This window comes from Sorghum bicolor, chromosome 7 (assembly GCF_000003195.3).
Source record: "Sorghum bicolor cultivar BTx623 chromosome 7, Sorghum_bicolor_NCBIv3, whole genome shotgun sequence".
NCBI lineage: Eukaryota > Viridiplantae > Streptophyta > Magnoliopsida > Poales > Poaceae > Sorghum > Sorghum bicolor.
In genome coordinates this window covers 58935432-58999264 of record NC_012876.2, presented here as the reverse complement: position 1 = coordinate 58999264, position 63833 = coordinate 58935432, and the positions used below count along the sequence as shown (strand labels likewise).

Genomic DNA, 63833 nt, shown 5'->3' with positions numbered 1-63833 from the left:
TTCTAAGAAAAAGAAGAGATCTACAACAATTTTGTTATTTTACAAAGTCTTATAGTTAGCGTCTATAATAAACTATATAGCCACCGAAAATCAAGAGAAAGCCAACTTTCTATTAGTTGGAGTCTACTTTTTGCTATACAAATTCTGAAATAGCATAAACAACAAGAATAGTTAAACTCTTGAAGTTGCTCTAAGCCTAGTAGAACAACTAGTAGCGGCAGCCCATAAACTCATCAGAAAGAAACCCCGTTGACGGCATTCCTCTAGCGGCGACGGCGGTCAGTGGTCTTTGTAGACTTTCTCATATACGGCTCCCCCTCAACGTCTTTCTCATATACGACCTTTCTCATATATAGCTTGAAGCAACAACAAGGTGAACACAAAGATCCCGCATCTATTTTTTATTCTTCAAAGTAAGAATTGAAGGTTTCGTTTTCTTCTTTTTTTTGTTGCATTAATTCTGATTTTTTTAAAAAATATTGCATTGTGTTTTTGTAATATAGATAAAGAATTTATATATACTTTGATTATTACTAGAGGCGACACTAGTCTCACTTTATCTGATGCCTTGTTACCAGGATAAACAAATATTTTACCTAGCATATATTTTAAGAAAACTATATATTCTACTTGAGCTGTGCACCAGAATCAATTTTGTATTGATTTTGTCACTTTTACTATTGCACATATACAAAAAAAATTTATACGTGGAATACCCAGCTATAAAATCCTAGCTCCGCCACTGGATCAGAGGCCGACGGGACGGGACGACCGATCGACGGACTCCCGACCGCACATAGTATATTGGCAGCGACACACGCCGACCGTGTCGCGCGGTGGCGGCGGCCGTGGGCTCGCCGTGTCCCGGTGCGTAGGGGACACGAGGGTGCTGCCGGCACGCACCGGGGCCGTGTCTGTTCCCGCTTCCGCCAGGGACGGGACCCGATCGATCTCCTTTGCCCGGCAAGGCGGCCCGCCGCTCCTCCTGTCCGACGGAGACTGGTCGTGAACTACCCAACGGGTGGTCTGTTCGTGGGGCAGCTGATGCCATGGCTGCTGGTAGTAGCATTGGCTACCGCTGATCGTGATCGATGGCCATAGCCCATCACCTTATCTGCCGGATCGGGTCGGTATGCTGCTGCTGCTACTACTACTACCAAAGCTATCTAGGTGCCATATCTGAGTACCAAATCCAAAAACTTTATCGCGGAGCAGCGGCATGACATGGACATGTGTGTCCTACGTGACAGGGACGACAGGTACGCAATTTGGTTTGGGGGCCATGGAGACCATCACGTACGGTACACAGCACAGGCCACACGTACAGGTGGTGGATGCCGATGCCGTGACACCAACAGGGACCTGGATGAACAGCTCGAGAACGAAACACAACGTGTGTTCACAAGGGCTGTACACGAGACACATCACTTCAGAGTAGGAGCTCGTTTCGTAGCGGCGAGCAGAGGTTCCTCTCCTCCGCCTTTCCCGTTTGAATCACACCTAGCTACGACCGGCCGAAGACGACGTTCGGACGAAGCGATCGAGGTCACTGCGTGTCATCTTCTCGTGATCGAGTTGGACTTGGACGACGGCGTAGGGTTTATTTGCTTGCTTGTGATGGAAAGGACGGCGGAGAGGTCTACTGCTTGTCTCGTTGTCTGCGCGGGTGCATAGCATTCAAGCGGCGTCATTTTCTATCTATCTGGACCTGACGAACATGCCCTGATGCTAGTGGAGTTTAGTGTGATTGAGCCATGTGTTCTTGTTGTCTTCCGGTCGTTGCATTGACTACGGCCTATGGCGATGTAACGCTACGGGGGGTTTTACTTCTCCAGTGCCGTTACGGCGATGCATGATTTACGCATGCCATGTCTAGTGTGGGACCTTAGCTAGGTTATCTGATCATGCATCCACCATTTTCGACCGTGCGTCACCGATCAACCATGGCATATATAGCTACCCCACTGATCAGCCATGGCACAGTAATGCTTAGTGTGTGGACTGTTGCACAGGTTAGCTCCGACTAAAGAAGGCTGGATAGGAAACATCTATATATGCAAACGGCGCGGCTGCGGACAGCCCGTCCGCATCCGCACGCGCCGCTTACTCGTGTGAGGGTTTGTGCGGCGGCCCGTTTTGCACCGTGCTATGCTTGCGGCGCCCGACGGCGCGCAGTTCTGCCCGCAAGCGCTTAACTCCTCAAGCAGACATCAGCACCTAAGTTCCAACTTCCAAATAGAAAATTGGGCCAATCGAGTACACAGCTTCAGGCATACAAGCAAAAGCAAACGGGGAGGGATCGAGGACTATAAAACATGATAAATATTTGGCAAAAGCTTCAGTACTCGCTGCTGACGATCAAGGAGGGCTATGTACTAACACATGCAAAGCTTCGGCTGCCGCCTTTGCTGATCGTCAATTCATCATAGTCATAGCATTAGGCTCCGCCTTGGCTGGTCAGTCACGGTGACTCACTGCACTCAGAGAGCGAGGAAAGGACGATGAACGGGTCGTCGGCGCCGCAGGTGAGGGCACGAGCATGACCGACCCAAAGGGACGCCAGGCAAGCAGCGAGAGTCGCGACTTGCGAGTACGCGGGCTGAAGCGGCGCCGCTGGGTTATGCGGGTTTAGCCGCATAAACCTGCTTAAGAAGATGGGCCACTCTGCGGGTTTGTGCAGGCTGGCGGCGCCGGTCTGCCCGGTGGGCTGACGGCGTAGCCCGCGCCACTTGCAAGCGTAGAAACATCTGCCAAGATTTGTGCCCCTTGCTCTTTTATCAGCTCAGTTTAGGGACAAATCGAATGGAAAAATCTTCAACTGCAATCTTAAAACTCGAAAGTTGCACAGCACATACGTAGCCATTCGCATCATATCTTATCTTATAGTATGAATGCTGAATGTTAGACGTTCCCTGCATGTCTATTCAGGCCATGTATGTTCGGTGCGGCTCCTCTACCTTGCACCTCGCTCCCCTGCAGTACCACTACCACTGTACCAGAGGGGGTGATTGAGCCAGAGCAAGAGCCGCATCAAACGGCAAAGCCTGACTTGGATCCAAAAACCAGCAGCAAACAAAGAACGCTAAAATATCCTGCTCCTAGAACTGAAAGATAACCAGCAGCATCATAATACTGTATACTGATAATACCCTTTGTGCTCGTTAATTGTATGAACAGGTGAAGCTTCGAGTGTTATGGCAAGACCCAAGTTTCAGAGTTTCAGACTTCCATCCCTAAACCTTACTGTTTCCAATTTAAATTATCAACAAGTAGTTCCAAATCTTACACCAGCGAAGAGCACATTGTGAATTAGACTTTAAACTAGTCGAAACATTAGATGTTATTCCTCGATATTCTTTAGTAATATCTTGGGTCCTATGACTTGAACCAAAGAGGGGTCAGACTTCAATCCTGAAGCTCACCACTTCAACTCCTAACCTATCAAAAGGAGTTCCTCCGTCTCCAACTTCTGGAACAGATACAATGCAGAGCCATTTCTTGCATCAATCAATAAGCTGCAAGACGCCTCCGAACTTCTCTTAGAAGTTAGAAGGCGCAATTGAGGCCTGAGACCCATCTATCTTCCTATGAAATCCCCACAGGTACTAGTCGCTCATAAGGGAGTAGTAAGGAGCACGAGGGTGCAGAGATGCAATAAATCTAACAGGCTTGCAGAACTGAATCAAGGAGGCATAGTGACAGGATAAGAAAGTTCAGCACTGGTACATTCGACTCTGTTGATCACTAATATACAACAGAAATTTGGGTTCTCCAAATCCTGAAGATATGTACAAGTACATAATGTTAAATATCTTGTCAAGTCCGATCATCAACAACTCAGTTACCAGGGACCTGTCAGTGTTCTCCGCAGGCATCGCTTCTTTTGTGCGTATGGATTGCTGATCACTTCCAGGACCTGTTCGGAGACAAGTTATGTTATCAGTTATCTAAATAACACAACTTTATCATGTGCAAATATATGTACCAGAGGATTTGAAAAGAAGCCAACATTGTAAAGAAAAAAAGTGAAAAACAGAACACCCACAATCGTGTCAATCATGGATTATGGCTTTTACACTCAGCCCACGCGAGAACCATGCCGCATCTGACCAATTATATTCACAACTAGACTCTGCAATGAGCCAAGACCCAAGGTTTGCTTACCAAACAACTAAGGTTACTCTAGTTACTGTTATAACCATAACCTTTACCACTTACCAGGATACATGGACGAAACCATGCCCTGCTAGTTTTAAGAATCAACAAACATAATAAAGCGTGTGATATGCCCAAAGCTTTATGCATGTAGGATATATCAAACCTCCTAGCTGCATAAGGTATTCAAGTTAGTGGGATATCAAAATATTTTCAGGTGAACAAAACAAAAGGTGACCTAAACTCTCCATGACTACACTAGAACATCGTGTAACATATACTCCTACTAAACTAAGAGGGAGAAGGAAGAAGCTATAACTAAGGCCAATGTAGACCAACGTTTATTCAGTGCATGGAACATACCAAACATTATGCAATTTTTGGTACACCTGACATGTGATAAAGAGAGAGCAATTAACATCTACATTCATGGCATTATGGAGTCTCAAAGTACAACATAACATTAGCGTGTTCAAGGACAACATAACATTATGGATGTTATGAATATGATACTTTTACTAGTTATTAGAAATGCAGTGTTGCCAAATTTCAGAGAACTACTTATGCTCAAAATTATTGTAACGGTAGACAGTATACTTTTTGAAGTCATTATAAAGAAGTTACACATATAATTTGTTATATGTTATCAGACAACTATAATAATTGGCATGAGCTGGTATGTCAGGCATAAAAGTGAATCACCCTTAGCCAGCAGATCCACATATGGATGACATGTGGGTCTCAGTTATCAGTACCTTCCAAATATGAAATTCAATGATAATGTGAAATTTGTATACTTCCATGATAATTCATAAGGCTCACAAAAGGCTGTCACCTCTCAGGTACTTGGTATACCTATGGTGTAACAACTGATGAGGTGTTTTTTTCCTCTTGAATACAACAACTGAGGAGGCTCAGTCCTGCCAATTGTACAAGGTATTTCCTAGCATAAATGCATTAGTCCAAACTACTATTCCTAGCTCCCTTTAAAATGCATATATGGTCTTACGATCATGTTTTAGTTACAAGTTATCTATCCCCCTTTAAAATGTATAACCGGTCCTGTTCTCCCTGATAGATTCCAGTTAGTAATGAAGTTACATTGGTTGACTTCGGTCAATTAAGGCAACAACACCCTAGATACAACTTCCTGGGTATTATGTTTTATGGAGTTCATATTTTTAAAACCTGTAATACAGTAACTACGCCATTTTCTATATGCATGGCAAATCCATAGATAGACAAGCAAACATAAATCTGCCATATCAGTTAAACCAATGTCATGGAAGAATACATCTATATTGAAAAAAAAATCAGCATAGCAACCTAGTTTCCATCAGTTCTCCAATTGGATAAGTGAAAAAAACACTGAAATTCACTATTTGAAAACAGGAATGCATCCATCTTTGGTGTGCCATGAAAAAGGAACATCAATAATGGAAGTTTAACACAAAAATCTACCTGGTTTTTCTGCATCTCCATTATTTCTTCCTGCGATTCAAGAAAACAAACAAGATTAGGAAGCTCCAACAGTATTGTGCTAATGTAATCCACAGAGAGATGCATATAAAGAATGACAATGATAGGAATTTGAATGTAGATGCAGCAGGGCAAATTTCATGTTTACTGAAAGGTATATCTACCCCACTCCATAAGGCATAACAATGTTCATAATTGATGTTCATTCCAAATTCCTGATGAACTAGTATTAGTAATTAGAGTACCATTGCAGAATAGCACTGGTGAATGGTGATTTCTACATTTTAGTTTGGGGGTTATTTTGGAGGATTCTTTTAATGAACCCACAGGAGTGCTGCCTGTTATATTAAAAAGGAGGGAAGCCCTGACAGGCACTATACAGAGAGAGGGGGAAAATAGCCGCTGAAACAGCAACAACAAAACCCTAGTAGGCCAAACCAGAAAAAAAAAACACATCGCAAATGAAAAATTTGTACGAGTGCGAAAAAAAACTCAAAAAATGTTGAGTTGTTGTTTAAGGTGCTTTGCTCCCGCCACGACCCACAGACACGCCTCATCCTTAATCTTTTGTAGGACTCTCGCATTTGTCGATTCTTTGCGCTCGAAACCCCTTGCATTCCTTTCCTTGAAATTTCCCAGCAAATAAGCATGATCAGCGAGCGTAAACCTCTCTTGGACACACTGAGTGCTTGATCCAAAACCGTCCACCAATTGTGGACCGTTTATTTTGGAGGATAGAATAATCATGCCTCCGTAAGACCATCAAAATAGGACTTCACACCCTATTTCGATAAGAGGACTTGCCCCAGATCCTACCCAAATAGGCCCTCGATGTGTCCCTTCTCTGAAATGATATTGAAGAGGCAAAAAGTTGGTCCGTGCATCATTTTTTATTGCTTCACTCAAATGGATGGAGTTCAGGGAAAAGCAATTTGGGATTGGGATGGGCCGGTAGACAGAATACAAGGGACAACAAGGTCTACCTGGTGGGAAGAGAAACAAAGACACATATGTGCAATCTCATGTTGTTCCGGACGAAGTACTGTTTAAAGTGCAGGATTCAAAGTATGGTAACAACTAAAAGTCATGTAGAAGTTCAGCAACAACCCCCCAAAGAAAAAGGCACGACACAACTGCATGATGGCTGAAGTCCTAAAATGAACTCCAACTCCAAGAGATACTGAAGTTCAAGATCTATATATATTTATTTAAAGAGAAATTTCATGTTTTAATCTCACTAAGTTCTTCAATTAAAGCCCAGCTCTGCAACTGTTTTTTTAATGAGTGCTACTTCTTTTAAAATGTTTGATCATTTGAGTAAAAAATCCACTTCAGTTCTTAAAACGATTTTACATTATCAAGTTTTTCTTCAATTTAGTTGTGCTTGCACCAATTGTGAAAATCAGCAAAAAAAAAATGTTACAAAGAGATCCTACGTGACACTTGTTGAAACGTACTTTACCAAGGAATTTAGCTTTTTAAATGTAGAACTATTCAAAGTGAACAATCCTCTGTACCCAACTTCCAAACCTTAAGGAAAAAGAAACACTGTAAATACTTTACTAAATAAATAAACATATATTATTTTACCAAAATCTGTGAAATAACTGCTTCCATTAGCATTGGGCCAAATATGCAAATGCGCTCAGAATCCCTTTCTGACAAGTAACAGAAAATACTCTTTAACTGTACAGAAATGGTACATACCTGCTTCTTCTGCAATTCTTCGTTTTGTTCCTTTAGTTTCTGAACTTCAGCTTCCAACTCCATTGTATAAGCCTACAGATCATAACAGACATAAGCAACAAGTCATGTGTTGAAGTTGCAAATGTGATAGGATAGGCTAGATGTGCCTCTACCTTACTACCTTATCAAATATCCGTCATTTTTGACAGGGCATACAAGTCAATGTGCTGATTTACCAGAATTATGTAATACAAAATCTTAGAGCAGCAACTTGCAATAGGAAACTACTACTACTTATACCACACATGCAAGAATTGAGGACAAGGGTGTGACCTGCTTCCGGGCACGGGATCTAGCTGCAGACTCCCTGTTCTTGATCATCCTCCTCTGCCGCCGCTCCACGACCTTCTCCACACCAGCACCGCTCCTCCTTCCCCTTATCACTCCCTCAAAGGGGTATGGCACTGGAGCCATGGGCGATGACAGATCCCCATTCCCCTTGCCCATAGAATCCAGCTGTGCCACCGACGTATCCACCGGACTCACAACAGTGACCGCACCACCTGCCATCCCAGCCACCCCAGGCATGAGCCCGTTGCCCATGGCCTGATCCCCGATCCCCACCGGCGCGAACCCCATCGCCCCAGCCCCGGCGTCATTGGCGCCCCCAAAGTTGCCGAAGAAGATGGAGGCGCCATTATTGACCGCCTGAATCGGCCGCGGAGCAACCGGCTGCGCGGAGACAGCTGCTGCTGCTGCTGCTGCCGCCGCGGCAGGGTTGTCACGGACGACCCCGGCCCTGACGAGGAACTCCTCCAGCGTCATCTCCCCGAGGGTCGGCTGTCGGTTGGGCTGCGGCTCCGCGCCGCCAGCCGTCGGGCCCGGCGGCCCCTCCCGCGCGAAGTCCCGCCAGACCTCGTCCACCGTCTTGACGCTGAGCGTGCGCGGCAGGGTGAGAGACCCCTGCCTCTGCAGCGCCGCGCCGCCGTCGCCGACCGGCCCCGCCCCCGCCCCCGCCGCGGACGCCGACGCCGACGCCGACGCCGATGCTATGGCCTGGCTCTCCTCGGCGGTCCAGATGCTCCGCAGCAGCTCGTCCATGTTCATGGAGCCGAAGTCCTTGCCGAGCCCTCCTCCCATCCCGCCGAGCGTGTTCTGGAACTCGTCGAACGTGAGCGAGTAGATCGACCCCTGCCTCGACAGCGGCCCCGGCCCCGCCGCCCCCATCCTCTCGCCGTCCTTGGGATCCATCACCCCCCTGACCTCCTCCTCCTCCTCCTCTCACTGCGGCGCGACGACGAGGAAGGCGGGCGGAATTCGCGGCGCGCTATATAGGTTGCTTGCGGGTGGCCGAAGACGGCAAAGCGATGGGGCGCGTGCGCGGGCGCAATCGATGCCGTGGGACGACCGAATTGGAAGGCAAGGCACGGGACCGGACTGTGCTGTGTGCGCCTCCTCCGCCCTCGGCTTAGTGGTGGTGGTGGTGGTGGTGGTGGTGGTGGTGGTGGACTGGTGGTGATGGTGGGGTTGGGTGGGCGGGCGGGCGGAGGCTGGCGCTGGCAGCCGCTACCTGTCCCGCTCGCTCGCCTAGTCCCCGCCTCGCCGCCTCGGCTGGCCTTGGTGCGGGCGCTCGCGTCTCGTCTCGCGCCGCGGGGGAGCGGAGGTCAGAGTGCGGCGGGGGACAGGTGTCCCCTCCCGGCGCCGGTGCGGACCTATAAGTGCCGAGCTCGCCCCCTCCGGATCGTCTGCGCCCGCACACCCACTGCCACGCTGCACCTGTCGCCGCAGGTCGCAGAGGATCCGGGGGGCTCCGGGCTAGGCACAGGCAGGGTAGGAGTACTACGTGGCGGCGCACCGAGGCTGGAGCCGGTAGATGCGACGCCGGGCCAATCAGAGCGCGAGACGTGGGGGGCAGCGCCTCCGTTGGCAGCCATTTTTTTAACCCCCCCGACAAGAACAGGAGTCACCCACGAGGCCGCCACCCCGGCGGGCGCCGCCGCGGCTGTCCGGCCGGCGAGTGGGGGCCAGGACAGCGTGGGGCCGAGGCATCAGTTGGCCTAGGGTGTGTGTCAGTGGGCAGGTGCGCCGGGGTAGGCGCATTCACGGAAGCATCGTACCAACCAGATCTGGGGTGGCATGGGTTGCCCTTTTTTGGCTTCCTCTACTCGTGCTTCGTTGTACGCAGTGTACCACTACCGGAAAAAAAAAATCGAACAGTTAAAAAGTGAACTCAGAAGTTATAGTAAAAAAATATTGTTTCTTGATTTATTATAAAATAAAATAATATTAAATGATTGATAGATTCGACTGGTAAACTTAAATGAATATAATATCATCATACGGCAAAGATTGAGAAATGTAAACGGCTAATTTTACAAGCAAGAGAGAGTTAAAACTAATTTTAACGGTCGCTATCCTGTATTGGTACCAGGGGCTTTGACGCTTAGAAATCTCATTTCCAACAGAGACCGAGTTCATATGGCAGCATGTGCAACGGGATGGGAACTTGCGCATGACCTTGGAGTGAAGCCAAAGGCTGCTCCACGATTGTAACGACGACGTACGTACGATACATGCGGTGTGTCCAGATCAAAGATGCTGCGAAGAGTTTAATTTGGCAGGTCGCGGGTGGTGACCGTTACTAAACAAACGTCGGATGGCATCAATTCGGATCTTTAATTTGTTTTCACATCATGGAGTTAGTATGAGATATGGTTGCCTCTAATTGATTGTACCCTCCGTTCCAAATTATAAGTCATTCTAAAAATCTTAGAGAGTCAAAGTTTTGTAAGTTTAACCAAATTTATATAGCAAAATAATAATATTTTTGGTACCAACCAAATATTATTAGATTCTTTGTTAGTTATATTTTCATAGTGTACCTATTTTATGACATAAATCTTTATATTTCTCTCTATATTTTTTGTCAAACTTGAAAATGCTTTGACTCTCTAAGATTCTTGGAATGAACGGAGGGAGTATTAGCTTACATTCGGCTTTGTGTAAGGTCATTCTTAGTGAGGGTTTTATGACATAATTTTCAACACATTAATATTCTAGAAAACAGTGTAGAAGAGTTTTATCCTTATAAAACTCTTATTACCCTTCTCTTTATTAATATGAGGCTACATCAACATATTTAATGTTCATGAAACTATGACAAAACACCATTGAAACTAGCCTAGTACAATTTATCCGTGTTTAGTTACAATCCTTGTGCTCAACTTGAATTAGATAGCACGTCAAATTTATTATTAGACAATGAAGATTTGCAAAAAAATGATGGGTCAAAAAATGAAATCTCCTCACTTCCACCACAACTAACACGAATATGTGACAAACATGCAACATGATGTAAGCAACCAAGCAAAAATCTTACCAAACAAAACTTGTATGTGACAAACATGCATATATATATGTTTGCTACATAATAGTAAAGCACAATGTAAGCTAAAACTAGTGCAAGTAACCAATCATCATACATGATTCCCACAATGAAAGGTAGTATATTTGAAGTGTAAATTGTTTAAAAAATCTAGTAACACAAACGTAAGGCTATTGCCAACATAAAAAGATAATCCCTCTTAATACCACATCTAAACTACATATTTCCCATATTTGCTTTCAATAAACCTTTTTATACGTTGTGGACACGATACATCGCTTTGCCCCCTACACGACAGGGGGGAGAGACAAAACTAGGTAGAGGATAGAACAATAAGATAGGCTAAGATTGATATGCAAGGTTATTGCACAACCTCATAGTGACAAGAGCTAGCGTGGTGTTCACGCAGGGTCGAACCCAAGCTCCGGTGGATAAGGTGTGTCGATATCATGTCATCATATATGTATGCTTATCTTGTAATCTTGTGTGTGGCATACGACTCTTGGTGAACTCAAGCTCGGGCGGATAAAGATGTGTCGATATTATGTCATCATAGATGTATGCTTACCTTGCGATCACGCGTGTGACATATGGGTCTAGATGTATGCTTATCTTGTGATCATGCGCGTGACATATCGGTCATTTGTTTCTTGCCAACCTCCAACGGTTTTTATACAAAGTAAAGATTTTTATGTAGAGCACGCAAGACGCCAACACCCTATTATAAGGATCCAACAATAGCAATATATTGTTCAAGCACCTAATGAATAGGACATTTAACCAAATAACCTAACCAAAGAACTTAGAAACCCTAAGTTGCTCTCTCCCATAAAATGACATGCAACCCTCCTATGTGTTTCGACAAAAGAAAGAGAAAAAACCAAGGTTATGAGCCTAAATGATACATTAATACCACATAATCATATTATTTAGACCATGATCCTAGGAATCTGATGTATCTTCATCAAAACCAACACAACCTACTATTTTGACCGGCTTTCACCACACAATAGGATACCAGTTTGCAAACTGATGGAGTATATGAGCCTAATTGAACCTAGATGCTTGTAAATCCGTCTTCTTTTGATTCTACTAGAGACATATCGTAGGATTGACCCATTGAGAAAGGGGCTCATGACACCAGAAGGCACTAGTTGCAATTTTCTTACCAATCTTTTTTGGATACGATGGTGATACGTGTTGTGCCCTAGTTTTACTATTTGGGATTATGTAATGTATCAGTATATCAGTTTTTTTAGGAAAATCAGGACTTGTTTAGTTGTAATTTTTTTTTGTTTTTTTGCTACTATAGCACTTTCGTTTTTATTTGATAAATATTGTCCAATTATGAAGTAACTAAGCTTAAAAGATTCATCTCACGATTTACAGTTAAACTGTGTAATTAGTTTTTGTTTTTATCTATATTTAATACTTCAACCATGTGTCATAAGATTCGATGTGACGAGAAATCTCGAAAAGTTTTTGATTTTTAGTGGGAACTACCCTCACTATCAGTTGTCTTCACCAAATAGCGCAGTTCATCCACGTCCGATGTCTGATGCGGTGCGGCGCCACCAGCAGGATCCGTGGGCCGCTTAGAACCGTCTAGGTTGTTGGGTCGCAATTGCGGCGTTTAGCGGGCTTGTGGACGGGTTAGCCCGGCGGGCCGTTGGCTCGGCCCACGCTGCTTGCAAGTCTACTTGAGGTTGAGCCCGCGCTGCCGCCGCCCGCCGCCGCCTCCTCCTCCTCGCTAGCTCCCGCCGTCCAGCGCCGCCGCCGCGTCCTCTTCCTCCTCGCCGCCCTGAGAGTGAGATGGAGACATCGGAGGAGGCCGGGCAGGAAGTATTCACCGCTCGTGAGGAGGAGAGGATCTCGGACGCTGTGGCCTGCAGCAGGGATGAGGGAAAGGAGGAAGAGGAGGAAGTGGAGGTGAGCTTCGATGAACTTGGCCTGGACGAGCAGCTGAAGAGGGCTTTGAGGAAGAAGGGCATCGCCAAGGCCACCCCGATACAGCGGGAAGCCATCCCGCTCATCCTGGTGCGTGGTTTATGGCCTCCATGCTCCTTATACTGTGCTGCTTTTCGGCTTCGTATGAATTTTGTTCAGATTTTCGGCCTCTGCAATCCAAACGGCTTCAAGGATTGGGTCTGGACGTCTGGTGGTGTTTGCCAACGGTTTCTGTAGCATTGCCATATTATGTTATTAGGGTGTAGTAAGAAACTAGTGGGAAATGATGCAAGAACTATGGAATTTGAGCCCATCTTCCTTGGACGAAGTTCAATTCTGACGAGTGCCTTAGCTGATTATTTGAATATGGTGAACTCCTGAGAATGAGATTAGTGCCAGTTGCCTGGAAAAACTGCTATGTCCTACTTCTTTGTCATCAAAGATGACCCAATGCTAACTTTAGTTTTAGCCAAGCACAACACAAGAAGGATCAGGTGCAAAAACTGTTGTGGCCTATTTATTGTACAGCAGGATAGCTATCTAGTTTTTGTGCAACAATTTTTGTTTTCCGTAGTTCTCTGGTCAACAACTGAACATTGTGGTTCCAGGAAGGGAAGGATGTGGTTGCAAAGGCCAAGACTGGCTCTGGGAAGACCTTTGCCTACCTTCTCCCACTTTTGCATGAACTACTGAAGTTGTCCTCAGAAGGGCGTATCCGAAAACCTGCACCAAACGCCTTCATCCTGGTTCCTACTCGAGAATTATGCCAGCAGGTAGTGAACCTTAGCTTACTTTTCTGTGAGTATTCTATGACTAAGTTTGGGTATAATTCTTTTTTAATGCTAGCTGTAGTAGTTATGGTTTGCATCTCACTTGGATACATAAGGATTCATATGAATTGTATGCTATTCAATGGCAAGGTTTCTTTAGTTCTTGGACTATGAAACATGCATGTAGTAGCTGATTGGATTATATTTGGATATGGAATATTTTCATCTGCACCACCACTTGATATGTACTTTTCATATAATCAGCATATTTCAGTGACATTTAGAACCAGACTCCATGTCATTGATTAGTTGAGTGGTACAGGTGAAAATGCACCTCAAGTGGTGCATGGATGGAGATTCCCCTTTGGATGAGTGAAGTGCCACCTTTTTTTTGTATCCATTATTTTGATATAATTTACTTTGCCCTATTAATATCATGTGGGTATGATATAATTTTATTTCCCCTTGTTATTGCTAAAAGGGAAGCTAACACTGCTGTCATTACTTGCTTGATATAGGTTTACAACGAGGCATTATCTCTCCTTGAGTTCTGTACATGCAAATTGAGGGTTGTGCAAGTTACCGCGAGCATGTCGGATAAGGACATTGTGAGACAATTCTATTCTGTTCCAGTTATTTTTGTCCACTTGGTATCCATGTATTGTTATTATTATTATGTCTATTAGCTCAAGTAACTAACTTACTTTTGCCTGTTATTTGCAGACTGTTGCATTGTCTGGTCCGCCTAATATTCTCGTGTCAACTCCAGCTTGTGTTGCAACATGCATATCAAAGGGAATTATCCGTGGACCTTCAGTTAAAGAGTCACTTTCAATGATGATTTTTGATGAGGTGCACTTCAGTTGTCTTTCATAATTTTTTTACTTTCATTTTATTTCATTTACATATTTCATGGGCCCTGCAACATAAAGAAGAATGCCAGCGTTGAATTTGTGGTTCTATATTCTCTTTTCTAGTCTATGAAATAGTGAAAAGAAATTTCTGCTATTCCATTTTTCTTAATTGAGTTAAAGATTTTTTTCCCGTGTATTTGTGCATATGATGATTTTGATTTGTGCCATTGTAAAGAATTGGAGATCATACTTCAAAATTCTGGTGACATTTTCTTAAAAGCTGCATTGCCATGTACATCCTCTGTTTATCATTGTTGGGTACTTGGGTGTATGTTGGTATTGAAAGTCTTGAAAAAGCATATTTTAACCTTTGAGTTTCTTTTACAATATATTTTCAGTTACTAAAAAACACATCAAAATTATGAATATATTGATATGACTTATACTCTAAACATACATTTAATTTGACTAACTGTTGGTCAAATTACAAACTATTTTTGCATTAAAATATGCCTTAGAAAGGTTGAGGTAGGGAGTACAACATTATTCTTTGAAGTGATGTATATCGATTCCACACCTTTTCTGTGTGTTAATCATAATGTTCAGGCAAGTTCCTTCAGAAGAAGTTACTAATCTACCAATCGTTAGTTCCCAGGCTGACCTTCTTCTATCCTACCGCTGTGAAGATGACTTGAAAGCTCTCATCCCACATATCCCGAGAAGCTGTCAGTCCATTCTGATGTCTGCAACTTCAAGGTCAAATCTGGTCAATATTCCTTCTTCTGCAGCTATCCATTAAATCTTGACTCTGCGCCCTACATTTACGATTTCTCTAAGCATTTCATTATTTTATAAATACTTGGCCCAGATGGTTTACTCTTGAAATTCTGATTTTTTTTGCTGTTTACAATTTATAATGTTTATTTATCATGCTGGTTAAGTGGGTGGTTGCTGTTAGACCTGTTTGTGCTGTTGCTTCTCTTGACGGGGACTCTGCTCATAGTTTAATTGTTTAAATGCATGACATGTAAATGTTGGAAGTGGAATCCATGCTATTGTTTTCCCTTGGTAAGAGAGAACATCAGTAGTTTGATTCACTTGGGCCCTTGCTTGCATCTGTGTTCCATTTATTTGGTGATACTGAAATTTGATTGTATGGCAGCTCTGATGTTGACAAATTGACAAAGCTACTTCTGCATAACCCATTTATTCTAACTCTTTCGGAGGTTGGTGGAACAAAGGATGACATGATCCCCAAAAATGTTCAGCAGTTTTGGGCAAGTATCTTCTGCTGCCTGTTCTTTTGACATATATGTACTTGTTCTCCTTTTCATATTACCATTGCAACTTGGAGGTTCCAAAACACTTACTGGAAAACCAAACGTTCTCATGTGCGATAAGGTTACATTTTCCTGTCTGTCCCTTATCTGGGGACATTCTTAAGCTATGGACGTATTTTAATTTGAAAAAAAAACCATATTTGTATTTGCTGAAGTTACATGGACTTTTACACATCAATTTCTTCCTGCTCATTACTTATCATTCATTTTTTGCCCACAGATCTCATGTGACGCTAAGGATAAAATGCTTCATATGCTTGCACTTTTGAAGTTCGAGCTTATTCAGAAGAAAGTTCTTATATTTGTGAACTCAATTGATATGGCATTCAGATTACGACTGTTCTTGGAAAAGGTAAATCAAACCACTGCCTTTGTGTCACTACGCTAAAAATGTGATTGGTCACCTAGATCTGTAAAAAGGTATTTTAATTTACTTGATACCTGAAAAAAAAACTTCAACATATTCTGAATTGATTGATTCTTAGAATTCCTGTTTGAGATAACCTGGACTTTATGTTCTGCAGTTATTGATCTTGTGACCTACTTTGGTGTCAACCACTTTCTTTGTTCCTTCTGTATTTGATGATATAAAGTTGAGCATACAATCATGTCACAATTGACTCTCTTGCTATGTCACTAAGTTCATTTGTCCCTTCAGATAACCATAAGATACCAGGTTAGGCAAGTCCTGTGAAAAATAACTGAAGGATTGGCACTACATCTTTTTTCCCCCCTTGAACATGCACGAGAGCTGCGTATCATTATATTAAGAAGAAGAGCAAAGGGGGAAGAACCCCCCATACAATACCACACACTCACACCTTGGATAATGCTACATCTTGTACTGACTTTTTTGGATAATGCTATACAAACTTTGCCTATGCTATGATTGTTTCTATGAGTGTACTGTTCACTTAACTGCCTTTGTTCACATATTATGTTGTTCTTTGCTCTTGCTTCTATCTGGTTTCTATTTTTAACGTACACTTCATTTGTAGTATTAACAATCCTATGATGAATATGCTCTGCTTTATACAGTTTGGGATAGGATCTGCAGTTTTGAATGCTGAGTTGCCACAAAATTCCCGACTACATATTATAGAGGTATCATTTTTGCATGGATTTTATCAAATTATTTGTAACTACAAGAACTTAATAAATGGATAAATGAAGTAACAGCTCGGTTATTACGTGACCCCTGAGATAGGTTCCCTTCAGCTCCTTAGATTGCTTGTTAAATTATGTACCTGTGCTTTATGAAAGCACTTGTCTCAAACTCTGCCATTTTTATTTGTTTCTAACTGTTGGCTACTGGCTAGTATATATCTCTATTGCGTGAATAGCAATATCTTTCCTGTTCTCTGGTTTAGTCTTGGACCCTTATTGTTGAGTAACAGAAAAGTCATTATGGAAGGTTACCAGTTAAATAGTATTAAAACTTTGATATTGAAACTTGCTAGAAACTTGCTAGAAACTTGCACAGATTACTACCTTGTGTTGACAAGGTGGCTTCAGAAACAATTTAAATTGTTTGTGTATTTCTTTTTAGGCATTCAACGCGAGGTTATTTGATTATCTGATAGCAACGGATGATACTAAAACAAAGGAGGAGAAGGAAAACAAGAAAGAGCCTAAGCTGTCCCGCAAACGGGAGAAGCAAACCAATAAGGAAAACGAGAAAGAGTCAAAGGTGTCCCGCAAACATTTGCAACAGACTTTAGATGCCGAATTTGGAGTTGTCAGAGGAATCGACTTCAAAAATGTATTTACAGTAAGTTAATATATTGATCTAATCATCATCAGAGATTCAGAGGCACTGTATCACTGTTACATACCTTGTTGCGATTAAGTCAGTAGCTGAGAACATTTCTTAGGTTAACTGCTGGGTCAATATGTCTTCTGTTTTGTTGGCAGTTTTGCTATATTTTATCTTGGAGCTCACAGTTATATCACTCATCATGAGCTGTAGATGCTGAATTTTGTGTAGAGAAATTGTCGTCCTATGTTCTCTCTGAAATAAAAGAGAGAAGAATTCAATTTGAGTGTCTGGTCTATGGTTCATCAATTATTCTCTTTAGAAAGATCTATAAAGAAATTCGGATTTTGTCATCCTTTTTTATGGCTTAACAGCTCGAAATTAGGATGGGTCACTCAGAAAATGAAAATTTGTCAAACCCTGTTTTTTAGGTAGTCAATTTTGACATGCCTCTGGATGCTGCTGGGTATGTTCACAGAGTAGGGCGAACAGGTAGAGCTAATAAGACTGGTGCATCCATATCGCTTGTAAGTTTAATTATATACATGGTTTATTCATATAAATTTATCATCAGAAATAACTGACATGTTGCAAAGTTCTTATTTGTTCTGATGTTTATGTCCATATGTTTGGCAATTGCTGCTTTAGGTTTCACAAGAAGAGGATAGTACTTTTAAAGAGATTGAGCATATGTTGCAAGATGTCGAAAAGAAAGATATGGACTGCATTTCACCTTTCCCATTACTTACAAAAGATGCTGTTGAGTCTCTACGGTATAGGGCTCAGGTCTGCAATATATCTGTTGCGGATTATATATTCGAATATCTTTTGTGCATATTCTATATTTCCGTTTCTGTCCATCTATGAATCTTGATGCTAGCATAGATTGTATGGAACTTTTTATTTGTGAGGATGTGCTAGTATTTGAGTGAGGCATGCTGATCTGGTAATAGTGTCCAATGCAGTTGGCAGCATAGTTTTCAGTTGATTCTTGTCATTTATTAGTCAAGTAGATACTATGTATATAAACCTTTGTCGCATACTGAGAGCCTAGAGCCTGGATATGTCATATGTCATATGTGGGCATGCTCATTAAATATGAAATCTTGCTCAGGTGTATCTGTTTGTGTTAGTCTTGGGCTCTTGTGTATCATTTGATAAGTGGTGGGATGATTCCAGTAAGGCTGTTAGTGGATTTACTAAAAAGGGGTTCAACTCTCTTGTAATTCTTGGAGCATGGACCTTATGGAATCATCGTAATAGGTGTGTGTTTGATGGAGATAACCCTAACTTGAGTACCGCCCTTCACCTTGCTCTAGAGGAGAGTCAGTTGTGGGCTGGGGCTGGGGCCCGTGGGCTGTCTTTCTTGACTGCCCCACCTCCTCAACCCCCTGTTATGCTGTAGCAGTTTGGTGGCTGTTTAGTCGTGGTCGTACTTTCCCTTGACAGGCGATATATAGCTGTTTTATTTCTTGTGTGAGTGGTGTTGTGTTGGGTGGTGTGGTGCTGTAATTCGTGCAGTGGTGTTGTGTTGTGTGGGTTGTACTTGGGGTCTACCCCTTTTTTCCTTCTTCTATATATAATGAAGCGCAGCTCTCCTGCGTTTTCGAGAAAAGTCTTGGGCTCTTGGCCCTTTCTTGCCTGGTAAGGAAAATTCATTTGATTGGCTAAAAAACTACTGTTGCCTTTTCCTGGCAAGCTAGTAGTTGGTGCAGAGCATGTTATCTTGAATGTGTACTTGATCTTGTGCTAACATGCTAGCTTCTAGCATTTTTTTTCAGAAGTTTTTTTGATACAATTCTCGCAACTGGCATGGTTGCTGTTTTTTTATATACTCAAGCAGCAGTACTGATTGGATGGCTATTGTTAACTAGCGCTACCCTTACAGGATGTTGCAAGGAGTGTGACAACACGTGATATACAGGAAGCGCGTCGGCAAGACATAAAGAATGAAATCCTTAATTCTGAGAAGTAAGATCCTTGCTGCAACTAAAGCAGCTAAATTGTTGGTAGAATACAAATTGCATAATGATAGTTTAATATCTTGAAACCAACCTACTGGTTCTTTTCGGAAAAAGAAAAGAAAAAAAAAACTCTACTTGTTGACGGTATACTGCTAGATATTAATAAACTGTGCTTTCTTGCTGAGAAATCGAGAACATCAAATATATGAAATTGTACATCTTTTTCATGAAACAAAAGATCATTTTTCATTTCAATCCATTTCTGTGCCAATAATATTTTCCTTCCCTAATAGTCATGCATTTTTTTTACCTTGTAGATTGAAGTCTCATTTTGAAGAGAATCCAAGGGACCTTGGTAAGATTTACAAGTTTTGTGCAGAATAGTTGTGTTTGTATATAACCTGTCTAAGCAATCATAATGGATGTTTTATTTCTCCTTTGCAGATTTGCTCAAGCACGATAAGTTGCTAAGCAACAAGGAAATTCCTGCACACCTGCGTGATGTCCCTGACTACCTAATTGATCCGAAAACAAAAGAGGCGAGCAATGTTGTCAAACTTTCCAGGGCTGCTATGGGTATCGACAAGCCCCAAAGGCGGAAAAGACAGGGGTTCAAGGGAGGATCAGGGAAAAGCAGAGACCCTCTTAAGACTTTCTCTGCTGAGGTGCGATTACCCATTCAATGGCTTCAAAATTTCTGATTAAACTTCAATGCATTTCTTGACGCCAGGCATGGTCTGCTTTCGTGAACTGCCCTGAAACTTCAGTTTCGTGGCTTGTTTCTTCTTTGATCATCAAGTTGACAGTTGCTCAAACTTGCTACAAGCGACTAGAGAAACATATATAGAGCGAGAATAGTCTTGATAGTGCCTCTAGATCTGGTCTTTTGTTCAATCCGTCGAATGATGCAGAGCGCAATTCTTTCATGTTTTGATTTTCTTGTTTGCTGGCAGGGCAAACGACGGAGACGGAGGAAAGATAGAGAGGGAGAACCAGGTAGAACAAAGAAGAGTAGGAAGGCCGAAAGTTGATTTTAGTTTGCAAGGAGCTCGCTGCTTTCTTGTTTTAAGCCACATGACAAACTGATGTATCGGTGACACATGACAAACTGTTGTGTCGGTGACACTCGTAGCTAAGGAGTATTTTTTTATTTATTGCCTGATGTATATTTACGTACGTAAACTCCTCCCAGCTAGAAACATGAAACTTTTTTTTAGAACATGGAAGTGACTGCATAGAACACAATGTAACTATGTAAGCAACCAAACAGGATTTTACCAAACGCGACTGGTCTATCAAACACCAATTGTTTATATTGACTTGGTGCAGTTGTGCTGCATGTAAAATCTGATACGAAGAAAAGCTAAGGATCGGTTGCAGCCCACTGCTCGCACTAATTGATTTGGCGAATAAATATAGCAATCTCCTACTATTTCTACTAAAATTATGACCACACGTTTGGGAAAAAAAAGTTTTAACAATGAGTTTCCTTCCATTGCATGATGAAACCTGTTCCATTATATTGCATGCTCCATGGAATTTCTGGCTTCGAACTCTGCATTTTTGTACCTACGATTCCAGGAGGGCCGAGGCGCCCGTTTCCGATATATCCCATTCCCATCCATATCTCTGTCCCATATCCAAACGCCTACTCGCCTCTCCGTCTCCCGTCATCTTCCCCGCGCCTCGCCTACGACCCGGCCTTCGTCGATGCTCTCTCCATGGCACACGATTGCACCTGCTGCCATGGAGCTACGGTCACCCCTGAACTCAAAGAACTGCTCCCTTTACTCCACGATTAGATCACCACCACCGCGCTCCTTGGCGCGGGCGCCCTCCAAGCTCTCCGCCGCCGCAGCGGCCGTCTCGTCGCTGTCCGACACGGCAGCGGCGGCCATCTCCTCGCCTTCCTGTCCAAAGAAGAAGGTCTGGTCTCCATTCGCCACCGTACCCCTCTCGCTGACAGCACCGACCTCGAGGCTAACTTTCCGCGCCTTCTCTCTACTATGAAGGTTCTCGTGCCCGTCGCCATGGGTACGGAGGAGATGGAGGCGGTCATCATCGCCGGCGTCCTCCGGAGAGCTGGCGCTGACGTGACGCTTGCCTCTGTCGAGGACGGCCTCGAGGTGGAGGCGTCCTGCGGCTCCCGCATCGTCGCGGACACGCACATTGCCTCCTGCGCTGACCAAGTGTTCGATCTTGTGGCTCTCCCGGTAACTCACTCTCTCTTCTTTTACTGACCTATACGTGGCATGAATGGTTGCTGTGGAGCTTAGTGCATTGAGGATAGGAATTAGCAAGAGAAATGATTCTCAAAAGAGTGTCAACCGTTCTAATATGTATTTTGACAACAACGAAATTTTGACAATCTTTCGTAAAACAAAAAAGTAGTAATATGACAATACTTCACTCCGGCGCCATTTTCTCCATGATTGTTCAATTTTCGTGGTTATGATGAGTGGTCAATCTCTCACGGTCTCACCTTTTGGTTCTGTGGTGTTACATGTGTACATCACTTTTACTGGCAGTGCGCAAAATACCATGTTTGATTCATGCATTGCTGTGTCCAGGGAGGAATGCCTGGTTCAGTGCGGTTGAGAGACAGTGACATCCTTCAGAGGATCACAGTTAGACAGGCTGAGGAGAAAAGATTGTATGGTGCTATATGTGCCGCACCAGCGGTTGTTCTAATGCCGTGGGGTCTCCACAGGAGAAAAAAGGTGTCCACTTTGCTGTATGGATAAATTTAGTCTACTGATATTTGGATTTTCTGAACGCAAACTGATATTTGGGTTTTGTAGTGACAATGTTTTTTTTCTTTTTACTTCTTTCTTTACAAGATCACCTGCCACCCATCTTTTATAGGAGATCTCCCTGCATTCCGAGCTGTTGAATCAAATGTTCAGGTTTCAGGAGAGCTTACTACAAGTCGTGGCCCAGGGACAGCATTTGAGTTTGCTTTATCATTTGTTGAGCAAATGTTTGGGCCTCACACAGCTGAAGATATGGGCAGGATTTTGGTTTGTCAAAAGAAACTTTAATACTTTTTTTTATTTCATATAATACCTTTAAGCGATTGGGTCTGTAGCCTTATGGTTATAGTAGCACCTTAGATCCTGCTTTCGACTCCCTGTGGGAGCGAACTTAAATAGGCCTAGGTTCAAAACACCACTCGTCATTTGTGTTCCTGAGTTATACTTGTAACCACCTGAATCGCTTTCAGCGAGATGCACATGGCTGCAGGCATGTATCCTGGGCCCTTGGTGGCATGTCCAGGGCAGACGGCCTTCAGGGTGTTTCTCAGCCTGTGCGCGATAATTTTCTTCTTAATGCAATGCCACAGAGGTGCTAGGTTGAGTTTTTCTTCTTTTTTTAGCCCTTTTGTTGATTAGAGAACTGAGGATATCTATTTGTAGATTCTCCAGTTGAGAGGCTTGTTCCAGGACCCCCTTGAGGGCTTTGTTTGTTTGTGTGGAAAATTAACTAGTTTTCCACCCCCAATACATGTGGTTAGAGTGCAGCCAAATAAGCCTTTAAGGGTTTGGTACTCCCCTCTCTTAGGACAAAGCCCCAGAGAGGGGGGAGGGCGTTCTCCCTGTGGGAGTTATTTCCTTTTAGCTGATTAGGTTGTTTGACATAGAAATTCAGTCTGATAGTTGTGGTGGTTAAGGTCATGGTCCTACTCGCCTACCATATTAAACTAATAAAATCTAAGACACATAATTCATCCTTTTCATTCTTGTGTTCTCCCCTTAAATTCAGTTTGTTCGCGCCTACTGTCTACTCAAACTACTCAATTTTTGTTTATCAATGCTGATGGTTATTTTGTATATTCCCCTATAGATGGCACAAACTCACGACGATCTTGAGAGGAGTGCAGAAGTCAATGAACTTGAGTGGTCTTTTGATCGCAATCCTGAGGTAAGTCACCTCAAACTGCATGCTATACATGGGTTCATCCTTTATCAAGGATTTTATGTCACAATGTGGAGGGCATCATGCTTAAACGAAAAATATAATTTTAATCTAGGCATTTATTATCTTTAAAAATCACTACATCAGAGTAAATTACTGTACAATTTGGCCTGCTATACTTAATGTAGTTGATCTCTCTGTTCCTGCTCAAATGCTGGATTGCCGTTTTTATTATATCTAGTCCTCTAGGGAATTCTAGTCATACTCATATCCATGAACATTTCATGGAATGATATGATTGGCTTCACCTATGCTAGAGTGTTGGCTGTTCTATTATAACATTGAGGTTGATTTAACATCGGAAACAGGTTCTTATTCCAATTGCAAATGGGTCTGAAGAGATGGAGATCATAATTCTGGTTGATATTTTAAGACGGGCAAAGATAAATGTGGTATTAGCGTCAGTTGAAAAATCTCTAACTATTCTTGGATCTCAAAGGATGAAGATTGTTGCTGATAAAAGCATTACGAGTGCCTCTGATTCAATATATGATCTAATCGTGCTTCCTGTAAGTTCTCTTGCAGTTCATCTTTTTTATTTGGATGATCATAAATGGCGACACACATCTCAGTAATATATCTGCCATTTAATTGATTCATAGACGTGGGACAAAATTGTCCCCATCGACCCATATTATTCCATTCCTTTGATGATGTCATGTTTATTGATAAAACAAAAAGCAAGGCCATTCTGAAGTGCATGCCATATTGTACAGGAGTTCATATGGGGTCTGATTGGTTGCCTGTATTAGGTTTAGCCTGCAGCACAACCTAAGGGAGTGCATATAGTCACCTTATATGTTCTATTTGAGGTCTTATGTTTCTAGTGAAGGTAGAGAATGTGAAAATATGCTATTTTTGTGTGCTCATCGGTTTATACAAATATGCATTGTTTAATAGGAGAGATTTGGCATACTAGGTGCAAATTGCACTGCATAAGCCTGGATAACTAGTTTACTATGAAAGGATCCAATTGAAGAAAGCTGAAAACAAGAGAATCTTCATTCTTACATTCTTACATAGCGCCTGGTTTTTAGATGTCATTTATAGTTCTTAATGGTATCACAATCAGTTGTACTGGCTACTAGCACATTGATCTTTGAGATTTCAGTCCCGTTTAGACGGTTTAGTTTCTAGTGTTGTTTTATCTCAGCATATTGGTTGTCCATAGCAATGTCTGTATATTTATCAGATAAATCATGTGTATACTTCAATTATGAATCTCTATCTTGCTCTGAAACTATTTTTCTGTACTTAGTATTTGGGCTTTATAAATGCAAAACCGACTAAATTTATGCTGTTCAATTGTGTGCAGCTACTTGTTGTATTGTTCTTTTATTCTTGTTTCATTTTTATATGCTTCATCTTTCATAATCCAGGGAGGACCTGCTGGAGCTGAGCGGCTGCACAGGTCCAGAATTCTGAAGAAGTTACTCAACCTACAAATGCAAGCTGGCAGGATGTATGGTGGGGTTTGTTCTGCTCTGAAGGTTCTGCAGCAGCAAGGTTTACTTGAGGTGAAATTCTAAGACTAAAAACTCATGGCACATCATATTTCCTTGAAATGGAAATTGACATTGGGTTTTTTTTTTAACCTTAGGATAAAACAGTGACAGCTCATCATGCCGTAGCCAGTGAGCTCACATGCCAAGTTATAGACCAACCAAAGGTTGTGATCGACGGAAATTTGATCACTGGCAAGGGGCTTGGGACAGTTGTTGATTTTGCCCTAGCTATCATCAGGAAATTTTTTGGTCATGGACGAGCCAAAGCTGTGGCGAATGGAATAGTTTTTGAGTACCCTAAGAGCTAAACCCCAAGAATTGCTGAAATTACGAAATGTGCAATAAGGATTAATGAAACACATTATGGCTGTAATTGAAGATCTGGCTATCTATGCTTCTGATAAAAGGTGAGCTGAAGCTTTTGGGATAGCAAAAGATTCCTCTATTGTTGCCTTTCTGGACAGCTGGAATGAAATCTCCAGATCCACGATATATGTTGGGATGGACCAAATTTACACTGGGAAGCTTCAGTGGCAGTCATTTCATCAGCTTCCTGATATGATTTAATGGTGGATAAATGACACGATTGCTAACTGGTAAGTTCTATTTGATGTTGATAGACATGAATCCTTGTTTCCACACACAATCTTTTCTTGGCTGAACTTTTTTAAGGACAAACACATATTTTTGTACAAAGGCAACATAAACGCTTTTTAAAAAAAAAAAAATAGACAACATATATCTGTAACTTGAGCTCAACAACAATTTGGCGATATCTCACTATTGAAATAATGCATGCGCCCTTTCCTCCAGCACTCAAGTTTTTTTGAGGAATCTCATGTTTTAAAATTTACACAAATGAAAACCATTTGCTGGAATTTAACTGACAGTGTATGCTATATGCAGGTTATGTGCGTTCAGAGGAAAGTTTACTGTCAGGCATATTTTCCATGGTTTGAACTCTGACGGCCTTAGATGTTGCCATCATGCTATATTGCTATGTTCCCATCTGTGAATTCATCTGAGAAGCTTGGCAATCTAATTCCGGACTTCCCCAGAAACTGGGTTTCAGGAGTGCAGGCTAACAACTGAATCAGTATTTAATTGCATCCGTACTTCTGCGCTGCGGTATTTTATTGGAAGTCAGTTTAATCTCTTTGTGTGTGTATTACTGATGAACTGTGGTTTTAGCTCGATGGGTTAAAGCGGGACATGTGCTCACTTGGTTGTCACTATAAGAACTAACACCAGTTACTGAATTTGAAATGCAGTTAGCGTAACAGAATTGGCCATTTTGCTTGCTGTCTTCACGCTTTGACAAGATTAATTTTTGGGGCGAAGCCAAGCGTCGTGCTCCTGACCAATTTATAATATGGTTCCCAGATCTCAGACTGGAATGTTATCTGAAATGCTCTGATAGTTTCTATAAAATCGTTGCAATTGTACACAACCAGAAGAGGAACTGTTGCTATTATGTGGTCAGACACCAGTAACCACCAATTCTCGTTGTCACACGGGCGAACGAAAGTAGTGGAGCGAGGCCTGAACTCCCGAGGTTATTCCACAGGTCTCGGACCTGGGATTAGGCCGATCCGTTGTTTGATGAGAGGTTCATAAAACACTTACTTTCTGGTTTCTGCAGAAAATAATTCAATTGAGTGGGCTTCTAAACAAAGGCACGCCGGTATTATCCAAGAACCACAATGGCTCCATATATTTTTTTTTTGACGCTGTTGTAGCAAAAAAAGACCAAAAGAGCATGATGCTGCGGCCTGTAAGGTTGTGATGCGGGCATGCGGCGCTGATCTACACTGTCAAGGTTTGGACTTTGGGGGTTTTTCGACATGTAAGGTTGAGATCTTCTACGAATTTTTATGGTGATTTAAGACTACCGAGCTCATCCACGTACGTATCCTCATCAATTCAGCCCTAGATCTTTGGCTATTAGATTATTGAGTAATAAAGCCATCATCACGGTAGTCCGACTTGCCTAAACTACAGAATTGGACACTCCCTCTCCCTATAACTGTTAAAACTGGATAAAACCAATGTTTTCAGGTCGTCCGATTAATTGCGATTAATCGTTCTGGTCGGTTAGGAGTGCTCGATTAGAAGGTTCGACCCGACCAGGCCGACCAGAAACCTGGTCGTCCGATTAGTTGTCCACTTGACGATTAGGACATAGACGACTAGGTTGTGTCCTCTACTTTTAGGCTTTTTTGACTAGGTAAATATGTGAGGGGGGTATGGAGATGCTGTTGGTTGTCCCAGTTCTCCAGAAATAGTTAAGGAGATGTTGGTTTACATCAAAAAGAGTTCAAGGACTGTTCTAGAGGCGCCAGCACAAGTTGAAGATGAAGAGAAATGTTGGTTTATAGTAATGCAGGCCTGTTCACCCCAAAAACCAAAAGCTTCTCAAGATTCCCGTCACATCGGATCTTACGACATATACATGAAGCAGTAAATATAGATGAAAACAAAAATTAATTACACAGTTTGTCTGTAAATCGCGAGGCGAATCTTATAAGTCTACTTACTCCATGATTGGATAATATTTGTCAAATAAAAACGAAAGTGCTACGGTGTCAAAATCTAAAAACTTTTCACATCTAAACAAGGCCGCAGTCTTGATGCTTCCTTTATTGTGTATAATATAGTGTATATATAGAGGTATATATATAGGTCGACCAGCTGATATGTCTGGACGACCAGGGACGACCAGGGTTAATTAATCGACCTGGTCGCTGATTAATCGCGATTAATCGCCTGGTCGGTCCCAGGTCGACCAGACCAGGATTGACCAGCCAATCAGAAAACATTGGATAAAACACAAATCCACAATAACATTGCCCTGGTTTTCATCCCATGTGACGCTTGTGTGGAGCAGTTTTGACATGTAACACAATATGATGAAAATACATATTGTCATGATATTTTTTAGACAAAACACAAATATTGTGTGGAACAGAACCCCTGCTACTTTTATTATATAGTAAATCATGAGAAACTTTGGACAGTCGTTGCAAACAAATATATGCAGAAATGAAAGGACATATCGGCAACTACAATAGTAGTGAATGCTATTCATCAATGATAAAATCTGGATTCATCTGACTGGTCATGAAACTATGGGCCTGTTTGGTTTAGCCATGAGCTGTGAAAAAGTTATGTGTTGTGAAAGACTTGGAACTATGTGTTGTTGATAAGCTGTTAACTATTTGGGTGAAACAAGTATGAAATCTACCCCTCTATCTCCCTTTAAACTTCTGTGAAGCAGCTTTCTATATCCACCCATTTCGAAAAGTAGAAAATCAAAAGCCAAAAAACAGGATCCAACGTGCTTCCAAAACTGTACTATACGAAAGCAGTTGAAAAGGCAGCTTCACCTGTTTGGTTGGCAAGCACTTGAGCTCAACCAAACACAGCCTCTATCTTTAGAAAGTATGACATATGAAGCATTCATCCATAACCCATTTGAGATGTGCCGCTGTTTTGATACTCCTGAAATATGTTGACCATGATTCACAGTTGACGTGCTGTGTAACACCTGCATTTTTCCTGGACCAGACCTGAGGCTGTTGAAAATTCTCCTGCGTTACATGTATGAGTGGATATCAAACCTCCTATTAGCCAAGGAAACAGGAATGAAGCATAAAAAATGAAGAAAAAATAAACCTGGAAACGAGAAATAAGCATAGCACAAGCTTTTGTATTGCTGCTTCTGCTTTTGCTTTCTTCATATTCTCCCACGCAATCATTTTTGCTTCCTCTCCATCAATCCTTCTAACAAACAGCAAGCACATCCATCAGCATTTGAAGGAACATGGTAAATTTATCAGTTTCATTAGCTTCTCAAATCCCTATACTTGAGGATTGACCATCCACAAGGGATAAGAAGTAACTGCAGATTTTACAGAACAGGTGAAAAAGGGACCAGAAGCTGCAAATGGTGCTGTACAAAATATGTACTGACATTATCCATGTACCTACAGCTCACTTTAGTTTTCAACTATATGGGTTTGTTGGGGACCATTATATTAGCTAAGCAGTTCCCTCATTCTTCTAATTGCATCAGAAAGTCCTTTAGAATGAGTATAAATGCACTTCACAAAACTGAATGTCAGTAACAGGAAATAAAGAATTTGAAGATCACCCAAGAAATGAATTACCAACCAGCTCCAAAACTGTAGTTAGCCCAAGAACTACTTCTGCACTCATGAACAGAACCAATGGCGGACCCAGGATTTTCACTATTTCAGATTTCGATAATAACAAAAAGAAAGCGGGCAAAATTGATGGCATAACACGGTTCTTTTAACCATTTTACGGATATCTACTGAAATTCATACAAGCTAAAGTGCAACAAGCTGTTCTCACTATTAAACTAGAAATCTGAAGTATTTGGTGCAATTTTCATGACAAATGCATAGTATATAGCGGAGTATTGGAGTTTATCTGTTTATCTCAAAAGTTTAGGGCGAATAACATGGGATCTGCCACTGAAAGGAGCCAGGAGACAGCTTCACATATTTTCTAGAAATATTCGGTAGTCAAAGGTATATATGGTGAAGGGTTAGTTCTTGTATTGGTCATGGTCCGTTTCTCCCTGTAAACTGGACCTCCACCTACTTGGAGGACATGTATTTGCAGCTTACAGAACGTGATCCTCACCACGCTCATGATCTGAGCCATTTGGAAAGATCAAAACAGTCGGGGTCCCTCTCATCTATCCTCTAAATCTGTTGTCCAAATTATCTTGGAAATACAAGGTGAAGCCCAGAGCTGGAGCATTGTCAGGGCCAAATACCTCACCATTTTGCTGCTGCGCGGAGCTGAATCACCATTGGCCCCCTCAAGTGCATGAGTAGGCCTAGTTTTCTTTGGGTAGACAAGGGCTTTGCTCTTTTGCAAAAGATCACCCAAGAAATGAATTGTAAAATGCACTATGAGAAGACCAAATTTAAGGCAGGCTACAATATATTTCGTTTTAGATAATGGAAGAAAATTCTTGGCCTCTGTGTCGTCAGCAGGCTAACATATTAGACGAGATAATACGAGAATATGTTGCACAGTTCTATATGAAGAGGTCGTACGTCTATTACTTCTTGAAGAAAAAAAGTAAGTCTAATAAAAAGATAGTGCACAGAAATAATGGTATGAGTTAGTCTAAGAAAAATATAGTGCATAAGAATAATGGTATGCCTGGATAAGGCCTGTCAAACAACTAAGTTTATCTGAAAAGGATTAACAGCAATAGCAGCCCCTTACTTTGATATACGCGTAACACTCAGAAGATTTAGATTCCATAGTTTTTTTTCTTCCACTATAATATCTGTTGCCTTTTGCAGAACCTCGGGCCTTGGACCACCTAGCCAGAGTCACCCGATCATCCACCTGTGCATCCCTAATCTCAAGGTTAGAGAAACAACCCTCCAGCTTTTTGACTTGTTGCACCGATAGTGAACAGGAAAATGAAGATCTCATGCTGGGAGAAGAGGACCTGCTTATATCAGGGCCTGTTTGTGTTGCCACATCCTTCCTCACAAGTACAGGGGCACTGCTAGTGCCAAAGTCTTTTATGCTTTCAATTCGCCCATCTGCACAAGCAGAAAACAATATTTCAAAAGGATATTAATGCCCCTTGAGAAATTGAGCAAACAAAATAAGGTTGAATGCACTGTGTGCTAAATAACATTAGAATGAAGCTATCAATATTTAAGCCCTCTAAAACTACCTAGTTCAATAGGGAATTCTGCTACATTAACTGTAGACGAATTCAAGAATCAATGCTTATCATGAACATTTATTAACAGTAGTCCAATGCTAACCAAAACACAAAGAAAGAATATATATAATGTTTGAGCACATTAAGCCTGTACCTTGTACTGATTCATGGACCCATCAACACCAATACTAAGGTTGATCGGTTTGTCCATATTCATGTAGCAATTTCCTGAGCTTCACTTGTAACTGTTATTTCACCAGTAAGCCTAGCATATATTGCAGAACTAGGACGGCAATTCCGTTCCTCCATGAACGATAGCAGACGGGAGCAGTCAGCAGTGTTTCCGTTTTGTAATAAGCCATCAATCAAGATCTTCCAAACAATCTCATCACAGTTGTATTCCTTTGATAATATGTCACCAAAAATGCTTTTAGCAGTATGAAAGCTTCCCTCCTCACAAAGAGCACAAATAATAAACCTATAAGATTCTAAACGTGGTAGATAGCCTCTTTCCACCATTGAATCAAGAAACCTTAAAGCTTCTTTTAGCAGTTTCATTCTGTAGCAACATTCTATCATACAAGTATATACATCCTCACTTGGGGTCAAGTTAGCACTCAGCATCCCTACAAGAAAACTTTTTGCTTCCTCCAATCTATCAACTTTGCACAAACATCTAATAAGACAATCATAAATATAGCTGGCTGAGGTGCACTGAAGCTTAATCACCTCCTCCAAAAGTTCCTCGAGAACTTTCATGTCAACTATTTTCCATACACTAATAGAATTGGCAACTAAGTCATGGTATGAATTTTTCTTTAGTAGCAGTCCAAGGAGAACTGTGTAAGACTCGTCATTTGGCCTGCATCCATTATCAACCATGTTCTTAAAAGATGAAAATGCTTGACTGACTAGCCCAAGATTTGCGTATCCTTTAATCAATGTGTTATATGTGGCTAAATTAGGGCGAACACCATGATCGATCATCTGAACCATCATGGATTCAGCATCTTCCATCCTTCCCTCTTGACAATAGGAGCGTATAAATACTGTATAAGTGACAACGTCAGGCTTAACACCTACCACAGCCATCCTATCAGATATCATTTTTTGGGAATCAGACCCAAACTTCCTGACATGCTTATCAATTAGAATGGTAAATGGTACGGCATTGGCTTGTACTCCATTCTCAATCATATCATCCAACAGCGATATTGCTTCCGACAGCTTATTTTCCCTGCATAGTCCATCAATAAGCGAACTGTATGTGTGGGCGTCTGGCACAAACCCTTCTGTGACCATTTTCTGCATCAGATTACGAGCACCATCAAAGTTCCCCGCCTTGCACAATGCATCTATCATACTGGTGTAGATAACCTGATTCACCTTAATTCCCTTCTGAACAAGAGACCCAAGAAACTGCTGAGCTTCCTCAATTCTCCCACGTTTGCACAAAGCATCAATCAGCACTAAGCAAGTCCACTCATTAGGGAGCAGCCCACTAGCCTCCATGGAATGAAGCAGCCTAAAAGCATGTTCCAAGTGCCCCTCGTTGCACTGCCCCTGAATTAAGGTTGTGTATGTCACCACATTTGGAGCTAAACCTGCTTCAACCATCCGACTGTATAGTACCATGGCCCTCTCTACTTTCCCCGACTTGCAAAACCCACATATCAGCTCAGTATAAGTGCGGACGTTCGGCAAGCACCCTTTACTCTGCATCCCCTTGAAGACGTCAACTGCGAGCTCCAAGTCCCCAGTACTGCAGTAGCCATCGATCAAAGCATTGTATACAGCAACATTCGGCACAAATCCCTTCTCCATTGCCTCTGTGAGCAGAGCAACTGCCTCTCCAGCTCGTCCTGCCCCACATAACCCGTGCACCATTGTGCTGTAGACGTGCGAATCAGGGGCACAGCCATCAGGCCGCATCCCAGCGAAAACCGCCATCGCCTCGCGCACCATCCCAGAGCCACATAGCCCCTGGAGCAGGGCCGCGTACGTGAACGGGGTGCGGGCGCACCCCCGCAGCGGCATTAGCAAGAACAGTCGGCAGGCGTGCGCGAGCAGCCCCGTGCGGCAGTACCCGAGGACGAAGGACGTGTAGGCGTGGGAGTCCGGCGCGAGGCCGGCGCGCAGGAGGGAGGACAGGTGGCGCTTGGCGGCGGGGAGGTCGCCGGCGAGGCAATAAGCGTTGATGAGGGTGGTGTAGGTGTGGAGGTTGCGGGCGGGCATGCGGGCGGCGAGCGACTCCATGTCCGAGAGCATGCCCTGGCGGGCGAGCGCCATGAGGAGGGTGTTGAGGCACCGGATGGGGGGCAGAGGCGCGGAGGGGGAGAGGATGAGGCGGGAGAGGCGGCGGAGGTCTGTGGGCGAGGAGGCGGCGGCGGAGATGGCAGCGAGGAGACGGGGCAGCGCCGTGGGCGCGGGCGAGGGCATCGCGCGGTGAGCTATGGCGTGGCGGCGGGCATTGCTGGATGCCGGGCCTGATGGAGATGGGCGGCGGCGGCGGCGAGGTGGGGAGGTCAGAGACGGGAGGCGGATCCAGGGCCAGGCCGCCAGGGTAGTGTAGTCAGGAACTCAGGAGACTGGAAAATGGGCCCGGTGTTGGGAATTCCTGAGCCGATCCAGTTCGATTGAACAACCATTTTTTCCCCTCGTGACAAGAATCGTTTGAACAACCTTGATCTGGCCATAGTGTACTTCCACTACTCATGAAGTATCTCTACTATAATTGAAATCTTCTTCAGACAAATTCCACCCGCAAGATCAACGACTCACAGCACATATCCTACAAATTTAACGGCCCAGATTATAAGTAAGTATGATCACGAACTTACACACCCTCAGCCTCGCGTCAATCACACATCACACAAATTCACCACGCGTGCGGCTCCGTCGCCCGCCGCGAGCGCGGCCGCAGCTCACCCGGCCGCCGCTGCCCGCCCCGGTGCTGTGCCGTCCACCGCGCCCGCCGGAGCTGCGCCCGTCTGCTCGCCCGCCTGTCCTCGCAGCACGCTGCCCGACCATCGCCCGCCACCCGCCGTCCGGCGCGCCTCCCGACGCGAGCGCGACGCCCGCCGCGAGCACGGCCGCAGCTCACCCGCCCGCCACTGCTCGGCCCCCGCCCGCCGGCCACGAGCGCGAAGCCCGACGCGCGTGCGGTTCCGTCGTCCGCCACGAGCGAGGCCGCAGCTCATCCGGGCGCCGTTGCTCGGCTGCCGCTGCCCGCCCCGATGCTGCGCCGCCCGCCGCGCCCGCTGGAGCTGCGCCAGTCCGCTCGCCCGCCCGCCCGTCCTCGCAGCGCGCTGCCCAACCATCGCCTGCCACCCGCCGCCCCGCGCGCCTCCCGCCGCGAGCGCGGGCGCAGCTCACCCGGCCACCGGCCACCGCCCGGCGCGCCGCCGGCCACAAGCGCGACGCCCGACGCCGGTGCCAGAGCCGCGAGACCATCGCCGTGCTCCGTCCGTCCATCGTCGTAGACGGAGAGAAGGGCATCCATGCAAATAGAAACTTTTTACCGTGTTCACTTTGTAAAACTTCTAGAAAGAAGAATTTTTTATTTGAGTTTGATTAATTACGAGAAAGTTTTGTGTTCACTTTGCAAATAGCCCTAGGAAAAAAACCACGCTTATGGTGATTTTACCAAGTTAGAATACTAAATTGTTGGAGAGAGATCTTTTTTTTTACTTGCCAAATAAATAACGACTTGCTAAAACCAATGATTGCCAAATAAATCTTTATATCATAGCAGTAAAGGGGGTGTCTGCTGCTTTCTTCACCATGGTGGCATAGCAAGCGGATTCCATACCAACTTGAGAAGATTCCTGATTTTTTTCTATGCTGCATTTGATTGTTCCATCTATTTTATCTTCCATAGTTCCTGCTTCAGATTATAAAGAAGTAATATCCTGTCAATGACTTTAGTATTTGTATGAGTTTGTTCATGTAGTATGTTATTTCACTTGAATAACAGAACCAGTTTGATGTGAAAATAGATGGGGCTCATTAGCTTTTTTAGTCTAATTCACCGGATTGGCAGATTAATTTATCAAGACTTGGAATGGTCTCAGTTTGAGTATTTGTGCAATACAATTATACAAATTGCTTATAGTAAAATATTCTATCTGGTGATTGCTAAGTTTTGATATGGTAAATGTGTTCCTAAATTATAAAAGTTGGTGCTAATTTAGTCTTCAATATTTAGGCCTTAATTTGTGGTTTTGCTCCTGGTTCAGTATTTAAGACTGCAAATTTCTTGAAACTTTGTAGATCAGTTGTGTTTTTCAACTTTTCTACATAGCATTTGTTAAAACTTAAAACCAAATATATGTTTCCAAATGAAGAACCGTAATTTTCATATAGACTTTTTTGTTAGTGCGGTAGGTTTGTTTTTTATTTTATGATTTATTTTAGTTTTGTAATTTTTTTCTAAATGTCACCATAGCGTTAGCACGGGCAATATACTACTTGTAAAAGTTATTATTATTAATAATATTAATAATAATTTTTTAGCAAAAGACTTGTGCATCTTTTATGGTCCCTCCATACTAGTAATCGTGGATTTGGACAATGCTTGATAAAAAATTGAAAATATAAATTTAGAAATATAAAAACTATACGAACAGATTTGTTTTAAAAAGTACTTTCTAAAACTATCTTTATATTTTTAATAAATATTTTTATAAATATAAAGAAGTCAAAGTTATGTTTTGAAAACCATTTCATCGTCTAAAACGACTTGAATTTTAATAAGGTAGAAAAATTTGTTTACATGTTGACACTTTGGATCCCCCTCAACGACCAACCGTGTGTTTGGTTGGGGGTTGTGTGGGTTGGGTTGGATCCAACCCAGTTTTTAGGGACGGAGCCAACCCGTCCAGTGTTCGGTTACATTTCTGCTTTTGGGGACGGAGCCAACCCATTTTAGTGTTTGGTTGAAGAATTAGGGACAGAGTGGCTCCGTTCAGTGTTTGGTTGAAGGAATTTAGTGTTTGGTGGGAGCCAACTCGGCTGGAGCGGCTCCGTCCGCTAGATTTTGACGGACGAATCTAACCCGCACCCTGGAGCCAATCCAACCCTCCCATCCTCCAACCAAACAGCCACAGAAACGGATTCGCTCCGACCCGGCTCGCCCTGCTCTCCAACCAAACACACGGTAAGAGTTTTGGAGCACCTGACCTTGGCACAAGTGGGCGGTAATGTGCTAATACTCCATAGCTAGCCAACCGAGATCCTTGGCACCGGCTTCGACTCATTGGTCGACTTTGTGTTTAAAAAGTTTGAAATTTATGAGAGAAATTTAAATGTAATTTTTCTTAGATATATTATTTTAAATAAAAAAGTTATCAACTACAAATTTGTATAATTTTTCGAGATCTACAACTCTAGTTTGGTCGTTTCTCCGTCCAAGGTTATTTAAAAGTTTTGAATTCCAAATGTGGTAAATTTTAAAGGTAATTTTGCTTAGATAGACGATTTCAAATGAAAGAGTTATCAACTACAAAGCTGTAAAATTCTTCAAGATCTACAACTTTAGCTTTTATCTTTCTCTATCTGAGGTCGTTTGAAAATTTTAAATTTTGTTATGTAGCTCCTATTTTAGACGCAATTGAAAATAACAAACTTCATATGAATGGTTTTTCTAGAAATGGCTCGGTTTAGATCGATTTGTAGTGGGGCTGTAGATTGAGCCACCTCTATAAGAAAAAGTTTTAGTTGCTGATTTTTTTTTAGTTAATTACTTCTTCCAACACTCTCACGGTGTAACTGGTCAGCATAATACACCAAAGAAATCGTTGGCTGAGCCAGTCCGAGTTTGAGTCACGGCACCGTCTTCTTAAGACGAAAATTAGGGAGACGTCTCTCCATCTGGTCGAGTTTTTTTAGTTAATTACTCCTGTTTGGCCGTACAGAACAACCGTTTTGAACATACCGTTGCGATAATGAATAGCATAGGCGATAGGGAGCATGTAGCACGCCCTGCATTCTTTTTTTATAACAGCTGCTTTAGGTAGTATTTATTTTTGAAAATATATCCAATAGCTACTACCGTTAAATCGTTAATGATATTAGAATTAAAATATATATACTAAATTGCTGGACAGATGCTCCTGTTTCATAATAAAGGACTTATCTTATTTTCTAATCTGTCTCGTGATAACGAACATTAGATGACAACGGTAAAAATACGTATGTGCCCGTGGGGAAAAATCAGATGGCACAGATGCGTTCCATTCTTTTGGCCTGAGCGCGGGGGTAGCTTTCTAAATTCAATGATACATGTAGATGTACAGTATGTGAGTTTGCAAAAAATAAGCTTATCCACTTTCGAAAAAAAAACTTATCCATACTCATGGACCCGTAAGCTCGCCAGTTAACTTTGCACTATATAGTTTATATCAATTAAATTTGTTGCATTAGCTTAGACTTAAATTGTTTAAACAATTCTATTACTCAATATAGCACATACTATATCTATAGGACTGAGGTTAACAACAATTGATAATATCTGTCTATAAAAATAGTGTTTCAAATGCTTAAGCTTAAAGATGGATTTTACACCCTTCCTCCAAAAAAAGTGCAATTATAGTTTTTTTTGAGTCAATCAATTTCAAGTTTGGTTAAATATATATAAAAATACTAATATTTATAATATCAACTAAGTATCATTATTAGATTAATTATGAAATATACTTTATACTAAACTTATTTGGAGAGATAAGTGTTAATATTTTTCTAATTATTTGCACTAAAATTACTCACATTTGCCATTATGAAAGAAATTTGATTTAAACTACTCACATATGCCGTTATGAAAGATAATATAAAGCAACAGCTATGATTTGTGTGCCGAGCGCCTTACTAGGGCCAACAAGAGGCAGAGTTAGCAATGCAGAATTTCCTTTCTTAGCAAGACCAACTGTATAAATTTTGGAAAAAATTTAATCGAAATTTAAAAACATTAGACCATCTCCAAGAGATTAGTCAAATCATTTTGTAAAGGTAAATTTAGCTATTATTGAAAGAAAAACGTCTCCAATAGACTTTGTAAATGACTATCTAAATTTAGTAGCTCTCTATCTCACCTCCCTCGCTCTCTACTTTTAGATAGCGTATCTAAGTAGCCATTCAATACAGAGTCTGTTGAAGTACTTTAGTATTTTCTTGTCAAATCTATTTTAGAGAGTAGCTAAATCAGTAAATTTAGATAGTACTTTGACTAGCAAATTTAGCTAAACCCTAACCCACCGCGCCGCGCCAGCCCCGTCGGGTTGTCTATTGTCACAACACAGGTTGATGTCACACTCAACTCAAGTTGTCTACTGTCACAACACAAGTTGACGATGCCACATTCAAATCACGTGCAGGACTGCAGGTGGTAGTAAAATACTTTAGTCATAACTCGCCCTCGTTAAAAACCGAGGGAAACATACCACACCATACTCATATTTTCACCACGAACACAATGCATAGTTTCTTGTATTTTTCATTTCAGTGGTATCCAATACCGCTCCACAACTCAAGAAAATTTTCTACCTCTCTCGAAAAAAATTCCAACAACAAAACACCCACCAAAACCTCGATCAAGCACCCCCGCGGTCACCCCCACCCCTTTAGAGCAAGTTTCATAATACAACCTCTGCCTGTAAGATTTCTTATAGCCTTCTCCGAGCCCACCCACACTACTCAAAAAAAATTTACGAGACATTTGGTTTTGAGCCACCGAGGCGGCCGGCTGGCGGCCCGCCTCGGTTAACCTGGGCTGGGCTGCCAGCCGGGCGACCGTTATGGATAACTCTTTAACCGTGGCGGTCACTGTAAGCAAACCGCCATGGTTAATCTTACGTTAACCGTGACGGTTGTTGTAAGCAAACCGCCTCGGTTAAAGCATTTACCGTGGCGGTTGATTTAAAGAAACCGCCTCGGTTAATATTTTAACCATGGCGGGCAGCTTAAGCGAACCGTCACGGTTAACGCTTTAACCGTGGCGGCCACCTTACAGCGACCGTCACGGTTAACTGTTCATTAACCGTGGCGGTTTTTTAAATTGCCCGCCACCGTTAAGTCTGCGCCTATAAAAGCAACAGCCCGACCCCCTTCTTCTTCCCCGTGGCTCCTTCTTCATTTATTAGGGTTTTGACCTCAAAACCCTAATATTTAATATTTTAGAGGGGAAAACTTTTTGCCCTTTTATTTGGTGAAGGGGGGCATTGCAAGAGGTGGATTTCTTACTCTCTAACTCTCATTTCTCCCTTTGCATTATTTAGGTGGTTTGCTAGATCTAGATCTAGATCCAAATGTTTTAGATCTAGATCCAAATGGAGGAGAGAAATAAAACTAGATTGAGGGCTACTCACATGTTTTCATATATCTTTATTTGTTTTTCACCCTTTGTGTGTGCTAGGTGGTCGCAGCTATGGATAGGGAAGAGTGGATGTATAAGATATCGAGGGTCAGTAACGATTTAGTTTTTCTAGGACATGTGAGAAAGTTTGTTGCCGCTGCGAAAAAGCACCGTGTGTCTTTGGGCCGAGAGCGCATCATTTGTCCGTGCAATAGTTGTAAGAACAACCTTGTATAGGAAGATAACGTGGTGCAGTCTCACTTGATCCGGCATGGCTTCGTCAAGGACTACACCATCTGGAAGTATCACGGTGAAGAAGCAGATCCAAGTGTGACAGGTGCATCTGGCGGAGGTAACTCGTCAACGGTGAATGATGGGGGACGACAACCATCTGCATCGGTGGGCCTCCATGATCTGTTTGAAGACGGTGGCGGTGATGATGATGAGCAGAGGTAACTCGTCATCATGCATGCATGCAGTGTGCTAAGCAACCCGAAGGCTCAGTTCTGTGTGGGTACTATGCTTGTGAGTACCTTAGGGCTTGCGGAAAATTCAACAATAGCTGGAGGCAGCTGCAGAAATCCTAAAGTTGGTGGGAAAAAGAAACAATTGATCGAAGAAACATCACACAAACAGTAGCTGACATTTGTAAGTTTGTCACGGATCAATGTTGTCATGTTGACGGGCAGTTCTTTTATATCGGGAGCGAGCTAGCGACAGAAGAGAGGTTTGAGAAGCTACGCAACTGGAGAACCAGCGGCTTAGATATGAACGACTATAGGTTGCTTAGATATGAACGACTATAGGTTGCCGGATATTTTTGAGTGAATATTATTTTAGATGTGTTTTTTATGAACATTATGTACATTGATGTAATATGAACATAGTTTGTGACATGCATGGACCGTGGAATGATAAAGATAACATATATGGATGTAATATATGTGCTTATCCTTATGTCTTTTGCTGTGTATATGTTTCAATCTAGCAAATTTCGGATTCAATGTGGTCATCCTTTATACATATGTATTTTGCTTTGTATATGTTTCAACCTAACAAATTTTGGATTCAAATTTGAAAATAAACTGAAATGAGGTTTTTTTTACTCTGGATACACTTAAAGGAGGCGGGCAAGTTACAAAAACCGCCTCTGTTAATTAATTAAAGGAGACGGGCATTTTAAAGAAACCGTCTCGGTTAAAATGTTAACGAAAGCGGTTGCCTTATAACAGCCGCCTCCGTTAAAACAATTAACCAAAGCGGTTTTCTAACAGCGGCCGCCTCAGTTAACATATTAATCGTAGCGGTTGGACAACCGCCACGGTTAAGGCAACAATTAACCGTGGCCTTTCATCCGTGGCGGTTGCTTCGCCCGCCACGGTTAACCTGTTTTGCCCGCCACGATTATATATTTCTGTAGTAATGCCATACAATAGTTACCTATTCACTATTAATACATGACACACTTATCTCTCTCACAAAATTTCTTGGTTCTTGTGTCTAAGCTGGCTGTAAGCTTACAGCCTGCTTCTCCTCTCTCTCCTCCCTTCTCTCCTCCACATCAGCATTTAGGCAGCTTACAGCCCACCATAATACTTGCTCTTACCGGAACACACACAAACGTTAAAAGATTCTTGAATTCTGTGATAGTTTCTGTAATAACTAACAACAATGCAGTGGAATAGTAGCAGATCAAAGGAAAGCTTTTATTATTATTATTATGTGGTGGTAACAATAATCACAAATATGGTAACAATAGCTCCTCTCCTTTTGCTTCTACATATACTTTCTTATGTTCCCCTTAGCAAATAAAAAATAAAGGACAATCCAGAATATGACTAGATTAACCATTGGAAGGGGGGGGGGGGGGGGGAGGATTCAGGCCCTACTTCCTTACTGACAAGGATCTGGTTTTTGCTCTACACTTGAAAGTAACAATAGTGCCTGAAAACAAGGAAACTAATGTTAAGCGTGCATGGACCAATGTACACACAGAAATATATCCTTCTATTACCAAAATGTTCCTAACTGAGTACAAAGTAGGTCTATCTACATGTTCAAAATGAACTATTTTCAGGAATAGGATTTGTGATGTAGAAAGAGAAAATGGAAATTCAACAAACTTTACCCTGGAGCTACATCTCTAGAAAGCATGACATGTGAAGCAGCCACTCAATGAACTCATTTGACCGTTCTTGCTGAGGTGTGGTGCCGTTTTGATAGTCCTGGAAATATGCTGATCCTGTTTTATGGTTGATGTACTGTGTACCACCTGTGTTTTCCAAGAGCCAGACCTGAGGGTGTTGAAAATCCTCTCCAGCGAGTATGGCCTTTTCTTTTCAATTTTTATCTGATGAACAACAAGCACGAGATGATATCAAACCTCCTAGCAGCAAGGAAACTGGAATAAAGTGTGAAAAAGAAAAAAAAGAGTTCATCCAGAATGGAGAAACAAGCATACCACAAGCTTTTGTATGGCTGCTTCTGCTTCAGTTTTTTGCATATTCTCCCATGCAGTCATTTTTGCTTCCTCTCCGTTAATCCTTCATGTAAACAGCAAGTGCATCCATCAGTGTTTGACAAAACAAGGTAAATGTGTTACAACTACATTAGCTTCTCCAATACCTATATTAGATAACTGACCATCCACCAAAGATACGAACTACTTGCAGAGTTGCAAATACAGAATAGGTAACAGAGGCGATAATTAGTCTCTATACCAGCATAACAAGTTAATCATACGGCACTTCAAAGTAGGAAGTAGGAAGGATGAAGGTGTAACAGTAGACAAAGGCAGCTACATTCCTACATAAACTATGTTCTAACACTAGCCATGTAACTTTTGCTCCTAGCAGTTATCAACTTTAGAAAGTCTTCTTTCGAAAGTCTTATAAAGAAATTTCAGGCACCATTGTATTAGTGTGAAGAGGCACTAGCCCTCATCCTTTTGCTTAAATCAGTAAAAAATTTTAGATCTAATATCAAACACATTTCCCAAAGGCCAAAGCTATACATAAAAAGTGATGCAACAACTTTACAAAGTTATCCCATTGTAATATTAAAATTCATTTTGTAAATGACACTTGAGGTAGAGCAGCAAATTAGAAGACACAATCAAAGAATTTCTTGCATGATTTTGTGAAGTAAACATCTAATTAGTTAGTTTGATACAAAAATATGGTGCATAGGAATAGTAGTATGTATGGATCGAGCAAGCCAAACAACTAATTTATCTGAAAAGGTTCAACAATAGCAGCCTCTTACTTTGATATTAACTTTGCAGTTTCTGATGAAGATTTAGAATCCACAGTCTTTTTCTTCCATTCAATAATATTTGGTGCATTCTTGTCAGAGCCTCGGGTGACATGTTTCTTGGACCACCTAGTCAGAGTAACTCGATCATCCACTTGCACATCCCTGACCTCAAGCTTAGAGAAACAACTCTCCAGCTCTTTGACTTCTTGTGCCGATAGTGAACGGGAGAAGGAAGCCCTCATGCTGGGAGAAGATGACCTGCTAATATCAGGGCTTGTTTGTGTTGCCACATCCTTCCTCACAATTATGGGGGCACTGCTAGTGGCAGAGTCTTTTATGCTTTCAATTACGCCATCTGCACAAAAGAAAATCAAAAGGTTTGAGCGTAAGCAATAAGGTCCAAAGCATTGTTTTGCTGAATAATAGGACCAAGATGTCCAGCAACATTTAATTTGTCTAAACCTTGAAGTTAAATATGGAAATTCAGCTACCAAGTTTGTGTCATCTACATCTCTCAACAGAAATCTGGTACTAAACAAAACATAAAGAGAGAATATAAATATTACACGGTTGTTAACAACATAGGGGCATTTACCTTGTATAGATTCCAGTGAAGTAGTAGGCAATGACTGATATGACTCGACTGCACTACCAGGTTGCTGAGAAACCCTGGCAGACCGCATAGCAGGATGCCGACCATTCATTTGAGCAGACCTGCCTCCTCGGCCATTGCTGCTATCGTCACCCGATACTCCACTTAGATCCCTTCCCCAGTCCATAACACCCCCACAAGCATGCTCAGGTAGCAAGACCCCAGACAAGTAAGGTGCATTCACAGCGAGACTTCCAACTCTACCATTGTCAAGGAACTGAGTCGATGATGAAACACAAGAGTACGCTCCACCAAATCTACCAGGAGGTCCAAGAGGACCACTTTTGGATTTCGGCCGCCAGAGTTGCGGGACTGACCTCCCAAGTGCATTATTATTGGGGTTAGGACTGAAGATCCACCTCTCTGCATCCTCCCATTTCGACGGCAGTGTCCTCCCACTGCTATAAGGCAACACCATGCTGCTTCCCGGATGCCATCTATGGCCGGCCGAAGGCGGGATCGCTCTTTCAGAATTCGAACCCTGCTGATAGCCAACACCTGTCGTCATCCCACGCCGATTGTAGCTCGGTGTCCCTGGACTAGACATCACGTCTGGCCTACCGTGTGATGAATTTGATATGCCCAACCCCTTGTTCATCACCCCGACCACACCAGTGACCGGGAACCCTGGAGAATGCGTTGATGATCTGGCAACACCAGGGGAGCCAAAATCAAGCGAGGCCGGGCGCTGATGCGCCCTGTCCTTCCTGCTGCCTTGGAAAAGAACAGCTCCCAACCGATGCCGTTGCTGGTCTTGGCGTTCTGTCAAACAGGTTGTGGGCATAGCAGATTAAGGCTCATGATCAGCTACCTACCAGTGGGCAATGGGCAGGTAAAAGAACAATAATCATGGTAGTATGTATTACCGCCAGTGAAACAGGGGACTGCTGCATTCTTGGTCTGCTGCCCTTGGGGTCGTGCTCGTGCATGTGCCCACCTCTTGTCCTTGGCCGCTTCTAATGCGGCATCGTCGTCCTCCTCCTGTGGCTCCGTGGAACCTGCAGAAGCTTCAGGAGGCGCAAAGTCCATCAGGTTTAATGGCTGCGAAGCCGTGCATTAACGAGCAACAAAGAAGCAGCAACAGTGGTGTACAGGCAAGACAATGAAGCAGTGTAAGAGTACAACTGTGCAAGCAGTGAGCTTTTTGTTGACCACATGGTGCTCCGCTCAGTGCTCACCGTAGGAGGATGAGGAAGTGAGCGTCGTCTCGTCCCGCTCCGGATCCGTCCCCAGTCGACCACCCCGGCGCACGAACCTGGTTAAAGGCTGCACCGACAGTTCTCTTTCAGATAAAAAAAAAGTAACACAACCTTACCATTCCAAAGAAGCTGCACATGCAAACAGGCGATCGATCAAAAAGAAAAGCGAAAATCAAGGACCCTCCCATAATGCCAGGGTTTACCCATATGTTTGTTTATGGCGATGGGGTTTAGGCGTTCTTTTTTTTTTAAAGATTCTTCGTCATGTCATATGGAATTTTTGAGCATTAAATATAAATAAAAAAGAAAACTATACATTGAGCATTAAATATAAATAAAAAAAAAACTAATTGCACAGTTTATCTGTAATTTGTAAGATGATTTTTTTGAGCCTAGTTAGTATATAATTAAATAATAATTATTAAATATAAACAAAAGTGCTACGATAGTTAAAGTAAAAAATTTTTGGCGGACTAAACAAGGCCTTACCAGCTGAGGGGCAGAGACCGTGCGTGTTGTATATTCTACATAAGGCCTTACGAGAGAGACAGAGACCGTGCGTGTTGTATATTCTACGTATACAAAGTCTATAGGTGGACAGTATCTTATCTTAACTCTGTTGCTTGATTGCTTCTTGTCCCTAGCACTGGCATCTAGGCGTACGGTTTCGTTGACTAGCTAGATCCGTGTGGCACCACTTCACATGCATCAACATACAGTAGTGTCATCAGTTCATCGCTAATCAGTAATCACCCAAAATCGATCCCCATATATCTCGCATTTCAGGGGGAGACGAGCTAGAGAAAAAAAAAATGATGCGTTTCTGCTATCTGATCAGTGGTCACGCGACTCACGCCTGGTTCGTCCTAAGCTATCTTTTATCAAGAAATGCTCAAGGGAAGGGGGAAACAATCAACCAAAACCAAGCGCGTCTGCCTCCGCGTCTCCATCAAAAGTTTGGCACTTGCACCACCATTGATGGTATGGTAGTGGAGGTGTGGACTGCGGTGCCGTGCACGGCAACGGGAGTAACGGCAACGAACGCGAGCAAAAGAAACCAAGCACAAGCAGTCGCAGGGAAAAGAGAGAGGACACGACGGGCTGACCGAGTCGCCGCCGGAGGATCCGCGCGCGCTGCTCCCGCGGCTGGTCGAGCTCGCCGACCACCCGCTCGCCTCCCCGTCCTCCACCACGGCCCCGCACCTCCTCCTCCTCCTCCTCCTCACCACCGCTCCCCCGCCGCCGCGGAGCCCCGCCCCAATCTCACCACCATCGCCAACCCGCATCTCTCTCCGTGCCCCGGAGACGACGACAGCAGCCGGCCGCAGCACTGCACTGAGCTAGAGCGGAGACAGCACGGCACGGCAGGGCGGCAGCGAGCAGCGCGCGAGGTATTAAAAATGGCGGGTGCGGAGGTGGGGTGGCGTTTTAATAGCAGAGGCGAGGTGGGAGGGAAATAAATCCATCCCGCCACGACCACGATCCATCATCCTGATCCCCCGCGGTGGCCACGCCCACGCCCAGTAGACACTACTAGCTAGACAGGCACCAGTAGAGCAGTAGCAGAGAGAGTCGCAGTAGGTACGGGCATCTCGAGGTGGATGCCATGCCAACGTGGGGGGTCTAGTAATAACTGCGTCACGCTGAAGTTCGCGCCGCGCTTACCTGGCCTGCAGTGCAGCTTAGCTAGCCTACCGCAGTGATTGCGCCGCCGTACTTTTTCACGGTGCGGCGGTGAAAGCCGGACCACCGATCCCATCCGAGATTCTGAAGGATCCAGCTCTGCTCTGGTGGCGGGCGTTGAGAGTTCAGCGGTGGCACGCAAGGTTGGGCAGCTGACCCGAGCGGCTGACCTTGCTCTTGGCCTCTTGCTCACTAGAGTGAGTGCACGGAGAGCACGGCCGGGCGGACGGTGCCTGCCTCACCAGCCAGCCACCAACCAGCCATTTGTGCTACGTGCGCGCGCGCGCCCAGCCCCAGGAGCGTGGGCGTGGCAGCGTTAGCGTACGTACGTGCCGTCGTCGGGTGACAGGTGGGGGTCGTCCGTTTTCTCAGAGGGCCGACGACATCGGGGGCGGACAGGGCGGCGGGGCGCGCGCGCGCGCGCGATCACAGGTGGCATCGACACCTAGCGAATCTCGGTGTCCTGTCACGTCTTTCGCCGTTGCCGTTTGGTAAAGTATTTTTTTTTTGTTTTATTTAGCCATTAATGTCCAATTATAGACAAAATAGAGTTAAGAGATTAAAGTTTGCCGGTCGTTAAAAAAAAAAAAAACGGGGCCATCATCTGGTCACATAAATTGGTTGCGGGACAGATCACCTATACGGCGCGATCGTGGTTTGGTAAGAAAGCGCTTATGCGCATAGAAAGGGGATCTTTGCCCAGATTGATGACAAAAATAGGCAAGATTAACGAGAAAGGTGCCAAACGGAACCTAGCTTCAACAGCAGTGCCAGTACGGCCCGGCGGTTGCGTGCGCGAGCCGGCAAGGGAAGGGAAGGGAAGGCCAGGCCACACGGGGCCGCCGCCGCCGCACCGCACCGTCGGAGACCCGTGCATGCCTGCCGCCGTGCCGTGTCGCGCGGCGGTTCACGGCCTCATGCCCTCGGCGGCGGCGGGTAAAGTGTACCTACAGTCAGAGTAGTACTCTCTACTCTTCGCATGCAGCAGCAGCAGCAGCACGAGGCGAGCGGGCGCGTGTGTGGTGTGGTACATCGATCAGTCTCAGTCAGGTCGTGTGTACACGTCGCCATTGAAATCGTCATGTGCACCGTAGCTGGCTAGAGGCGGCGTAGGCCGTGCGCCACCCGCGCGCTACCGGTGCGCCGCTCCTATCAATGCTCTATACATGGATCCTCCTCTACGTACATACTAGCACGAGGTCGATCCGTAGGCAGACAGCTGGTAGTAAATATGGACCTCAGAGGACTTAGGCCTTGTTTGTTTAGATATACCCAAAAACTCAAAACTTTACAAGATTCCCTATCACATCGAATCTTACGGCACATGCATGAAACATTAAATATAGATAAAAAAGATAACTAATTGCACAATTTAACTGTAAATCACGAGACGAATCTTTTAAGCCTAGTTGCTTCATGATTGGATAATGTTTGTCAAATAAAAACGAATGTCAAAATCCAAAAAGTTTTTGGATCTAAACAAACCCTTACAAGATTCCCCGTCACATCGAATCTTGCGGCGCATGTGGCAGAACCTCCTGAATTAAGTGGCCCACATGCACACATCATTGTCCCAAAGACTTCTGATCGACGTGCACGAGTTCCAAATGACTCAAGAAGTCTGTCGGGTGTCCTCGGGAAACCCGAATCATCCACGTAACATTCTTTTCAGGAATTCCCTCATCAAGCATCACAGTATTACAACATTTCATAGATAAGAGAAATCAGAGTAAAAGCGGAAAGGTTACATAACATAGTTTGAAACTTAAGTTCATAGTTTACAAACCATAAGTATTTGATACATAAAGGCTTCGGAACTTTATTATTACATAAACCATAGATTCACACAACGACTTTTACTTGCCCAAGGTCACACATCAGAAACCTCATCGTCACTTTCCTCAACAAGAGTAAAGTAACCATGACCATCGAAAAGATAATCAAGAGATTCACCTGCAACATGGGTTAATAAAACCCTGAGTACGAAAGTACTCAACAAGACTTAACCGACTATAAAAGAGGTGAAGACTCAAGTATGCAGGCTATGGGGATTCAAGGTAAAGCTTTCACAAGATCAAGTATTTCTTTTGCATAAAAGCTTACTAAGATTAAAGCCTACTTTCAAGTTTTAACTCAAGATTATCACTTATAACTAGCCAAGATCATTATCCAACTTGCATAAACAACTCATCTCTTTCTTATACCAAAGATTCACTTATTACTACGATGATGGTACGAGGATTGAGGCTCCATATCCGAGGAAACACGGCGATTCGAATCGATTAAACCCAGCTGGGGATTCAGTACCACACGACATATGTAGAACTTAATCTTGCATATGTCAACCTTTTCTATAGATCCTCCCATACAAGAACGGGTCCAGCGTCACCCGAGAGTACAGTACACCACCATCCTACAGCCAATCTAGATGTTTCCCGGTCATCTCAGATCCGTAAGGTGGGTACACGCTACTCTCGCCATCTTTCCACTCCCAGTACGCGGTTAGCCGTTCTCAAGTATCGGAATAGCTATAGGTAAGGCTTACCGCCGCATGTGGGCTGTACTCAAAGGTCTCAATCACAACAGGCCAATCAACGGTACGGTCCTTAATCGACACAGTTGGAAACACTACTTTAAGACTCCATTCTTAAAGCAAGTCCACCGACCGGTCTCAATTTGAACATCATTAACTAGAAGAGTATTCCACAACAACCCTTCAAACTCTTGCATTTAAAAAAACTTATCTAATAAGCGGGGCTAAGCATACTAAACATTTTCATAAAGCAAGTACCAAGGTAGATATTGAAATCATCAAGGTAGATAATGCAGCAAATAGGATTCACTCAACTCGTATTCACCTAATGCATCATATTAACTCAAGTGATATAAATAACTTTATGAAAATACAAGGATAGGGTTTAATGTCCGGGGCTTGCCTTGGTCGGAGGAGACGTTCGGCAATTCAACAACACCCGAAGGATCCACAAACTCGGAAGAAATCCACTGAGGATCAGATTCTTCCGGAGCGTATTCTATACGTAAAAATGCATATGCATGATTATGATATACTCATGGCATGATAAAGACAGGTTACATGTTCTTGGATGACAACAATAAACATGACTATCTTGAGTACACTTTACCTTCATGGTAAAGAAACTCATTAATCTAGTTATCAAAGCATAACTCGCTACTAAACAAACTTTATGATTTTTATTAAGCAAAACTGTGAATCTATTATACCATAAAGATTATTTATATGAAAATAAACCATAACCAGGGAGCATATCATGCTAAGTGACCATGGTTGTCAAACAATCCAAAATATCACCCAAACCCTAAAGGGATTAATTATTTCTATTTCTTTTATAAGCATTTTAAATAACTTTATTAATAGACAGAGCATATTTTATCAAACAGAGCTGAAATTAATCATGAAGCTAAATAACATTAACACAAGCTCACATATTAAATTTCATGATTTTTGGATATACCCATAATTTACTAAAAATCATGGAAGGTTTATTCATTAATAAACAAAGGCAATTTAAATACACATGCAAACTATCAGAAAATAGAACCTAATATTTTTCATGTGTTCTACTCATTTTAAGGAAGCCATACAAAAATTCTCAAAATTTTTTGGATTAGCACAAAATTTACTACACAAATTCAAACATATATCATAAACTGCACAAAAAGAAAAAGAAAAAGAACTGCACAGTGGATGACCCGGAAACTGGGCCGCAGGCCGGCCCATTCCAACTCGGCCCGCATCCACGCTGCGCGCGCCCGCGCCCTCTCCCTCACGCAGGACGCTGACAGATATACCCCACCTGTCAGCTCCGTCCCGTTCACGCGCGGCGGCTCGGCCGCGACTCCGGCGACCGATAGCGAGGCTCTTGGCCTCCGCGCGCGTGCGCATCGGCTCCGCCTCAACTCCGCGACTCCATTGGTACCACTCGCGGACGCTCTACCGCACTGCTACCACCCCGGCTACGATAGGAGCGGGCGGTCGCCATGGCCGACGGTCGGCCGGCCACTAGGACCCGGTAGAGAGCAAACGAAAGGCATAGGGAGGTTCAAGGTGGTGTAAGGAACACGATGCTCACTTCACCACGGCGGGAGAAGCAGCTGAAGTTGCTGGCGACGAAGACAGTGCGATCGGGCGGGCGCTCCGGCTCCGGCGAGCTCGTCCCGGCGATTCTGTTCGTGCCCAAAGCAAAAGAGAGAGCGCATGAGCTACTAGAACACAAGTAGAACTTGAAACAACGGCTGGATAAGCATGATATCGAGCAGAACACCGTGGCCACGGGAAAAGACCCACGGCGGCGGTCTTGATCGGAGTTGGAGAGGATGGAGGTGTCCCGGCGACTGAGAGGGTTATGGGGCGAGCTTGGTGGTGTTCTGGATTCGCAAGGAGGTGGCGATCATCGTGGACGGCTCAATTTGATGCGAGGAGGATCGAGCACGGCCAATTTGGATGAGGACGTGATACTGCTCCTCGGTGCTCCGGTGGCGGAAAAGCAGTCGGTGCTCGCAGAAGAGAAGGGCACGTCGCGCCTCTGGTTGCCAGCAGCTGCTCCACATCGTCACGGACGTGAACACGCGCGTGGACGAGGTAAAACGGTGGCCATGCGCTGGCATTCACCGATCCAGACCCGGTGTCCACCGCCATGAACAGGAACCAAAGCTTATCCCCCCCTTTTTGTCTGGTTTTGCAAAAATCGACCAAAAGTTGAACTGAAGTCAAATTTTCACCAAAAAGAAACTTGTGCAAAATTTTGTGAGCTACAAAACATCTTTAATGACCAAAGACAGATTTGAAATGGAAAGGGATGAATTTGAGCCAAACAGTTTGAAATTCAAGTTTAATTCCAAATTTTTGAATTGGGGCAAAACAGAATTTCAGAAATTACTTTTGATTTTACACAACAACTTGAAAAACTTCCAACATGAAAGTTGTTCAACTTTTCAAGCTCTACAACTCTTATGTTGACCATTTTTCAAAATTCCAAACAGATTTTTAATTGGAGATTCAATTTAGAAAAGGGGACATTTTCCGGAAATCTGTATTTTCAAAATTACTTTGAATTTTGTTTTGAAACTTCAAAAACTCAAAACACCAAAGTTGTACATCTTGACCAGATCTACAACTTTGCTTTTAAACTCAACTTCAAATTCTGCTTGGTTTTTGAATTGCACAAAAGGGGGCAAATCTAGGGTTTTGGAAACTAGGGTTTCCCCCCTTTAAGCTTCTCGGAAAACCCTCACCCAACGTTTTTAAACTCCAAAACAAGCATCCACACATAAAATAAACACACTCAAATTCCTAAACACATTTATCCAAAATAAACTTATTTTAGGTTAATGCATTAGTGTGTGCTTAACATATTTTTGATGCAATGCTCATGATGACATGTCCCATTTTTAATTCGCTTAACACGAGAGTGTTACAGCTCTTTCCCCCTTAAAGAAATCTCGTCCCGAGATTTACCTTAAAGTCTAACTAATGGAAAAGGAAGTTTGTCAAGCACTTCCAAAACCAACCTTTACAAAAACAGGGATAGATTATTACACTACAGATTACAAGGATAAGACAGAAGAAAGAAACTCAGGAAAACTTCCCAAGAGAAACTCTTCGGATTCCCACGTGGCTTCATCTTCGGTATGTTGATTCCATTGCACCTTGTAATATTTGATAGTTCTTCTGCGAGTGACTCGATCTTTTTGATCCAGAATCTTGATAGGATACTCTGAATATGTCAGATCAGGCTTTAACTCAATTTCTTCAACATGAATGATATGATCAGGCACTCTAAGACATTTCTTTAACTGAGAGACATGGAACACATTGTGAACTGATAACAACTGTGGTGGTAAATCTAGACGATATGCCACCTTCCCACATCTTTCAAGGATTTGATATGGACCTATATATCGAGGTGCCAACTTTCCTTTTACTCCAAAACGAGTGACTCCTTTCATAGGTGACACTTTGAGGTATACATAATCACCAACCTCAAAGCTAAGAGATCGACGTCTCTTATCAGCATAACTCTTTTGCCTGGACTGTGCTACTTTCATGTTCTCTCGAATGAGCCTGACTTTTTCTTCGGTTTCTTTGACTAAGTCAACCCCGAAGAGACTATGTTCTCCAGGTTCTGACCAATTCAAAGGTGTCCTACACCTTCTGCCATACAGAGCTTCGAATGGTGCCATCTTAATGCTCTCTTGATAACTATTATTATAAGAGAATTCTGCTAAAGGCAAACATTCGTGCCACTTCTCTGAATAACTGAGCACACAAGATCTTAACATATCTTCTAAGATCTGATTAACTCTTTCAGTCTGACCTCCAGTCTGTGGATGATAAGCTGTACTATGCAGAAGTTTGGTACCCAAGGACTTATGCAGATGCTTCCAGAAAGCATTCACAAATTGTGTCCCTCTATCAGATACAATAGTCTTTGGAACACCATGTAGACTCACAATTCTGTTAAAGTATATCTTAGCATAGTCAGAAGCTCGATAATCCTTTCTTACTGGAATGAAATGAGCTGATTTGGTCAGACGATCAACAATGACCCATATGGAATCAAACCCTCTCGAGGTTCTGGGTAAACCCACTATGAAGTCCATACTAATGTCATCCCATTTCCAGGATGGAATTGGCAATGGTTGCAATTCTCCAGCAGACCTAAGATGAACTGCTTTTACTTTTTGACAAGTATCGCATCTAGCCACATAACTAGCAATTTCAAGCTTCATCTTAGTCCACCAGAATCTTTGTTTCAAATCATGATACATCTTATTACTGCCTGGATGGATTGAAAGTCTTGTTGCATGAGCTTCATCAAGAATTTGTTTTCTGAGTTCAGGGACCTTTGAAACTACTAAACGATCCTTGAACCAAATCACTCCAGCTTCATCTATTCTGAACTTGGAATTTTGCTCAGACTGGATCTTTTCTTTTAAAAAGCTCATACCCTTATTTTCTCTCTGAGCTGTAATAATCTGATCTTTGATAGATGACTGAACTGTCATATTTGCAAGACTTCCGTGTGGGATCATTTCAAGACTTAACTTCTCAAATTCATAACACAAGGTAAGGTTTATTGGCTTAACTTCCAGACAATTGCAATGACCCTTTCGACTGAGAGCATCTGCCACTACATTGGCCTTGCCTGGGTGATAGTGTACTTCAATATCATAATCTTTTATCAGTTCTAACCATCTCCTCTGACGCATATTCAACTCTGACTGAGTAAAGATGTATTTCAAACTCTTATGATCAGTGTATATGTGACAAGTATTACCCAACAGATAGTGTCGCCAAATCTTTAGAGCATGGACTACAGCTGCCAACTCTAGATCATGTGTTGGATAATGTTCTTCATGACGCTTAAGTTGTCGTGAAGCATATGCAATGACTCTGCCTTCTTGCATTAGTACACACCCAATGCCTTTGCCTGAAGCATCACAATACACATCAAAAGATTTTTCAATATCAGGTTGAGCTAGCACTGGTGCAGTGGTCAACAACTTTTTCAAGGTCCGAAAAGCTTCTTCACACTCGGATGACCACACAAACTTGGTATCATTCTTTAGCAGTGTTGTCATTGGTTTAGAGATCTTGGAGAAGTCAGGGATAAACCTGCGATAATACCCTGCTAATCCTAAGAAACTCCGAACTTGATGTACTGAAGTTGGTGACTTCCAGTCAAGAACTTCTTGAACTTTGCTTGGATCTACTGCAACACCTTCAGCTGACAAAACATGACCCAAAAATTGGACTTCATCTATCCAGAATTCACACTTGCTAAACTTAGCATATAACTGATGTTCTCTCAGGCGAGTCAACACTATCCTGAGATGCTCTTCATGCTCTTCTTTAGTTTTGGAATAGATGAGAATGTCATCAATGAATACCACCACGAACTTATCTAACTCTGGCATAAACACTGAATTCATCAGATACATAAAATGTGCTGGGGCATTTGTCAGACCGAAAGACATGACCAGATATTCATACAAACCATATCTGGTAGTGAATGCTGTTTTCGGAACATCTTTTGGCTTGATCTTAATTTGATGATACCCCGATCTCAAGTCTATCTTTGAAAATACCTTAGCACCAGTTAGTTGATCAAAGAGAAGATCAATACGGGGCAAAGGATACTTATTCTTGATTGTTACCTCATTCAAAGGACGATAGTCTACACATAGCCTTAAGGTATGGTCCTTTTTCTTCACAAAGATTGCCGAACAACCCCAGGGTGATGAACTAGGTCGAATAAAACCTTTATCCATCAATTCTTGCAACTGAGTTTTTAATTCTGCTAACTCTTTTGGTGGCATTCTATAAGCTCTTCTAGATATTGGTGCTGTCCCTGGCTTGAGCTCTATTTCAAACTCCACATCACGATCCGGTGGCAGACCAGGTAAATCTTCTGGAAACACATCAGGAAACTCACAGACCACTGGAATATCCTTGATTTCCTTAACCGAGGTAGCACATACTTGCTCAACTGCTCTCTTAAGGGTAGGAAGATGGATAAGAAGTTGAGATTTACTATTAGGTAAGTTGACCCTGATAGTTCTATTTAAGGTGTCTATAACTGCACCTCTCTGACTCATCCAGTTCATACCCAAGATCACATCTATACTTGGATCTTTTAACACTATCATGGATGTTGGAAATATATATCCACCCAAGTCTATTGGCACCTGATGTACCATTTCCTTAGTGCATAGTCGACCCCCAGGTGACTGTATAAAGAACTCATCTTTGGTTGCACCAATAGGTATATTATACTTTTCCGCAAATGCTCTATTCATGAAAGTATGTGATGCTCCAGAATCAAAAAGTGTAAGTGCTGGGTGTTGGGCAACAGGGAACATACCAAGCATCACTGGCTCTCCCTCAGGTATAGCTTCAACTTGAGTATGGAAAACCCTTCCTGTTTTCTGAGTACCCTTACCCTTCTGCTGATTCTGGACATTACCTTTGTTGGGATTTGCTTGCTGATTTCCAACTGGTCTTGGTGCATTGGCATTTGGAATATTTTGCCTTGGATATGGACATTCACGAGAAAAATGTCCACTCTTCCCACAATTGTAACAAGGGTTGTTTACAGCTTGTGACATTGGCGGACGGACGGCAGGAACATTTGGCTGACGTTGAACATTGAATGGCATTGTCGGCCTTGCAAAATTCCTCTGCATATTCTGCTGCTGAGACGGCTGATAAGGAGGGCGATAAGATGGGCGGAACTGCTGAGCTGGGTGATATACAAGCCTCTGACGCTTCTTGTTGCCGCCAGATGATCCAGACCCTGAGACAAACCCCTTCTTCTTCTTAGCCTCCTTATGTTTGCGATTCTTTTCTTCACTGGAGATAGCAATGTTCACTGCCTCATGATAAGATATATTGCCACATGATGCCATCATCAGCTGAAGCTTTGTATTCAAACCTCTCATGAAACAATCCTTCTTCTTTTCATCAGTGTTGACTTGCTCAATTGCATATTGGGACAGATGATTAAACTTTCCAATATACTGTATAACTGAGTCATCCCCCTGACGGAGAGCTAAGAACTCTTCGAGCTTCATTTTCATAACTCCTTTGGGAATGTAATGAGCCCTGAAGGCTTCCTTGAATTCTCCCCAAGTGATTCGGTGGCGGGCTGGTTGAACAGCTAGTAAATTTTCCCACCAAACTCCTGCTGCTCCTCTCAGCTGCTGAGCGGCAAAAGCTGGCTTCTGAGTTTCAGTACAGTTGATGAGACTGAACTTTTGCTCCATAGTGCGAAGCCAATCCTCAGCTTCAAGAGGTTCATCAGCTTTTGTGAATACTGGGGGACGAGTATCTGTGAAGTCAACATATGTGGTTTCTTCTCTGTTATGGCGACCACGGCCACGCTGACCAGCATTCTGATTTTGTGCTAACAGAGTTGTTGCATTGACCAATGCTGCAATTGCATCAGCCAAAGAGGGTGGAACTGGTGGTGCATTAGGAAAATCATCCCCACCCTGGGAAGAACTAGCTCCATGGTTGTTAGCAGACATCTGTTTAAAAACACATCATACTTCGATTAACATACTTACTTAAACATCATACCTCATGGCTTACATAACACAAACAGTTCATCTTATTTATCATACAAGTCCGCTCCTGGGCAGGACTTCCGAAACCACTATCTTACACACTTCCCATACTAGAGGTTTTCTGACTAACTAAGTTACAAAGTCAGAAGATCACACTCGGTCATACTTCTTGCCTTCTCAACACCTAGTCGTCATCCATCTCCGACTCACTGGTGGTAACACCCTCATCTGGAGTGGGGGTTCCTGGTTCCTCTGCTTCATCCTCAGAAGTATCACTATCCACTTGGATGACAACTGGTCCTTCCTCTGCTGCTTCAGGAGCCTCGGGTGGATTGAGGGCATCCTGCAGCTGGTGCACTTCCTCATGGAGGGTGTTGGCATAAGCCTCAAGAGTGACCACATACCCTGCCATATGGTACAGCTGAACTTCCATGTTGATGTTGTCAGTGAGCATCAGGCGCAGATCATTCTTCATAAGCCTGTAGGTCCTTGGCGAAGGAGGACCTCCGCTGGTGTCACTCCCGTTTCCGTCGCTGGAGTTGTCAGTGCTGCTGTCGCTGCTATCGGAGGGTGGCGGATCCCTTGATGCCAACTGGTGCCTGGGGACACGACCTCCGGTGGACTTGCGAGCGGTTAGACGGGTACGAGCCATCTGCCAAAATATTTTTATTTTGAATATTAGAACTATATATGTTCCAAGGTTAAAGGATAGAGTTTTACAATTAGATGGACATATTACCCCTAGTTATTAACAACTTTAAGGAGGAAAGTTAATTACATGTTATCATTAATGATGCATGAAGCGTACTTACGAACAAAGCATACATCAAACAAGTAATTATCTTTAAATTAGTCACTTGATATAAAAGTGCATAAACATTCTTTTCATAAATAGGGCAATATTATAACATTATAAGCATCGTTCCTTGTATATAGATATCACCATAATTATACTAAGAACATATCCAATTGGATAGAAGGATAAGTCTAAAGAATGAATTGAGACAAGTTAGAAGCATAAGACAAGCTTAGAAGCAATTTGGACTCAAACTAATTTGGAATTTAGTTTGACTCAAAAGCTTTTGAAGTTTTCAAAATCGAATACTGCTATACTTTCTAAGGGAAACCTGCTCTGATACCAGCTGTGGCAGAACCTCCTGAATTAAGTGGCCCACATGCACACATCATTGTCCCAAAGACTTCTGATCGACGTGCACGAGTTCCAAATGACTCAAGAAGTCTGTCGGGTGTCCTCGGGAAACCCGAATCATCCACGTAACATTCTTTTCAGGAATTCCCTCATCAAGCATCACAGTATTACAACATTTCATAGATAAGAGAAATCAGAGTAAAAGCGGAAAGGTTACATAACATAGTTTGAAACTTAAGTTCATAGTTTACAAACCATAAGTATTTGATACATAAAGGCTTCGGAACTTTATTATTACATAAACCATAGATTCACACAACGACTTTTACTTGCCCAAGGTCACACATCAGAAACCTCATCGTCACTTTCCTCAACAAGAGTAAAGTAACCATGACCATCGAAAAGATAATCAAGAGATTCACCTGCAACATGGGTTAATAAAACCCTGAGTACGAAAGTACTCAACAAGACTTAACCGACTATAAAAGAGGTGAAGACTCAAGTATGCAGGCTATGGGGATTCAAGGTAAAGCTTTCACAAGATCAAGTATTTCTTTTGCATAAAAGCTTACTAAGATTAAAGCCTACTTTCAAGTTTTAACTCAAGATTATCACTTATAACTAGCCAAGATCATTATCCAACTTGCATAAACAACTCATCTCTTTCTTATACCAAAGATTCACTTATTACTACGATGATGGTACGAGGATTGAGGCTCCATATCCGAGGAAACACGGCGATTCGAATCGATTAAACCCAGCTGGGGATTCAGTACCACACGACATATGTAGAACTTAATCTTGCATATGTCAACCTTTTCTATAGATCCTCCCATACAAGAACGGGTCCAGCGTCACCCGAGAGTACAGTACACCACCATCCTACAGCCAATCTAGATGTTTCCCGGTCATCTCAGATCCGTAAGGTGGGTACACGCTACTCTCGCCATCTTTCCACTCCCAGTACGCGGTTAGCCGTTCTCAAGTATCGGAATAGCTATAGGTAAGGCTTACCGCCGCATGTGGGCTGTACTCAAAGGTCTCAATCACAACAGGCCAATCAACGGTACGGTCCTTAATCGACACAGTTGGAAACACTACTTTAAGACTCCATTCTTAAAGCAAGTCCACCGACCGGTCTCAATTTGAACATCATTAACTAGAAGAGTATTCCACAACAACCCTTCAAACTCTTGCATTTAAAAAAACTTATCTAATAAGCGGGGCTAAGCATACTAAACATTTTCATAAAGCAAGTACCAAGGTAGATATTGAAATCATCAAGGTAGATAATGCAGCAAATAGGATTCACTCAACTCGTATTCACCTAATGCATCATATTAACTCAAGTGATATAAATAACTTTATGAAAATACAAGGATAGGGTTTAATGTCCGGGGCTTGCCTTGGTCGGAGGAGACGTTCGGCAATTCAACAACACCCGAAGGATCCACAAACTCGGAAGAAATCCACTGAGGATCAGATTCTTCCGGAGCGTATTCTATACGTAAAAATGCATATGCATGATTATGATATACTCATGGCATGATAAAGACAGGTTACATGTTCTTGGATGACAACAATAAACATGACTATCTTGAGTACACTTTACCTTCATGGTAAAGAAACTCATTAATCTAGTTATCAAAGCATAACTCGCTACTAAACAAACTTTATGATTTTTATTAAGCAAAACTGTGAATCTATTATACCATAAAGATTATTTATATGAAAATAAACCATAACCAGGGAGCATATCATGCTAAGTGACCATGGTTGTCAAACAATCCAAAATATCACCCAAACCCTAAAGGGATTAATTATTTCTATTTCTTTTATAAGCATTTTAAATAACTTTATTAATAGACAGAGCATATTTTATCAAACAGAGCTGAAATTAATCATGAAGCTAAATAACATTAACACAAGCTCACATATTAAATTTCATGATTTTTGGATATACCCATAATTTACTAAAAATCATGGAAGGTTTATTCATTAATAAACAAAGGCAATTTAAATACACATGCAAACTATCAGAAAATAGAACCTAATATTTTTCATGTGTTCTACTCATTTTAAGGAAGCCATACAAAAATTCTCAAAATTTTTTGGATTAGCACAAAATTTACTACACAAATTCAAACATATATCATAAACTGCACAAAAAGAAAAAGAAAAAGAACTGCACAGTGGATGACCCGGAAACTGGGCCGCAGGCCGGCCCATTCCAACTCGGCCCGCATCCACGCTGCGCGCGCCCGCGCCCTCTCCCTCACGCAGGACGCTGACAGATATACCCCACCTGTCAGCTCCGTCCCGTTCACGCGCGGCGGCTCGGCCGCGACTCCGACGACCGATAGCGAGGCTCTTGGCCTCCGCGCGCGTGCGCATCGGCTCCGCCTCAACTCCGCGACTCCATTGGTACCACTCGCGGACGCTCTACCGCACTGCTACCACCCCGGCTACGATAGGAGCGGGCGGTCGCCATGGCCGACGGTCGGCCGGCCACTAGGACCCGGTAGAGAGCAAACGAAAGGCATAGGGAGGTTCAAGGTGGTGTAAGGAACACGATGCTCACTTCACCACGGCGGGAGAAGCAGCTGAAGTTGCTGGCGACGAAGACAGTGCGATCGGGCGGGCGCTCCGGCTCCGGCGAGCTCGTCCCGGCGATTCTGTTCGTGCCCAAAGCAAAAGAGAGAGCGCATGAGCTACTAGAACACAAGTAGAACTTGAAACAACGGCTGGATAAGCATGATATCGAGCAGAACACCGTGGCCACGGGAAAAGACCCACGGCGGCGGTCTTGATCGGAGTTGGAGAGGATGGAGGTGTCCCGGCGACTGAGAGGGTTATGGGGCGAGCTTGGTGGTGTTCTGGATTCGCAAGGAGGTGGCGATCATCGTGGACGGCTCAATTTGATGCGAGGAGGATCGAGCACGGCCAATTTGGATGAGGACGTGATACTGCTCCTCGGTGCTCCGGTGGCGGAAAAGCAGTCGGTGCTCGCAGAAGAGAAGGGCACGTCGCGCCTCTGGTTGCCAGCAGCTGCTCCACATCGTCACGGACGTGAACACGCGCGTGGACGAGGTAAAACGGTGGCCATGCGCTGGCATTCACCGATCCAGACCCGGTGTCCACCGCCATGAACAGGAACCAAAGCTTATCCCCCCCTTTTTGTCTGGTTTTGCAAAAATCGACCAAAAGTTGAACTGAAGTCAAATTTTCACCAAAAAGAAACTTGTGCAAAATTTTGTGAGCTACAAAACATCTTTAATGACCAAAGACAGATTTGAAATGGAAAGGGATGAATTTGAGCCAAACAGTTTGAAATTCAAGTTTAATTCCAAATTTTTGAATTGGGGCAAAACAGAATTTCAGAAATTACTTTTGATTTTACACAACAACTTGAAAAACTTCCAACATGAAAGTTGTTCAACTTTTCAAGCTCTACAACTCTTATGTTGACCATTTTTCAAAATTCCAAACAGATTTTTAATTGGAGATTCAATTTAGAAAAGGGGACATTTTCCGGAAATCTGTATTTTCAAAATTACTTTGAATTTTGTTTTGAAACTTCAAAAACTCAAAACACCAAAGTTGTACATCTTGACCAGATCTACAACTTTGCTTTTAAACTCAACTTCAAATTCTGCTTGGTTTTTGAATTGCACAAAAGGGGGCAAATCTAGGGTTTTGGAAACTAGGGTTTCCCCCCTTTAAGCTTCTCGGAAAACCCTCACCCAACGTTTTTAAACTCCAAAACAAGCATCCACACATAAAATAAACACACTCAAATTCCTAAACACATTTATCCAAAATAAACTTATTTTAGGTTAATGCATTAGTGTGTGCTTAACATATTTTTGATGCAATGCTCATGATGACATGTCCCATTTTTAATTCGCTTAACACGAGAGTGTTACAGCACATGCATGAAGTATTAAATATAGTTAAAAAGAATAACTAATGACACAGTTTACCTGTAAATCACGAGACGAATCTTTTAAGCCTAGTTACTCCATAATTAGACAATGTTTGTCAAATAAAGACGAAAATGCTACAGTGTCAAAATCCAAAAACTGTTTACATCTAAACAAGGCCTTAGTTCCGAAAAGTGAAAAGTTTTCGGTACCGTAGCATTTTCGTTTGTTTGTGACAAATATTATCTAATCATGGACTAGGATCAAAAGATTCGTCTCGTGATTACAGCTAAACTGTGTAATTAGTTTTTGTTTTCGTCTATATTTAATGTTCCATGCATGTGACATAAGATTCGATGTGACGGAAAATCTTGAAAATTTTTTGGTTTCCAGGGTGAACTAAACGAGCCCTTAGCCATGCAATGCTACCCGTAGGCCGATGGACGGCGATCGTCACTTTGTGTACTGTACTTGTACTGTACCAATCTCAGCTACTAGTGTTCTGAACACGATAGATATATAGTATAGACGACTGAAAATGATCATGACTTGAAGGAGAAAAATCACTAGCCTTTCTCCTCCTGATGTTGAGCGGATTATTGGAAGGCTTTAATTAATTAAGTGCCCCAGTAACCGGACGGTCTGCTGCACGCATCGTCGTCAGAGCGGAGAGAGGGATCATGCATGGGCCAAAGCGACAGCTTAGGGTCTGTTTAGATTGAAGATGAAAATTTTTTGGATGTCACATCGGATATGTCAAAAGGATATCGGGAGAGTTTTTTAGAAACTAATAAAAAAAATAAATTACATAACTCATCAGGAAACTGCAAGACAAATCTATTAAGTATAATTAAGCTGTCATTAGCACATGTGGGTTACTGTAGCACTTAAGGCTAATCATGGACTAACTAGGCTTAAAAGATTCGTCTCGCGATTTTCAACCAAACTGTGTAATTAATTTATTTTTTATATACATTTAATGTTTCATGCATGTGTTTAAAGATTCGATGGGATGGATAAAAATTTTTTGCTAGAAAACTAAACAGGGCCTTAACCAAAGGGACCAGGTGTCGAGAAGCAATCAAGATTTCAGGAAGGCGTCCTGGATCGATCTCCAGGCCCCAAATGATAAGGGCACTCACAATGCAGACTTTATTATGGAGTCTAAAGTCATTTATTACCTCGAACAATGTGGACTTGGAGTCTAAGAGCACTCACAATGCAGACTCTATCATGGAGTCTAAAGTTATTTATTACCTCGAACAATGTGGACTTGGAGTCTAAATAAGATTTGGAGTCTTATTTTTTCTACCTCTTTCTTCAATAAATACGGTGCCACATCAGCAAAATACCATAAATAATATGTAATTAATTGTTTTGGACTCTGTGATAGAGTCTTGCATTGGGAGTGCACTAAATAAGACTTGGAGTCTTATTTTTTCTACCTCTTTCTTCAATAAATATGGTGCCACATCAGCAAAATACTATAAATATTATGTAATTAATTGTCTTGGACTTTATGATAGAGTCTTGCATTGGGAGTGCCCTAACACAACAAAGCTAGGGCTAGGGACGAGTGATTGATTACACAACCCCTCCTGTCTTCAGTCTCAGGTTCAGGTTGGTTTTAATTTGCACTTGCATGCTACACTGCAAATCCAGCAGCAAATAAGGGGTGAAGTTAAACAGAAAAGAACAATATTGGTACAGCAGGTAGGAGTATATCACACGACGCCACAACTAGTTTACTTCTTTGTTCTAATAAATCGTAATTGACTTTAGCTTTAGCTTTGTATTAAATCAAAACTTTCTAATTTTGGCTAAGTTTTATAAAATATATGTTAGTATGTACAAGTCTATATGAAAATAAAATAAATTATGTGAAAATAGAATAAATTTGATGTCGTCGTAGATGTTGGTACAGTTTCTATAAAGTTGGTTAAAGTCAAAGAAGTTAGATCTACAATAAACTTAAAGTAAACTACGACACTTTTTTCTGATCTAGAAAAGACGCAGATTTAAGCATATTATTTTAAAAATGAGCATTCCGCCAAAAAAAAAGAGAGTTTGTTCTCAAAATAATTGAGAAGAAAAAAACTGAACAAATAACTCCTAATTATAGGTAATAAATAGTTAAATTCAAAAAAAAGTTGAAATTCAAAAAAAAATTGCAGTTCGATTTTCATAAATATGTTGGGAAGAAAGACTTAACAAAAAGTTAGTTTATTAATATAAGTAAATTTAAAATAAATTTCTTTCACTCTCATCACTAAAACTGCTACATTCGTCCAAACAAAAAATCTATTCTAGGTTTGTTTTAAGTTAAATTGTGTTGATCAAGTTTATAGAGAGAACATCATCCTCTATAAAATGAGTAGGAATACCATCGAAAGAACAACACCTCAAAAAGACTGAGATTAAATCGATAAATTTTGAGATTGACAAAGTCACCATAAAGTTCTCATTGTCGACAAGCATATCACCTATCATTCAAAGAACAACACCTCTAAAAGGACTATGACTAAACTAACATATCTTGAGATTGATGAAGTAACCATTTTTATTTTTTTATTTTCTATATGATTGCTCCACCATATAAATTAGTAGTAACACAATTCGATGAATTTTAATCCTGGATCCACCATGAAACATAGCTATTTACACCGATCGGTTTTAAGTCCAACACCGAGTTTTCTCCTCATCACCTATGAAATCAAACTGAATTGGTTTGTTATACACTGATTACCCCTCCTTAATGCACTGGGAAGTCGTCGCAAAAAAAACGCTGGGAAGTGTATCTGGGCCACATGTTTTGGTTGTGGATGTGCTGGGCTCTTTTCCAGTCGTGGAATCGAGCTCGCGTTTCCTTTCATTAAGAGCCTCTTTGCTAGCCATTGTTTCATGATGTGCTTGGACCATTTGCACTACTACAAAGTCTACAAGTCCGTAGTTTCACAGAACGGGCTGTTTCTT

At 42.6% G+C, this 63833-nt stretch overlaps 5 protein-coding genes across 13 annotated transcripts; 2 read left to right on the top strand and 3 right to left on the bottom strand.

Moving 5' to 3' along the window:
• Positions 3651–9068, bottom strand: LOC110437038 (bZIP transcription factor TRAB1-like). Of its 3 annotated transcripts, XR_002455085.1 has the most exons (6): positions 7654–9068; positions 7342–7413; positions 5617–5646; positions 4219–4328; positions 4046–4132; positions 3651–3916 (listed from the first exon to the last, which is right to left on the bottom strand). XR_002455085.1 is itself a non-coding variant. In XM_021465105.1 (5 exons), exons 1-4 carry the CDS (start codon positions 8569–8571, stop codon positions 4260–4262), a joined length of 1089 nt encoding a protein of 362 aa, XP_021320780.1. In that variant the 5' UTR covers positions 8572–9068; the 3' UTR covers positions 3651–3916; positions 4219–4259. The 3 variants fall into 3 exon arrangements, 2 of the variants coding, with proteins under 2 accessions (XP_021320780.1, XP_021320779.1); XM_021465105.1 differs by lacking the exon at positions 4046–4132; XM_021465104.1 differs by lacking the exons at positions 4046–4132; positions 4219–4328 and having other exon boundaries at positions 7654–9049.
• Positions 12423–20636, top strand: LOC8080672 (DEAD-box ATP-dependent RNA helicase 16). The gene is made up of 15 exons (XM_002445586.2): positions 12423–12742; positions 13261–13425; positions 13941–14030; positions 14146–14274; positions 14932–15032; positions 15439–15553; positions 15837–15968; positions 16655–16720; positions 17166–17387; positions 17804–17899; positions 18021–18158; positions 19261–19343; positions 19654–19691; positions 19781–20001; positions 20290–20636. The coding sequence occupies exons 1-15, from the start codon at positions 12518–12520 to the stop codon at positions 20365–20367; spliced, it is 1899 nt and encodes a 632-aa protein (XP_002445631.1). The 5' UTR covers positions 12423–12517; the 3' UTR covers positions 20368–20636.
• Positions 20933–26514, top strand: LOC8083536 (protein DJ-1 homolog C). Of its 2 annotated transcripts, XM_021464481.1 has the most exons (9): positions 20933–21262; positions 21349–21549; positions 21907–22056; positions 22177–22356; positions 23180–23257; positions 23620–23820; positions 24691–24828; positions 24912–25412; positions 25723–26514. In XM_021464481.1, the coding sequence occupies exons 1-8, from the start codon at positions 21047–21049 to the stop codon at positions 25122–25124; spliced, it is 1377 nt and encodes a 458-aa protein (XP_021320156.1). In that variant the 5' UTR covers positions 20933–21046; the 3' UTR covers positions 25125–25412; positions 25723–26514. The 2 variants fall into 2 exon arrangements, with proteins under 2 accessions (XP_021320156.1, XP_002445630.2); XM_002445585.2 differs by lacking the exon at positions 22177–22356 and having other exon boundaries at positions 20937–21262.
• LOC8083535 (pentatricopeptide repeat-containing protein At5g65560) lies at positions 27777–33153 on the bottom strand. 5 transcript variants are annotated; one of them, XM_021464477.1, is made up of 5 exons: positions 30696–33153; positions 30317–30413; positions 30085–30220; positions 28492–28599; positions 27777–28406 (listed from the first exon to the last, which is right to left on the bottom strand). In XM_021464477.1, exon 1 carries the CDS (start codon positions 32978–32980, stop codon positions 30755–30757), a length of 2226 nt encoding a protein of 741 aa, XP_021320152.1. In that variant the 5' UTR covers positions 32981–33153; the 3' UTR covers positions 27777–28406; positions 28492–28599; positions 30085–30220; positions 30317–30413; positions 30696–30754. The 5 variants fall into 5 exon arrangements, with proteins under 5 accessions (XP_021320152.1, XP_021320151.1, XP_021320155.1 ...); XM_021464476.1 differs by having other exon boundaries at positions 30085–30210; XM_021464480.1 differs by having other exon boundaries at positions 28492–28596; positions 30085–30210.
• On the bottom strand, positions 40574–45521 carry LOC8080671. Of its 2 annotated transcripts, none has more exons than XM_021464243.1 (8): positions 45101–45521; positions 43974–44061; positions 43662–43793; positions 42739–43557; positions 42153–42498; positions 41350–41431; positions 41017–41238; positions 40574–40832 (listed from the first exon to the last, which is right to left on the bottom strand). In XM_021464243.1, exons 1-7 carry the CDS (start codon positions 45278–45280, stop codon positions 41032–41034), a joined length of 1854 nt encoding a protein of 617 aa, XP_021319918.1. In that variant the 5' UTR covers positions 45281–45521; the 3' UTR covers positions 40574–40832; positions 41017–41031. The 2 variants fall into 2 exon arrangements, with proteins under 2 accessions (XP_021319918.1, XP_002444501.2); XM_002444456.2 differs by having other exon boundaries at positions 43662–43802; positions 45101–45519.

Excerpts from the sequence above, each read along its gene's own strand:
- LOC110437038 (XM_021465104.1), bottom strand. The coding sequence starts at position 8,571 with ATGGATCCCAAGGACGGCGAGAGGATGGGGGCGGCGGGGCCGGGGCCG. Across the intron at positions 5,647-7,341 it reads AAGAATTGCAGAAGAAGCAG|GAAGAAATAATGGAGATGCA; the intron begins GTATGTACCATT and ends CTTGAATCGCAG. Across the intron at positions 3,917-5,616 it reads TGGAGATGCAGAAAAACCAG|GTCCTGGAAGTGATCAGCAA; the intron begins GTAGATTTTTGT and ends GTCTCCGAACAG.
- LOC8080672 (XM_002445586.2), top strand. The coding sequence starts at position 12,518 with ATGGAGACATCGGAGGAGGCCGGGCAGGAAGTATTCACCGCTCGTGAG. Across the intron at positions 15,033-15,438 it reads CTGATGTCTGCAACTTCAAG|CTCTGATGTTGACAAATTGA; the intron begins GTCAAATCTGGT and ends ATTGTATGGCAG. Across the intron at positions 16,721-17,165 it reads CCCGACTACATATTATAGAG|GCATTCAACGCGAGGTTATT; the intron begins GTATCATTTTTG and ends ATTTCTTTTTAG.
- LOC8083536 (XM_021464481.1), top strand. The coding sequence starts at position 21,047 with ATGCTCTCTCCATGGCACACGATTGCACCTGCTGCCATGGAGCTACGG. Across the intron at positions 22,057-22,176 it reads GTCTCCACAGGAGAAAAAAG|ATCACCTGCCACCCATCTTT; the intron begins GTGTCCACTTTG and ends TTTCTTTACAAG. Across the intron at positions 22,357-23,179 it reads AAGATATGGGCAGGATTTTG|ATGGCACAAACTCACGACGA; the intron begins GTTTGTCAAAAG and ends ATTCCCCTATAG.
- LOC8083535 (XM_021464475.1), bottom strand. The coding sequence starts at position 32,980 with ATGCCCTCGCCCGCGCCCACGGCGCTGCCCCGTCTCCTCGCTGCCATC.
- LOC8080671 (XM_002444456.2), bottom strand. The coding sequence starts at position 45,280 with ATGCGGGTTGGCGATGGTGGTGAGATTGGGGCGGGGCTCCGCGGCGGC. Across the intron at positions 42,499-42,738 it reads TTCACTGGAATCTATACAAG|ATGGCGTAATTGAAAGCATA; the intron begins GTAAATGCCCCT and ends TCTTTTGTGCAG. Across the intron at positions 41,432-42,152 it reads ACTGCAAAGTTAATATCAAA|GATTAACGGAGAGGAAGCAA; the intron begins GTAAGAGGCTGC and ends GTTTACATGAAG.